Genomic DNA, 67,130 nt, shown 5'->3' with positions numbered 1-67,130 from the left:
AGCTCACAGCAGGAGTTTGCTGGGACTAGTAAGTGTCCGAGTCTGTGTTTGTTTGCTTGCTGAGGAAGAATCTGAGCGTGTGTTTGCTGGGGGGGCAGTGTGAGAGCCTGAGTGAGTGTCTGATTGGCTGCTAGCCTGCAGGGGGCGGGCAGTAGCGTGTCTGTTGGTTTGCGACAGGGAAGCCTGGCTGTTTAAAAATAGCCAGAGCTTTGCGAACAAGCTGAGCGGCGGAGAACCAGCTGAGCAGCGGGGACAGCAGAGCAGCACACAGCAGGAGTTTGCCTGGGACTGGTAAGTATCCGAGTCTGTGTTTGTTTGCTTGCTGAGGAAGTATCCGAGCGTGTGTTTGCTGGGGGGGGCAGTGTGAGAGCCTGAGTGAGTGTCTGATTGGCTGCTAGCCTGCAGGGGGCGGGCAGTAGGCTGTCTATTTGTTTGCGACAGGGAAGCCTGGCTGTTTAAAAATAGCCAGAGCTTCGCGTACCAGCTGAGCGGCGGAGAACCAGCTGAGCAGCGGGGACAGCAGAGCAGCACACAGCAGGAGTTTGCCTGGGACTGGTAAGTATCCGAGTCTGTGTTTGTTTGCTTGCTGAGGTAGTATCCGAGCGTGTGTTTGCTGGGGGGGCAGTGTGAGAGCCTGAGTGAGTGTCTGATTGGCTGCTAGCCTGCAGGGGGCGGGCAGTAGGGTGTCTTTTGGTTTGCGACAGGGAAGCCTGGCTGTTTAAAAATAGCCAGAGCTTCATGAACCAGCTGAGCGGCAGAGAACCAGCTGAGCGGTGGGGACAGCAGAGCAGCTCACAGCAGGAGTTTGCAAAGGACTGGTAAGTATCGGAGTCTGTGTTTGTTTGCTTGCTGAGGAAGAATCCGAGCGTGTGTTTGCTGGGCGGCAGTGTGAGAGCCTGAGTGAGTGTCTGATTGGCTGCTAGCCTGCAGGGGGCGGGCAGTAGGGTTTCTGTTGGTTTGCGACAGGGAAGCCTGGCTGTTTAAAAATAGCCAGAGCTTCGCGAACCAGCTGAGGGGCGGAGAACCAGCTGAGTAGCGGGGACAGCAGAGCAGCACACAGCAGGAGTTTGCCTGGGACTGGTAATTATCCGAGTCTGTGTTTGTTTGCTTGCTGAGGAAGTATCCGAGCGTGTGTTTGCTGGGGGGGCAGTGTGAGAGCCTGAGTGACTGTCTGATTGGCTGCTAGCCGCAGGGAGCGGGCAGTAGGGTGTCTGTTGGTTTGCGACAGGGAAGCCTGGCTGTTTAAAAATAGCCAGAGCTTCGCGTACCAGCTGAGCGGCGGAGAACCAGCTGAGCAGCGGGGACAGCAGAGCAGCACACAGCAGGAGTTTGCCTGGGACTGGTAAGTATCCGAGTCTGTGTTTGTTGGCTTGCTGAGGTAGTATCCGAGCGTGTGTTTGCTGGGGGGGCAGTGTGAGAGCCTGAGTGAGTGTCTGATTGGCTGCTAGCCTGCAGGGGGCGGGCAGTAGGGTGTCTGTTGGTTTGCGACAGGGAAGCCTGGCTGTTCAAAAATAGCCAGAGCTTCGCGTACCAGCTGAGCGGCGGAGAACCAGCTGAGCAGCGGGGACAGCAGAGCAGCACACAGCAGGAGTTTGCCTGGCACTGGTAAGTATCCGAGTCTGTGTTTGTTTGCTTGCTGAGGAAGAATCCGAGCGTGTGTTTGCTGGGGGGGCAGTGTGAGAGCCTGAGTGAGTGTCTGATTGGCTGCTAGCCTGCAGGGGGCGGGCAGTAGGGTGTCTGTTGGTTTGCGACAGGGAAGCCTGGCTGTTTAAAAATAGCCAGAACTTCGCGAACCAGCTGAGCGGCGGAGAACCAGCTGAGCAGAGGGGACAGCAGAGCAGCTCACAGCAGGAGTTTGCTGGGACTAGTAAGTGTCCGAGTCTGGGTTTGTTTGCTTGCTGAGGAAGAATCTGAGCGTGTGTTTGCTGGGGGGGCAGTGTGAGAGCCTGAGTGAGTGTCTGATTGGCTGCTAGCCTGCAGGGGGCGGGCAGTAGGCTGTCTATTTGTTTGCGACAGGGAAGCCTGGCTGTTTAAAAATAGCCAGAGCTTCGCGTACCAGCTGAGCGGCGGAGAACCAGCTGAGCAGCGGGGACAGCAGAGCAGCACACAGCAGGAGTTTGCCTGGCACTGGTAAGTATCCGAGTCTGTGTTTGTTTGCTTGCTGAGGAAGTATCCGAGCGTGTGTTTGCTGGGGGGGCAGTGTGAGAGCCTGAGTGAGTGTCTGATTGGCTGCTAGCCTGCAGGGGGCGGGCAGTAGGGTGTCTGTTGGTTTGCGACAGGGAAGCCTGGCTGTTTAAAAATAGCCAGAACTTCGCGAACCAGCTGAGCGGCGGAGAACCAGCTGAGCAGAGGGGACAGCAGAGCAGCTCACAGCAGGAGTTTGCTGGGACTAGTAAGTGTCCGAGTCTGGGTTTGTTTGCTTGCTGAGGAAGAATCTGAGCGTGTGTTTGCTGGGGGGGCAGTGTGAGAGCCTGAGTGAGTGTCTGATTGGCTGCTAGCCTGCAGGGGGCGGGCAGTAGGCTGTCTATTTGTTTGCGACAGGGAAGCCTGGCTGTTTAAAAATAGCCAGAGCTTCGCGTACCAGCTGAGCGGCGGAGAACCAGCTGAGCAGCGGGGACAGCAGAGCAGCACACAGCAGGAGTTTCCCTGGGACTGGTAAGTATCCGAGTCTGTGTTTGTTTGCTTGCTGAGGAAGAATCCGAGCGTGTGTTTGCTGGGGGGGCAGTGTGAGAGCCTGAGTGAGTGTCTGATTGGCTGCTAGCCTGCAGCGGGCGGGCAGTAGGGTGTCTGTTGGTTTGCGACAGGGAAGCCTGGCTGTTTAAAAATAGCCAGAGCTTCGCGAACCAGCTGAGCGGCGGAGAACCAGCTGAGCAGCGGGGACAGCAGAGCAGCTCACAGCGGGAGTTTGCTTGGGACTGGTAAGTATCCGAGTCTGTGTTTGTTTGCTTGCTGAGGAAGTATCCGAGCGTGTGTTTGCTGGGGGGGCAGTGTGAGAGCCTGAGTGAGTGTCTGATTGGCTGCTAGCCTGCAGGGGGCGGGCAGTAGGCTGTCTGTTGGTTTGCGACAGGGAAGCCTGGCTGTTTAAAAATAGCCAGAGCTTCACGTACCAGCTGAGCGGCGGAGAACCAGCTGAGCAGCGGGGACAGCAGAGCAGCACACAGCAGGAGTTTGCCTGGGACTGGTAAGTATCCGAGTCTGGGTTTGTTTGCTTGCTGAGGAAGTATCCGAGCGTGTGTTTGCTGGGGGGGCAGTGTGAGAGAGTGAGTGAGTGTCTGATTGGCTGCTAGCCTGCAGGGGGCGGGCAGTAGGGTGTCTGTTGGTTTGCGACAGGGAAGCCTGGCTGTTTAAAAATAGCCAGAGCTTCGCGAACCAGCTGAGCGGCGGAGACCCAGCTGAGCAGCGGGGACAGCAGAGCAGCTCACAGCAGGAGTTTGCCTGGGTCTGGTAAGTATCCGAGTCTGGGTATGTTTGCTTGCTGAGGAAGTATCCGAGCGTGTGTTTGCTGGGGGGGCAGTGTGAGAGCCTGAGTGAGTGTCTGATTGGCTGCTAGCCTGCAGGGGGCGGGCAGTAGGGTGTTTGTTGGTTTGGGACAGGGAAGCCTGGCTGTTTAAAAATAGCCAGAGCTTCGCGAACCAGCTGAGCGGCGGAGACAGCTGAGCAGCTCACAGCAGGAGTTTGCCTGGGACTGGTAAGTATCCGAGTCTGTGTTTGTTTGCTTGCTGAAGAAGAATCCGAGCGTGTGTTTGCTGGGCGGCAGTGTGACAGCCTGAGTGAGTGTCTGATTGGCTGCTAGCCTGCAGGGGGCGGGCAGTAGCGTGTCTGTTGGTTTGTGACAGGGAAGCCTGGCTGTTTAAAAATAGCCAGAGCTTCGCGAACCAGCTGAGCGGCGGAGAACCAGCTGAGTAGCGGGGACAGCAGAGCAGCACACAGCAGGAGTTTGCCTGGGACTGGTAATTATCCGAGTCTGTGTTTGTTTGCTTGCTGAGGAAGTATCCGAGCGTGTGTTTGCTGGGGGGGCAGTGTGAGAGCCTGAGTGACTGTCTGATTGGCTGCTAGCCGCAGGGAGCGGGCAGTAGGGTGTCTGTTGGTTTGCGACAGGGAAGCCTGGCTGTTTAAAAATAGCCAGAGCTTCGCGAACCAGCTGAGCGGCGGAGAACCAGCTGAGCAGCGGGGACAGCAGAGCAGCACACAGCAGGAGTTTGCCTGGGACTGGTAAGTATCCGAGTCTGTGTTTGTTTGCTTGCTGAGGAAGTATCCGAGCGTGTGTTTGCTGGGGGGGCAGTGTGAGAGCCTGAGTGAGTGTCTGATTGGCTGCTAGCCTGCAGGGGGCGGGCAGTAGGCTGTCTATTTGTTTGCGACAGGGAAGCCTGGCTGTTTAAAAATAGCCAGAGCTTCGTGTACCAGCTGAGCGGCGGAGAACCAGCTGAGCAGCGGGGACAGCAGAGCAGCACACAGCAGGAGTTTGCCTGGGACTGGTAAGTATCCGAGTCTGTGTTTGTTGGCTTGCTGAGGTAGTATGCGAGCGTGTGTTTGCTGGGGGGGCAGTGTGAGAGCCTGAGTGAGTGTCTGATTGGCTGCTAGCCTGCAGGGGGCGGGCAGTAGCGTGTCTGTTGGTTTGCGACAGGGAAGCCTGGCTGTTTAAAAATAGCCAGAGCTTCGCGAACCAGCTGAGCGGCGGAGAACCAGCTGAGCAGCGGGGACAGCAGAGCAGCACACAGCAGGAGTTTGCCTGGCACTGGTAAGTATCCGAGTCTGTGTTTGTTTGCTTGCTGAGGAAGAATCCGAGCGTGTGTTTGCTGGGGGGGCAGTGTGAGAGCCTGAGTGAGTGTCTGATTGGCTGCTAGCCTGCAGGGGGCGGGCAGTAGGGTGTCTGTTGGTTTGCGACAGGGAAGCCTGGCTGTTTAAAAATAGCCAGAGCTTCGCGTACCAGCTGAGCGGCGGAGAACCAGCTGAGCAGCGGGGACAGCAGAGCAGCACACAGCAGGAGTTTGCCTGGGACTGGTAAGTATCCGAGTCTGGGTTTGTTTGCTTGCTGAGGAAGTATCCGAGCGTGTGTTTGCTGGGGGGGCAGTGTGAGAGCCTGAGTGAGTGTCTGATTGGCTGCTAGCCTGCAGGGGGCGGGCAGTAGGGTGTCTGTTGGTTTGCGACAGGGAAGCCTGGCTGTTTAAAAATAGCCAGAACTTCGCGAACCAGCTGAGCGGCGGAGAACCAGCTGAGCAGAGGGGACAGCAGAGCAGCTCACAGCAGGAGTTTGCTGGGACTAGTAAGTGTCCGAGTCTGGGTTTGTTTGCTTGCTGAGGAAGAATCTGAGCGTGTGTTTGCTGGGGGGGCAGTGTGAGAGCCTGAGTGAGTGTCTGATTGGCTGCTAGCCTGCAGGGGGCGGGCAGTAGCGTGTCTGTTGGTTTGCGACAGGGAAGCCTGGCTGTTTAAAAATAGCCAGAGCTTCGCGAACAAGCTGAGCGGCGGAGAACCAGCTGAGCAGCGGGGACAGCAGAGCAGCACACAGCAGGAGTTTGCCTGGGACTGGTAAGTATCCGAGTCTGTGTTTGTTTGCTTGCTGAGGAAGTATCCGAGCGTGTGTTTGCTGGGGGGGCAGTGTGAGAGCCTGAGTGAGTGTCTGATTGGCTGCTAGCCTGCAGGGGGCGGGCAGTAGGGTGTCTGTTGGTTTGCGACAGGGAAGCCTGGCTGTTTAAAAATAGCCAGAGCTTCGCGTACCAGCTGAGCGGCGGAGAACCAGCTGAGCAGCGGGGACAGCAGAGCAGCACACAGCAGGAGTTTGCCTGGGACTGGTAAGTATCCGAGTCTGGGTTTGTTTGCTTGCTGAGGAAGTATCCGAGCGTGTGTTTGCTGGGGGGGCAGTGTGAGAGCCTGAGTGAGTGTCTGATTGGCTGCTAGGCTGCAGGGGGCGGGCAGTAGGGTGTCTGTTGGTTTGCGACAGGGAAGCCTGGCTGTTTAAAAATAGCCAGAACTTCGCGAACCAGCTGAGCGGCGGAGAACCAGCTGAGCAGAGGGGACAGCAGAGCAGCACACAGCAGGAGTTTGCTGGGACTAGTAAGTGTCCGAGTCTGGGTTTGTTTGCTTGCTGAGGAAGAATCTGAGCGTGTGTTTGCTGGGGGGGCAGTGTGAGAGCCTGAGTGAGTGTCTGATTGGCTGCTAGCCTGCAGGGGGCGGGCAGTAGCGTGTCTGTTGGTTTGCGACAGGGAAGCCTGGCTGTTTAAAAATAGCCAGAGCTTCGCGAACAAGCTGAGCGGCGGAGAACCAGCTGAGCAGCGGGGACAGCAGAGCAGCACACAGCAGGAGTTTGCCTGGGACTGGTAAGTATCCGAGTCTGTGTTTGTTTGCTTGCTGAGGAAGTATCCGAGCGTGTGTTTGCTGGGGGGGCAGTGTGAGAGCCTGAGTGAGTGTCTGATTGGCTGCTAGCCTGCAGGGGGCGGGCAGTAGGGTGTCTGTTGGTTTGCGACAGGGAAGCCTGGCTGTTTAAAAATAGCCAGAGCTTCGCGTACCAGCTGAGCGGCGGAGAACCAGCTGAGCAGCGGGGACAGCAGAGCAGCACACAGCAGGAGTTTGCCTGGGACTGGTAAGTATCCGAGTCTGGGTTTGTTTGCTTGCTGAGGAAGTATCCGAGCGTGTGTTTGCTGGGGGGGCAGTGTGAGAGCCTGAGTGAGTGTCTGATTGGCTGCTAGGCTGCAGGGGGCGGGCAGTAGGGTGTCTGTTGGTTTGCGACAGGGAAGCCTGGCTGTTTAAAAATAGCCAGAACTTCGCGAACCAGCTGAGCGGCGGAGAACCAGCTGAGCAGAGGGGACAGCAGAGCAGCACACAGCAGGAGTTTGCTGGGACTAGTAAGTGTCCGAGTCTGGGTTTGTTTGCTTGCTGAGGAAGAATCTGAGCGTGTGTTTGCTGGGGGGGCAGTGTGAGAGCCTGAGTGAGTGTCTGATTGGCTGCTAGCCTGCAGGGGGCGGGCAGTAGCGTGTCTGTTGGTTTGCGACAGGGAAGCCTGGCTGTTTAAAAATAGCCAGAGCTTCGCGAACAAGCTGAGCGGCGGAGAACCAGCTGAGCAGCGGGGACAGCAGAGCAGCACACAGCAGGAGTTTGCCTGGGACTGGTAAGTATCCGAGTCTGTGTTTGTTTGCTTGCTGAGGAAGTATCCGAGCGTGTGTTTGCTGGGGGGGCAGTGTGAGAGCCTGAGTGAGTGTCTGATTGGCTGCTAGCCTGCAGGGGGCGGGCAGTAGGCTGTCTATTTGTTTGCGACAGGGAAGCCTGGCTGTTTAAAAATAGCCAGAGCTTCGCGTACCAGCTGAGCGGCGGAGAACCAGCTGAGCAGCGGGGACAGCAGAGCAGCACACAGCAGGAGTTTGCCTGGGACTGGTAAGTATCCGAGTCTGGGTTTGTTTGCTTGCTGAGGAAGTATCCGAGCGTGTGTTTGCTGGGGGGGCAGTGAGAGAGCCTGAGTGAGTGTCTGATTGGCTGCTAGCCTGCAGGGGGCGGGCAGTAGCGTGTCTGTTGGTTTGCGACAGGGAAGCCTGGCTGTTTAAAAATAGCCAGAGCTTCGCGAACCAGCTGAGCGGCGGAGAACCAGCTGAGCAGCGGGGACAGCAGAGCAGCTCACAGCAGGAGTTTGCCTGGTTCTGGTAAGTATCCGAGTCTGGGTTTGTTTGCTTGCTGAGGAAGTATCCGAGCGTGTGTTTGCTGGGGGGGCAGTGTGAGAGCCTGAGTGAGTGTCTGATTGGCTGCTAGCCTGCAGGGGGCGGGCAGTAGGGTGTCTGTTGGTTTGCGACAGGGAAGCCTGGCTGTTTAAAAATAGCCAGAACTTCGCGAACCAGCTGAGCGGCGGAGAACCAGCTGAGCAGAGGGGACAGCAGAGCAGCTCACAGCAGGAGTTTGCTGGGACTAGTAAGTGTCCGAGTCTGTGTTTGTTTGCTTGCTGAGGAAGAATCTGAGCGTGTGTTTGCTGGGGGGGCAGTGTGAGAGCCTGAGTGAGTGTCTGATTGGCTGCTAGCCTGCAGGGGGCGGGCAGTAGCGTGTCTGTTGGTTTGCGACAGGGAAGCCTGGCTGTTTAAAAATAGCCAGAGCTTTGCGAACAAGCTGAGCGGCGGAGAACCAGCTGAGCAGCGGGGACAGCAGAGCAGCACACAGCAGGAGTTTGCCTGGGACTGGTAAGTATCCGAGTCTGTGTTTGTTTGCTTGCTGAGGAAGTATCCGAGCGTGTGTTTGCTGGGGGGGGCAGTGTGAGAGCCTGAGTGAGTGTCTGATTGGCTGCTAGCCTGCAGGGGGCGGGCAGTAGGCTGTCTATTTGTTTGCGACAGGGAAGCCTGGCTGTTTAAAAATAGCCAGAGCTTCGCGTACCAGCTGAGCGGCGGAGAACCAGCTGAGCAGCGGGGACAGCAGAGCAGCACACAGCAGGAGTTTGCCTGGGACTGGTAAGTATCCGAGTCTGTGTTTGTTTGCTTGCTGAGGTAGTATCCGAGCGTGTGTTTGCTGGGGGGGCAGTGTGAGAGCCTGAGTGAGTGTCTGATTGGCTGCTAGCCTGCAGGGGGCGGGCAGTAGGGTGTCTTTTGGTTTGCGACAGGGAAGCCTGGCTGTTTAAAAATAGCCAGAGCTTCATGAACCAGCTGAGCGGCAGAGAACCAGCTGAGCGGTGGGGACAGCAGAGCAGCTCACAGCAGGAGTTTGCAAAGGACTGGTAAGTATCGGAGTCTGTGTTTGTTTGCTTGCTGAGGAAGAATCCGAGCGTGTGTTTGCTGGGCGGCAGTGTGAGAGCCTGAGTGAGTGTCTGATTGGCTGCTAGCCTGCAGGGGGCGGGCAGTAGGGTTTCTGTTGGTTTGCGACAGGGAAGCCTGGCTGTTTAAAAATAGCCAGAGCTTCGCGAACCAGCTGAGGGGCGGAGAACCAGCTGAGTAGCGGGGACAGCAGAGCAGCACACAGCAGGAGTTTGCCTGGGACTGGTAATTATCCGAGTCTGTGTTTGTTTGCTTGCTGAGGAAGTATCCGAGCGTGTGTTTGCTGGGGGGGCAGTGTGAGAGCCTGAGTGACTGTCTGATTGGCTGCTAGCCGCAGGGAGCGGGCAGTAGGGTGTCTGTTGGTTTGCGACAGGGAAGCCTGGCTGTTTAAAAATAGCCAGAGCTTCGCGTACCAGCTGAGCGGCGGAGAACCAGCTGAGCAGCGGGGACAGCAGAGCAGCACACAGCAGGAGTTTGCCTGGGACTGGTAAGTATCCGAGTCTGTGTTTGTTGGCTTGCTGAGGTAGTATCCGAGCGTGTGTTTGCTGGGGGGGCAGTGTGAGAGCCTGAGTGAGTGTCTGATTGGCTGCTAGCCTGCAGGGGGCGGGCAGTAGGGTGTCTGTTGGTTTGCGACAGGGAAGCCTGGCTGTTCAAAAATAGCCAGAGCTTCGCGTACCAGCTGAGCGGCGGAGAACCAGCTGAGCAGCGGGGACAGCAGAGCAGCACACAGCAGGAGTTTGCCTGGCACTGGTAAGTATCCGAGTCTGTGTTTGTTTGCTTGCTGAGGAAGAATCCGAGCGTGTGTTTGCTGGGGGGGCAGTGTGAGAGCCTGAGTGAGTGTCTGATTGGCTGCTAGCCTGCAGGGGGCGGGCAGTAGGGTGTCTGTTGGTTTGCGACAGGGAAGCCTGGCTGTTTAAAAATAGCCAGAGCTTCACGTACCAGCTGAGCGGCGGAGAACCAGCTGAGCAGCGGGGACAGCAGAGCAGCACACAGCAGGAGTTTGCCTGGGACTGGTAAGTATCCGAGTCTGGGTTTGTTTGCTTGCTGAGGAAGTATCCGAGCGTGTGTTTGCTGGGGGGGCAGTGTGAGAGAGTGAGTGAGTGTCTGATTGGCTGCTAGCCTGCAGGGGGCGGGCAGTAGGGTGTCTGTTGGTTTGCGACAGGGAAGCCTGGCTGTTTAAAAATAGCCAGAGCTTCGCGAACCAGCTGAGCGGCGGAGACCCAGCTGAGCAGCGGGGACAGCAGAGCAGCTCACAGCAGGAGTTTGCCTGGGTCTGGTAAGTATCCGAGTCTGGGTATGTTTGCTTGCTGAGGAAGTATCCGAGCGTGTGTTTGCTGGGGGGGCAGTGTGAGAGCCTGAGTGAGTGTCTGATTGGCTGCTAGCCTGCAGGGGGCGGGCAGTAGGGTGTTTGTTGGTTTGGGACAGGGAAGCCTGGCTGTTTAAAAATAGCCAGAGCTTCGCGAACCAGCTGAGCGGCGGAGAACCAGCTGAGCAGCGGGGACAGCAGAGCAGCTCACAGCAGGAGTTTGCCTGGGACTGGTAAGTATCCGAGTCTGTGTTTGTTTGCTTGCTGCGGAAGAATCCGAGCGTGTGTTTGCTGGGCGGCAGTGTGACAGCCTGAGTGAGTGTCTGATTGGCTGCTAGCCTGCAGGGGGCGGGCAGTAGGCTGTCTATTTGTTTGCGACAGGGAAGCCTGGCTGTTTAAAAATAGCCAGAGCTTCGTGTACCAGCTGAGCGGCGGAGAACCAGCTGAGCAGCGGGGACAGCAGAGCAGCACACAGCAGGAGTTAGCCTGGGACTGGTAAGTATCCGAGTCTGTGTTTGTTTGCTTGCTGAGGTAGTATCCGAGCGTGTGTTTGCTGGGGGGGCAGTGTGAGAGCCTGAGTGAGTGTCTGATTGGCTGCTAGCCTGCAGGGGGCGGGCAGTAGGGTGTCTGTTGGTTTGCGACAGGGAAGCCTGGCTGTTTAAAAATAGCCAGAACTTCGCGAACCAGCTGAGCGGCGGAGAACCAGCTGAGCAGAGGGGACAGCAGAGCAGCTCACAGCAGGAGTTTGCTGGGACTAGTAAGTGTCCGAGTCTGGGTTTGTTTGCTTGCTGAGGAAGAATCCGAGCGTGTGTTTGCTGGGAGGGCAGTGTGAGAGCCTGAGTGAGTGTCTGATTGGCTGCTAGCCTGCAGGGGGCGGGCAGTAGGCTGTCTGTTGGTTTGCGACAGGAAAGCCTGGCTGTTTAAAAATAGCCAGAGCTTCGCGAACCAGCTGAGCGGCGGAGAACCAGCTGAGCAGCGGGGACAGCAGAGCAGCTCACAGCAGGACTTTGCCTGGGACTGGTAAGTATCCGAGTCTGTGTTTGTTTGCTTGCTGAGGAAGAATCCGAGTGTGTGTTTGCTGGGCGGCAGTGTGAGAGCCTGAGTGAGTGTCTGATTGGCTGCTAGCCTGCAGGGGGCGGGCTGTAGGGTTTCTGTTGGTTTGCGACAGGGAAGCCTGGCTGTTTAAAAATAGCCAGAGCTTCGCGTACCAGCTGAGCGGCGGAGAACCAGCTGAGCAGCGGGGACAGCAGAGCAGCACACAGCAGGAGTTTGCCTGGGACTGGTAAGTATCCGAGTCTGTGTTTGTTGGCTTGCTGAGGTAGTATCCGAGCGTGTGTTTGCTGGGGGGGTAGTGTGAGAGCCTGAGTGAGTGTCTGATTGGCTGCTAGCCTGCAGGGGGCGGGCAGTAGGGTGTCTGTTGGTTTGCGACAGGGAAGCCTGGCTGTTTAAAAATAGCCAGAGCTTCGCGTACCAGCTGAGCGGCGGAGAACCAGCTGAGCAGCGGGGACAGCAGAGCAGCACACAGCAGGAGTTTGCCTGGCACTGGTAAGTATCCGAGTCTGTGTTTGTTTGCTTGCTGAGGAAGTATCCGAGCGTGTGTTTGCTGGGGGGGCAGTGTGAGAGACTGAGTGAGTTTCTGATTGGCTGCTAGCCTGCAGGGGGCGGGCAGTAGAGTGTCTGTTGGTTTGCGACAGGGAAGCCTGGCTGTTTAAAAATAGCCAGAGCTTCATGAACCAGCTGAGCGGCGGAGAACCAGCTGAGCGGTGGGGACAGCAGAGCAGCTCACAGCAGGAGTTTCCCTGGGACTGGTAAGTATCCGAGTCTGTGTTTGTTTGCTTGCTGAGGAAGAATCCGAGCGTGTGTTTGCTGGGGGGCAGTGTGAGAGCCTGAGTGAGTGTCTGATTGGCTGCTAGCCTGCAGGGGGCGGGCAGTAGCATGTCTGTTGGTTTGCGACAGGGAAGCCTGGCTGCTTAAAAATAGCCAGAGCTTCGCGAACCAGCTGAGCGGCGGAGAACCAGCTGAGCAGCGGGGACAGCAGAGCAGCTCACAGCAGGAGTTTGCCTGGGTCTGGTAAGTATCCGAGTCTGGGTTTGTTTGCTTGCTGAGGAAGTATCCGAGCGTGTGTTTGCTGGGGGGGCAGTGTGAGAGCCTGAGTGAGTGTCTGATTGGCTGCTAGCCTGCAGGGGGCCGGCAGTAGGGTGTCTGTTGGTTTGCGACAGGGAAGCCTGGCTGTTTAAAAATAGCCAGAACTTCGCGAGCCAGCTGAGCGGCGGAGAACCAGCTGAGCAGAGGGGACAGCAGAGCAGCTCACAGCAGGAGTTTGCTGGGACTAGTAAGTGTCCGAGTCTGGGTTTGTTTGCTTGCTGAGGAAGAATCTGAGCGTGTGTTTGCTGGGGGGGCAGTGTGAGAGCCTGAGTGAGTGTCTGATTGGCTGCTAGCCTGCAGGGGGCGGGCAGTAGAGTGTCTGTTGGTTTGCGACAGGGAAGCCTGGCTGTTTAAAAATAGCCAGAGCTTCGCGAACAAGCTGAGCGGCGGAGAACCAGCTGAGCAGCGGGGACAGCAGAGCAGCACACAGCAGGAGTTTGCCTGGGACTGGTAAGTATCCGAGTCTGTGTTTGTTTGCTTGCTGAGGAAGTATCCGAGCGTGTGTTTGCTGGGGGGGCAGTGTGAGAGCCTGAGTGAGTGTCTGATTGGCTGCTAGCCTGCAGGGGGCGGGCAGTAGGCTGTCTATTTGTTTGCGACAGGGAAGCCTGGCTGTTTAAAAATAGCCAGAGCTTCGCGTACCAGCTGAGCGGCGGAGAACCAGCTGAGCAGCGGGGACAGCAGAGCAGCACACAGCAGGAGTTTGCCTGGGACTGGTAAGTATCCGAGTCTGTGTTTGTTTGCTTGCTGAGGTAGTATCCGAGCGTGTGTTTGCTGGGGGGGCAGTGTGAGAGCCTGAGTGAGTGTCTGATTGGCTGCTAGCCTGCAGGGGGCGGGCAGTAGGGTGTCTTTTGGTTTGCGACAGGGAAGCCTGGCTGTTTAAAAATAGCCAGAGCTTCGTGAACCAGCTGAGCGGCGGAGAACCAGCTGAGCGGTGGGGACAGCAGAGCAGCTCACAGCAGGAGTTTGCAAAGGACTGGTAAGTATCCGAGTCTGTGTTTGTTTGCTTGCTGAGGAAGAATCCGAGCGTGTGTTTGCTGGGGGGGCAGTGTGAGAGCCTGAGTGAGTGTCTGATTGGCTGCTAGCCTGCAGGGGGCGGGCAGTAGGCTGTCTGTTGGTTTGCGACAGGAAAGCCTGGCTGTTTAAAAATAGCCAGAGCTTCGCGAACCAGCTGAGCGGCGGAGAACCAGCTGAGCAGCGGGGACAGCAGAGCAGCTCACAGCAGGACTTTGCCTGGGACTGGTAAGTATCCGAGTCTGTGTTTGTTTGCTTGCTGAGGAAGAATCCGAGTGTGTGTTTGCTGGGGGGGTAGTGTGAGAGCCTGAGTGAGTGTCTGATTGGCTGCTAGCCTGCAGGGGGCGGGCAGTAGGGTGTCTGTTGGTTTGCGACAGGGAAGCCTGGCTGTTTAAAAATAGCCAGAGCTTCGCGTACCAGCTGAGCGGCGGAGAACCAGCTGAGCAGCGGGGACAGCAGAGCAGCACACAGCAGGAGTTTGCCTGGCACTGGTAAGTATCCGAGTCTGTGTTTGTTTGCTTGCTGAGGAAGTATCCGAGCGTGTGTTTGCTGGGGGGGCAGTGTGAGAGACTGAGTGAGTTTCTGATTGGCTGCTAGCCTGCAGGGGGCGGGCAGTAGAGTGTCTGTTGGTTTGCGACAGGGAAGCCTGGCTGTTTAAAAATAGCCAGAGCTTCGCGTACCAGCTGAGCGGCGGAGAACCAGCTGAGCAGCGTGGACAGCAGAGCAGCTCACAGCGGGAGTTTGCCTGGGACTGGTAAGTATCCGAGTCTGTGTTTGTTTGCTTGCTGAGGAAGTATCCGAGCGTGTGTTTGCTGGGGGGGCAGTGTGAGAGCCTGAGTGAGTGTCTGATTGGCTGCTAGCCTGCAGGGGGCGGGCAGTAGGCTGTCTATTTGTTTGCGACAGGGAAGCCTGGCTGTTTAAAAATAGCCAGAGCTTCGCGTACCAGCTGAGCGGCGGAGAACCAGCTGAGCAGCGGGGACAGCAGAGCAGCACACAGCAGGAGTTTTCCTGGGACTGGTAAGTATCCGAGTCTGTGTTTGTTTGCTTGCTGAGGAAGAATCCGAGCGTGTGTTTGCTGGGGGGGCAGTGTGAGAGCCTGAGTGAGTGTCTGATTGGCTGCTAGCCTGCAGGGGGCGGGCAGTAGGCTGTCTATTTGTTTGCGACAGGGAAGCCTGGCTGTTTAAAAATAGCCAGAGCTTCGCGTACCAGCTGAGCGGCGGAGAACCAGCTGAGCAGCGGGGACAGCAGAGCAGCACACAGCAGGAGTTTGCCTGGGACTGGTAAGTATCCGAGTCTGTGTTTGTTTGCTTGCTGAGGTAGTATCCGAGCGTGTGTTTGCTGGGGGGGCAGTGTGAGAGCCTGAGTGAGTGTCTGATTGGCTGCTAGCCTGCAGGGGGCGGGCAGTAGGGTGTCTTTTGGTTTGCGACAGGGAAGCCTGGCTGTTTAAAAATAGCCAGAGCTTCTTGAACCAGCTGAGCGGCGGAGAACCAGCTGAGCGGTGGGGACAGCAGAGCAGCTCACAGCAGGAGTTTCCCTGGGACTGGTAAGTATCCGAGTCTGTGTTTGTTTGCTTGCTGAGGAAGAATCCGAGCGTGTGTTTGCTGGGAGGGCAGTGTGAGAGCCTGAGTGAGTGTCTGATTGGCTGCTAGCCTGCAGGGGGCGGGCAGTAGGCTGTCTGTTGGTTTGCGACAGGAAAGCCTGGCTGTTTAAAAATAGCCAGAGCTTCGCGAACCAGCTGAGCGACGGAGAACCAGCTGAGCAGCGGGGACAGCAGAGCAGCACACAGCAGGAGTTTGCCTGGGACTGGTAAGTATCCGAGTCTGTGTTTGTTGGCTTGCTGAGGTAGTATCCGAGCGTGTGTTTGCTGGGGGGGTAGTGTGAGAGCCTGAGTGAGTGTCTGATTGGCTGCTAGCCTGCAGGGGGCGGGCAGTAGGGTGTCTGTTGGTTTGCGACAGGGAAGCCTGGCTGTTTAAAAATAGCCAGAGCTTCGCGTACCAGCTGAGCGGCGGAGAACCAGCTGAGCAGAGGGGACAGCAGAGCAGCTCACAGCAGGAGTTTGCTGGGACTAGTAAGTGTCCGAGTCTGGGTTTGTTTGCTTGCTGAGGAAGAATCCGAGCGTGTGTTTGCTGGGAGGGCAGTGTGAGAGCCTGAGTGAGTGTCTGATTGGCTGCTAGCCTGCAGTGGGCGGGCAGTAGGCTGTCTGTTGGTTTGCGACAGGAAAGCCTGGCTGTTTAAAAATAGCCAGAGCTTCGCGAACCAGCTGAGCGGCGGAGAACCAGCTGAGCAGCGGGGACAGCAGAGCAGCTCACAGCAGGACTTTGCCTGGGACTGGTAAGTATCCGAGTCTGTGTTTGTTTGCTTGCTGAGGAAGAATCCGAGTGTGTGTTTGCTGGGCGGCAGTGTGAGAGCCTGAGTGAGTGTCTGATTGGCTGCTAGCCTGCAGGGGGCGGGCTGTAGGGTTTCTGTTGGTTTGCGACAGGGAAGCCTGGCTGTTTAAAAATAGCCAGAGCTTCGCGTACCAGCTGAGCGGCGGAGAACCAGCTGAGCAGCGGGGACAGCAGAGCAGCACACAGCAGGAGTTTGCCTGGGACTGGTAAGTATCCGAGTCTGTGTTTGTTGGCTTGCTGAGGTAGTATCCGAGCGTGTGTTTGCTGGGGGGGTAGTGTGAGAGCCTGAGTGAGTGTCTGATTGGCTGCTAGCCTGCAGGGGGCGGGCAGTAGGGTGTCTGTTGGTTTGCGACAGGGAAGCCTGGCTGTTTAAAAATAGCCAGAGCTTCGCGTACCAGCTGAGCGGCGGAGAACCAGCTGAGCAGCGGGGACAGCAGAGCAGCACACAGCAGGAGTTTGCCTGGCACTGGTAAGTATCCGAGTCTGTGTTTGTTTGCTTGCTCAGGAAGTATCCGAGCGTTTGTTTGCTGGGGGGGCAGTGTGAGAGACTGAGTGAGTTTCTGATTGGCTGCTAGCCTGCAGGGGGCGGGCAGTAGAGTGTCTGTTGGTTTGCGACAGGGAAGCCTGGCTGTTTAAAAATAGCCAGAGCTTCATGAACCAGCTGAGCGGCGGAGAACCAGCTGAGCGGTGGGGACAGCAGAGCAGCTCACAGCAGGAGTTTCCCTGGGACTGGTAAGTATCCGAGTCTGTGTTTGTTTGCTTGCTGAGGAAGAATCCGAGCGTGTGTTTGCTGGGGGGCAGTGTGAGAGCCTGAGTGAGTGTCTGATTGGCTGCTAGCCTGCAGGGGGCGGGCAGTAGCATGTCTGTTGGTTTGCGACAGGGAAGCCTGGCTGCTTAAAAATAGCCAGAGCTTCGCGAACCAGCTGAGCGGCGGAGAACCAGCTGAGCAGCGGGGACAGCAGAGCAGCTCACAGCAGGAGTTTGCCTGGGTCTGGTAAGTATCCGAGTCTGGGTTTGTTTGCTTGCTGAGGAAGTATCCGAGCGTGTGTTTGCTGGGGGGGCAGTGTGAGAGCCTGAGTGAGTGTCTGATTGGCTGCTAGCCTGCAGGGGGCGGGCAGTAGGGTGTCTGTTGGTTTGCGACAGGGAAGCCTGGCTGTTTAAAAATAGCCAGAACTTCGCGAACCAGCTGAGCGGCGGAGAACCAGCTGAGCAGAGGGGACAGCAGAGCAGCTCACAGCAGGAGTTTGCCTGGGACTGGTAAGTATCCGAGTCTGTGTTTGTTTGCTTGCTGAGGAAGAATCCGAGTGTGTGTTTGCTGGGCGGCAGTGTGAGAGCCTGAGTGAGTGTCTGATTGGCTGCTAGCCTGCAGGGGGCGGGCTGTAGGGTTTCTGTTGGTTTGCGACAGGGAAGCCTGGCTGTTTAAAAATAGCCAGAGCTTCGCGTACCAGCTGAGCGGCGGAGAACCAGCTGAGCAGCGGGGACAGCAGAGCAGCACACAGCAGGAGTTTGCCTGGGACTGGTAAGTATCCGAGTCTGTGTTTGTTGGCTTGCTGAGGTAGTATCCGAGCGTGTGTTTGCTGGGGGGGTAGTGTGAGAGCCTGAGTGAGTGTCTGATTGGCTGCTAGCCTGCAGGGGGCGGGCAGTAGGGTGTCTGTTGGTTTGCGACAGGGAAGCCTGGCTGTTTAAAAATAGCCAGAGCTTCGCGTACCAGCTGAGCGGCGGAGAACCAGCTGAGCAGCGGGGACAGCAGAGCAGCACACAGCAGGAGTTTGCCTGGCACTGGTAAGTATCCGAGTCTGTGTTTGTTTGCTTGCTCAGGAAGTATCCGAGCGTTTGTTTGCTGGGGGGGCAGTGTGAGAGACTGAGTGAGTTTCTGATTGGCTGCTAGCCTGCAGGGGGCGGGCAGTAGAGTGTCTGTTGGTTTGCGACAGGGAAGCCTGGCTGTTTAAAAATAGCCAGAGCTTCATGAACCAGCTGAGCGGCGGAGAACCAGCTGAGCGGTGGGGACAGCAGAGCAGCTCACAGCAGGAGTTTCCCTGGGACTGGTAAGTATCCGAGTCTGTGTTTGTTTGCTTGCTGAGGAAGAATCCGAGCGTGTGTTTGCTGGGGGGCAGTGTGAGAGCCTGAGTGAGTGTCTGATTGGCTGCTAGCCTGCAGGGGGCGGGCAGTAGCATGTCTGTTGGTTTGCGACAGGGAAGCCTGGCTGCTTAAAAATAGCCAGAGCTTCGCGAACCAGCTGAGCGGCGGAGAACCAGCTGAGCAGCGGGGACAGCAGAGCAGCTCACAGCAGGAGTTTGCCTGGGTCTGGTAAGTATCCGAGTCTGGGTTTGTTTGCTTGCTGAGGAAGTATCCGAGCGTGTGTTTGCTGGGGGGGCAGTGTGAGAGCCTGAGTGAGTGTCTGATTGGCTGCTAGCCTGCAGGGGGCGGGCAGTAGGGTGTCTGTTGGTTTGCGACAGGGAAGCCTGGCTGTTTAAAAATAGCCAGAACTTCGCGAACCAGCTGAGCGGCGGAGAACCAGCTGAGCAGAGGGGACAGCAGAGCAGCTCACAGCAGGAGTTTGCTGGGACTAGTAAGTGTCCGAGTCTGGGTTTGTTTGCTTGCTGAGGAAGAATCTGAGCATGTGTTTGCTGGGGGGGCAGTGTGAGAGCCTGAGTGAGTGTCTGATTGGCTGCTAGCCTGCAGGGGGCGGGCAGTAGAGTGTCTGTTGGTTTGCGACAGGGAAGCCTGGCTGTTTAAAAATAGCCAGAGCTTCGCGAACAAGCTGAGCGGCGGAGAACCAGCTGAGCAGCGGGGACAGCAGAGCAGCACACAGCAGGAGTTTGCCTGGGACTGGTAAGTATCCGAGTCTGTGTTTGTTTGCTTGCTGAGGAAGTATCCGAGCGTGTGTTTGCTGGGGGGGCAGTGTGAGAGCCTGAGTGAGTGTCTGATTGGCTGCTAGCCTGCAGGGGGCGGGCAGTAGGCTGTCTATTTGTTTGCGACAGGGAAGCCTGGCTGTTTAAAAATAGCCAGAGCTTCGCGTACCAGCTGAGCGGCGGAGAACCAGCTGAGCAGCGGGGACAGCAGAGCAGCACACAGCAGGAGTTTGCCTGGGACTGGTAAGTATCCGAGTCTGTGTTTGTTTGCTTGCTGAGGTAGTATCCGAGCGTGTGTTTGCTGGGGGGGCAGTGTGAGAGCCTGAGTGAGTGTCTGATTGGCTGCTAGCCTGCAGGGGGCGGGCAGTAGGGTGTCTTTTGGTTTGCGACAGGGAAGCCTGGCTGTTTAAAAATAGCCAGAGCTTCATGAACCAGCTGAGCGGCGGAGAACCAGCTGAGCGGTGGGGACAGCAGAGCAGCTCACAGCAGGAGTTTGCAAAGGACTGGTAAGTATCCGAGTCTGTGTGTGTTTGCTTGCTGAGGAAGAATCCGAGCGTGTGTTTGCTGGGGGGGCAGTGTGAGAGCCTGAGTGAGTGTCTGATTGGCTGCTAGCCTGCAGGGGGCGGGCAGTAGGCTGTCTGTTGGTTTGCGACAGGAAAGCCTGGCTGTTTAAAAATAGCCAGAGCTTCGCGAACCAGCTGAGCGGCGGAGAACCAGCTGAGCAGCGGGGACAGCAGAGCAGCTCACAGCAGGACTTTGCCTGGGACTGGTAAGTATCCGAGTCTGTGTTTGTTTGCTTGCTGAGGAAGAATCCGAGTGTGTGTTTGCTGGGGGGGTAGTGTGAGAGCCTGAGTGAGTGTCTGATTGGCTGCTAGCCTGCAGGGGGCGGGCAGTAGGGTGTCTGTTGGTTTGCGACAGGGAAGCCTGGCTGTTTAAAAATAGCCAGAGCTTCGCGTACCAGCTGAGCGGCGGAGAACCAGCTGAGCAGCGGGGACAGCAGAGCAGCACACAGCAGGAGTTTGCCTGGCACTGGTAAGTATCCGAGTCTGTGTTTGTTTGCTTGCTGAGGAAGTATCCGAGCGTGTGTTTGCTGGGGGGGCAGTGTGAGAGACTGAGTGAGTTTCTGATTGGCTGCTAGCCTGCAGGGGGCGGGCAGTAGAGTGTCTGTTGGTTTGCGACAGGGAAGCCTGGCTGTTTAAAAATAGCCAGAGCTTCGCGTACCAGCTGAGCGGCGGAGAACCAGCTGAGCAGCGTGGACAGCAGAGCAGCTCACAGCGGGAGTTTGCCTGGGACTGGTAAGTATCCGAGTCTGTGTTTGTTTGCTTGCTGAGGAAGTATCCGAGCGTGTGTTTGCTGGGGGGGCAGTGTGAGAGCCTGAGTGAGTGTCTGATTGGCTGCTAGCCTGCAGGGGGCGGGCAGTAGGCTGTCTATTTGTTTGCGACAGGGAAGCCTGGCTGTTTAAAAATAGCCAGAGCTTCGCGTACCAGCTGAGCGGCGGAGAACCAGCTGAGCAGCGGGGACAGCAGAGCAGCACACAGCAGGAGTTTTCCTGGGACTGGTAAGTATCCGAGTCTGTGTTTGTTTGCTTGCTGAGGAAGAATCCGAGCGTGTGTTTGCTGGGGGGGCAGTGTGAGAGCCTGAGTGAGTGTCTGATTGGCTGCTAGCCTGCAGGGGGCGGGCAGTAGGCTGTCTATTTGTTTGCGACAGGGAAGCCTGGCTGTTTAAAAATAGCCAGAGCTTCGCGTACCAGCTGAGCGGCGGAGAACCAGCTGAGCAGCGGGGACAGCAGAGCAGCACACAGCAGGAGTTTGCCTGGGACTGGTAAGTATCCGAGTCTGTGTTTGTTTGCTTGCTGAGGTAGTATCCGAGCGTGTGTTTGCTGGGGGGGCAGTGTGAGAGCCTGAGTGAGTGTCTGATTGGCTGCTAGCCTGCAGGGGGCGGGCAGTAGGGTGTCTTTTGGTTTGCGACAGGGAAGCCTGGCTGTTTAAAAATAGCCAGAGCTTCTTGAACCAGCTGAGCGGCGGAGAACCAGCTGAGCGGTGGGGACAGCAGAGCAGCTCACAGCAGGAGTTTCCCTGGGACTGGTAAGTATCCGAGTCTGTGTTTGTTTGCTTGCTGAGGAAGAATCCGAGCGTGTGTTTGCTGGGAGGGCAGTGTGAGAGCCTGAGTGAGTGTCTGATTGGCTGCTAGCCTGCAGGGGGCGGGCAGTAGGCTGTCTGTTGGTTTGCGACAGGAAAGCCTGGCTGTTTAAAAATAGCCAGAGCTTCGCGAACCAGCTGAGCGACGGAGAACCAGCTGAGCAGCGGGGACAGCAGAGCAGCACACAGCAGGAGTTTGCCTGGGACTGGTAAGTATCCGAGTCTGTGTTTGTTGGCTTGCTGAGGTAGTATCCGAGCGTGTGTTTGCTGGGGGGGGTAGTGTGAGAGCCTGAGTGAGTGTCTGATTGGCTGCTAGCCTGCAGGGGGCGGGCAGTAGGGTGTCTGTTGGTTTGCGACAGGGAAGCCTGGCTGTTTAAAAATAGCCAGAGCTTCGCGTACCAGCTGAGCGGCGGAGAACCAGCTGAGCAGCGGGGACAGCAGAGCAGCACACAGCAGGAGTTTGCCTGGCACTGGTAAGTATCCGAGTCTGTGTTTGTTTGCTTGCTGAGGAAGTATCCGAGCGTGTGTTTGCTGGGGGGGCAGTGTGAGAGACTGAGTGAGTTTCTGATTGGCTGCTAGCCTGCAGGGGGCGGGCAGTAGAGTGTCTGTTGGTTTGCGACAGGGAAGCCTGGCTGTTTAAAAATAGCCAGAGCTTCATGAACCAGCTGAGCGGCGGAGAACCAGCTGAGCGGTGGGGACAGCAGAGCAGCTCACAGCAGGAGTTTCCCTGGGACTGGTAAGTATCCGAGTCTGTGTTTGTTTGCTTGCTGAGGAAGAATCCGAGCGTGTGTTTGCTGGGGGGGCAGTGTGAGAGCCTGAGTGAGTGTCTGATTGGCTGCTAGCCTGCAGGGGGCGGGCAGTAGGGTGTCTGTTGGTTTGCGACAGGGAAGCCTGGCTGTTTAAAAATAGCCAGAGCTTCGCGAACCAGCTGAGCGGCGGAGAACCAGCTGAGCAGCGTGGACAGCAGAGCAGCTCACAGCGGGAGTTTTCCTGGGACTGGTAAGTATCCGAGTCCGTGTTTGTTTGCTTGCTGAGGAAGTATCCGAGCGTGTGTTTGCTGGGGGGGCAGTGTGAGAGCCTGAGTGAGTGTCTGATTGGCTGCTAGCCTGCAGGGGGCGGGCAGTAGGCTGTCTGTTGGTTTGCGACAGGGAAGCCTGGCTGTTTAAAAATAGCCAGAGCTTCACATACCAGCTGAGCGGCGGAGAACCAGCTGAGCAGCGGGGACAGCAGAGCAGCACACAGCAGGAGTTTGCCTGGGACTGGTAAGTATCCGAGTCTGGGTTTGTTTGCTTGCTGAGGAAGTATCCGAGCGTGTGTTTGCTGGGGGGGCAGTGTGAGAGAGTGAGTGAGTGTCTGATTGGCTGCTAGCCTGCAGGGGGCGGGCAGTAGGGTGTCTGTTGGTTTGCGACAGGGAAGCCTGGCTGTTTAAAAATAGCCAGAGCTTCGCGAACCAGCTGAGCGGCGGAGACCCAGCTGAGCAGCGGGGACAGCAGAGCAGCTCACAGCAGGAGTTTGCCTGGGTCTGGTAAGTATCCGAGTCTGGGTATGTTTGCTTGCTGAGGAAGTATCCGAGCGTGTGTTTGCTGGGGGGGGCAGTGTGAGAGCCTGAGTGAGTGTCTGATTGGCTGCTAGCCTGCAGGGGGCGGGCAGTAGGGTGTTTGTTGGTTTGGGACAGGGAAGCCTGGCTGTTTAAAAATAGCCAGAGCTTCGCGAACCAGCTGAGCGGCGGAGAACCAGCTGAGCAGCGGGGACAGCAGAGCAGCTCACAGCAGGAGTTTGCCTGGGACTGGTAAGTATCCGAGTCTGTGTTTGTTTGCTTGCTGAAGAAGAATCCGAGCGTGTGTTTGCTGGGCGGCAGTGTGACAGCCTGAGTGAGTGTCTGATTGGCTGCTAGCCTGCAGGGGGCGGGCAGTAGGCTGTCTATTTGTTTGCGACAGGGAAGCCTGGCTGTTTAAAAATAGCCAGAGCTTCGTGTACCAGCTGAGCGGCGGAGAACCAGCTGAGCAGCGGGGACAGCAGAGCAGCACACAGCAGGAGTTTGCCTGGGACTGGTAAGTATCTGAGTCTGTGTTTGTTGGCTTGCTGAGGTAGTATGCGAGCGTGTGTTTGCTGGGGGGGCAGTGTGAGAGCCTGAGTGAGTGTCTGATTGGCTGCTAGCCTGCAGGGGGCGGGCAGTAGCGTGTCTGTTGGTTTGCGACAGGGAAGCCTGGCTGTTTAAAAATAGCCAGAGCTTCGCGAACCAGCTGAGCGGCGGAGAACCAGCTGAGCAGCGGGGACAGCAGAGCAGCACACAGCAGGAGTTTGCCTGGCACTGGTAAGTATCCGAGTCTGTGTTTGTTTGCTTGCTGAGGAAGAATCCGAGCGTGTGTTTGCTGGGGGGGCAGTGTGAGAGCCTGAGTGAGTGTCTGATTGGCTGCTAGCCTGCAGGGGGCGGGCAGTAGGGTGTCTGTTGGTTTGCGACAGGGAAGCCTGGCTGTTTAAAAATAGCCAGAGCTTCGCGTACCAGCTGAGCGGCGGAGAACCAGCTGAGCAGCGGGGACAGCAGAGCAGCACACAGCAGGAGTTTGCCTGGGACTGGTAAGTATCCGAGTCTGGGTTTGTTTGCTTGCTGAGGAAGTATCCGAGCGTGTGTTTGCTGGGGGGGCAGTGTGAGAGCCTGAGTGAGTGTCTGATTGGCTGCAAGCCTGCAGGGGGCCGGCAGTAGGGTGTCTGTTGGTTTGCGACAGGGAAGCCTGGCTGTTTAAAAATAGCCAGAACTTCGCGAACCAGCTGAGCGGCGGAGAACCAGCTGAGCAGAGGGGACAGCAGAGCAGCTCACAGCAGGAGTTTGCTGGGACTAGTAAGTGTCCGAGTCTGGGTTTGTTTGCTTGCTGAGGAAGAATCTGAGCGTGTGTTTGCTGGGGGGGCAGTGTGAGAGCCTGAGTGAGTGTCTGATTGGCTGCTAGCCTGCAGGGGGCGGGCAGTAGCGTGTCTGTTGGTTTGCGACAGGGAAGCCTGGCTGTTTAAAAATAGCCAGAGCTTCGCGAACAAGCTGAGCGGCGGAGAACCAGCTGAGCAGCGGGGACAGCAGAGCAGCACACAGCAGGAGTTTGCCTGGGACTGGTAAGTATCCGAGTCTGTGTTTGTTTGCTTGCTGAGGAAGTATCCGAGCGTGTGTTTGCTGGGGGGGCAGTGTGAGAGCCTGAGTGAGTGTCTGATTGGCTGCTAGCCTGCAGGGGGCGGGCAGTAGGCTGTCTATTTGTTTGCGACAGGGAAGCCTGGCTGTTTAAAAATAGCCAGAGCTTCGCGTACCAGCTGAGCGGCGGAGAACCAGCTGAGCAGCGGGGACAGCAGAGCAGCACACAGCAGGAGTTTGCCTGGGACTGGTAAGTATCCGAGTCTGGGTTTGTTTGCTTGCTGAGGAAGTATCCGAGCGTGTGTTTGCTGGGGGGGCAGTGAGAGAGCCTGAGTGAGTGTCTGATTGGCTGCTAGCCTGCAGGGGGCGGGCAGTAGCGTGTCTGTTGGTTTGCGACAGGGAAGCCTGGCTGTTTAAAAATAGCCAGAGCTTCGCGAACCAGCTGAGCGGCGGAGAACCAGCTGAGCAGCGGGGACAGCAGAGCAGCACACAGCAGGAGTTTGCCTGGCACTGGTAAGTATCCGAGTCTGTGTTTGTTTGCTTGCTGAGGAAGAATCCGAGCGTGTGTTTGCTGGGCGGCAGTGTGAGAGCCTGAGTGAGTGTCTGATTGGCTGCTAGCCTGCAGGGGGCGGGCAGTAGGCTGTCTGTTGGTTTGCGACAGGAAAGCCTGGCTGTTTAAAAATAGCCAGAGCTTCGCGAACCAGCTGAGCGGCGGAGAACCAGCTGAGCAGCGGGGACAGCAGAGCAGCTCACAGCAGGACTTTGCCTGGGACTGGTAAGTATCCGAGTCTGTGTTTGTTTGCTTGCTGAGGAAGAATCCGAGTGTGTGTTTGCTGGGCGGCAGTGTGAGAGCCTGAGTGAGTGTCTGATTGGCTGCTAGCCTGCAGGGGGCGGGCTGTAGGGTTTCTGTTGGTTTGCGACAGGGAAGCCTGGCTGTTTAAAAATAGCCAGAGCTTCGCGTACCAGCTGAGCGGCGGAGAACCAGCTGAGCAGCGGGGACAGCAGAGCAGCACACAGCAGGAGTTTGCCTGGGACTGGTAAGTATCCGAGTCTGTGTTTGTTGGCTTGCTGAGGTAGTATCCGAGCGTGTGTTTGCTGGGGGGGTAGTGTGAGAGCCTGAGTGAGTGTCTGATTGGCTGCTAGCCTGCAGGGGGCGGGCAGTAGGGTGTCTGTTGGTTTGCGACAGGGAAGCCTGGCTGTTTAAAAATAGCCAGAGCTTCGCGTACCAGCTGAGCGGCGGAGAACCAGCTGAGCAGCGGGGACAGCAGAGCAGCACACAGCAGGAGTTTGCCTGGCACTGGTAAGTATCCGAGTCTGTGTTTGTTTGCTTGCTGAGGAAGAATCCGAGCGTGTGTTTGCTGGGGGGCAGTGTGAGAGCCTGAGTGAGTGTCTGATTGGCTGCTAGCCTGCAGGGGGCGGGCAGTAGCATGTCTGTTGGTTTGCGACAGGGAAGCCTGGCTGCTTAAAAATAGCCAGAGCTTCGCGAACCAGCTGAGCGGCGGAGAACCAGCTGAGCAGCGGGGACAGCAGAGCAGCTCACAGCAGGAGTTTGCCTGGGTCTGGTAAGTATCCGAGTCTGGGTTTGTTTGCTTGCTGAGGAAGTATCCGAGCGTGTGTTTGCTGGGGGGGCAGTGTGAGAGCCTGAGTGAGTGTCTGATTGGCTGCTAGCCTGCAGGGGGCGGGCAGTAGGGTGTCTGTTGGTTTGCGACAGGGAAGCCTGGCTGTTTAAAAATAGCCAGAACTTCGCGAACCAGCTGAGCGGCGGAGAACCAGCTGAGCAGAGGGGACAGCAGAGCAGCTCACAGCAGGAGTTTGCTGGGACTAGTAAGTGTCCGAGTCTGGGTTTGTTTGCTTGCTGAGGAAGAATCTGAGCGTGTGTTTGCTGGGGGGGCAGTGTGAGAGCCTGAGTGAGTGTCTGATTGGCTGCTAGCCTGCAGGGGGCGGGCAGTAGAGTGTCTGTTGGTTTGCGACAGGGAAGCCTGGCTGTTTAAAAATAGCCAGAGCTTCGCGAACAAGCTGAGCGGCGGAGAACCAGCTGAGCAGCGGGGACAGCAGAGCAGCACACAGCAGGAATTTGCCTGGGACTGGTAAGTATCCGAGTCTGTGTTTGTTTGCTTGCTGAGGAAGTATCCGAGCGTGTGTTTGCTGGGGGGGCAGTGTGAGAGCCTGAGTGAGTGTCTGATTGGCTGCTAGCCTGCAGGGGGCGGGCAGTAGGCTGTCTATTTGTTTGCGACAGGGAAGCCTGGCTGTTTAAAAATAGCCAGAGCTTCGCGTACCAGCTGAGCGGCGGAGAACCAGCTGAGCAGCGGGGACAGCAGAGCAGCACACAGCAGGAGTTTGCCTGGGACTGGTAAGTATCCGAGTCTGTGTTTGTTTGCTTGCTGAGGTAGTATCCGAGCGTGTGTTTGCTGGGGGGGCAGTGTGAGAGCCTGAGTGAGTGTCTGATTGGCTGCTAGCCTGCAGGGGGCGGGCAGTAGGGTGTCTTTTGGTTTGCGACAGGGAAGCCTGGCTGTTTAAAAATAGCCAGAGCTTCATGAACCAGCTGAGCGGCGGAGAACCAGCTGAGCGGTGGGGACAGCAGAGCAGCTCACAGCAGGAGTTTCCCTGGGACTGGTAAGTATCCGAGACTGTGTTTGTTTGCTTGCTGAGGAAGAATCCGAGCGTGTGTTTGCTGGGGGGGCAGTGTGAGAGCCTGAGTGAGTGTCTGATTGGCTGCTAGCCTGCAGGGGGCGGGCAGTAGGCTGTCTGTTGGTTTGCGACAGGAAAGCCTGGCTGTTTAAAAATAGCCAGAGCTTCGCGAACCAGCTGAGCGGCGGAGAACCAGCTGAGCAGCGGGGACAGCAGAGCAGCTCACAGCAGGACTTTGCCTGGGACTGGTAAGTATCCGAGTCTGTGTTTGTTTGCTTGCTGAGGAAGAATCCGAGTGTGTGTTTGCTGGGGGGGTAGTGTGAGAGCCTGAGTGAGTGTCTGATTGGCTGCTAGCCTGCAGGGGGCGGGCAGTAGGGTGTCTGTTGGTTTGCGACAGGGAAGCCTGGCTGTTTAAAAATAGCCAGAGCTTCGCGTACCAGCTGAGCGGCGGAGAACCAGCTGAGCAGCGGGGACAGCAGAGCAGCACACAGCAGGAGTTTGCCTGGCACTGGTAAGTATCCGAGTCTGTGTTTGTTTGCTTGCTGAGGAAGTATCCGAGCGTGTGTTTGCTGGGGGGGCAGTGTGAGAGACTGAGTGAGTTTCTGATTGGCTGCTAGCCTGCAGGGGGCGGGCAGTAGAGTGTCTGTTGGTTTGCGACAGGGAAGCCTGGCTGTTTAAAAATAGCCAGAGCTTCGCGTACCAGCTGAGCGGCGGAGAACCAGCTGAGCAGCGTGGACAGCAGAGCAGCACACAGCAGGAGTTTTCCTGGCACTGGTAAGTATCCGAGTCTGTGTTTGTTTGCTTGCTGAGGAAGAATCCGAGCGTGTGTTTGCTGGGGGGGCAGTGTGAGAGCCTGAGTGAGTGTCTGATTGGCTGCTAGCCTGCAGGGGGCGGGCAGTAGGGTGTCTGTTGGTTTGCGACAGGGAAGCCTGGCTGTTTAAAAATAGCCAGAGCTTCGCGTACCAGCTGAGCGGCGGAGAACCAGCTGAGCAGCGGGGACAGCAGAGCAGCACACAGCAGGAGTTTGCCTGGGACTGGTAAGTATCCGAGTCTGGGTTTGTTTGCTTGCTGAGGAAGTATCCGAGCGTGTGTTTGCTGGGGGGGCAGTGTGAGAGCCTGAGTGAGTGTCTGATTGGCTGCTAGCCTGCAGGGGGCGGGCAGTAGGGTGTCTGTTGGTTTGCGACAGGGAAGCCTGGCTGTTTAAAAATAGCCAGAACTTCGCGAACCAGCTGAGCGGCGGAGAACCAGCTGAGCAGAGGGGACAGCAGAGCAGCTCACAGCAGGAGTTTGCTGGGACTAGTAAGTGTCCGAGTCTGGGTTTGTTTGCTTGCTGAGGAAGAATCTGAGCGTGTGTTTGCTGGGGGGGCAGTGTGAGAGCCTGAGTGAGTGTCTGATTGGCTGCTAGCCTGCAGGGGGCGGGCAGTAGCGTGTCTGTTGGTTTGCGACAGGGAAGCCTGGCTGTTTAAAAATAGCCAGAGCTTCGCGAACAAGCTGAGCGGCGGAGAACCAGCTGAGCAGCGGGGACAGCAGAGCAGCACACAGCAGGAGTTTGCCTGGGACTGGTAAGTATCCGAGTCTGTGTTTGTTTGCTTGCTGAGGAAGTATCCGAGCGTGTGTTTGCTGGGGGGGCAGTGTGAGAGCCTGAGTGAGTGTCTGATTGGCTGCTAGCCTGCAGGGGGCGGGCAGTAGGCTGTCTATTTGTTTGCGACAGGGAAGCCTGGCTGTTTAAAAATAGCCAGAGCTTCGCGTACCAGCTGAGCGGCGGAGAACCAGCTGAGCAGCGGGGACAGCAGAGCAGCACACAGCAGGAGTTTGCCTGGGACTGGTAAGTATCCGAGTCTGGGTTTGTTTGCTTGCTGAGGAAGTATCCGAGCGTGTGTTTGCTGGGGGGGCAGTGAGAGAGCCTGAGTGAGTGTCTGATTGGCTGCTAGCCTGCAGGGGGCGGGCAGTAGGGTGTCTGTTGGTTTGCGACAGGGAAGCCTGGCTGTTTAAAAATAGCCAGAGCTTCGCGAACCAGCTGAGCGGCGGAGACCCAGCTGAGCAGCGGGGACAGCAGAGCAGCTCACAGCAGGAGTTTGCCTGGGTCTGGTAAGTATCCGAGTCTGGGTATGTTTGCTTGCTGAGGAAGTATCCGAGCGTGTGTTTGCTGGGGGGGCAGTGTGAGAGCCTGAGTGAGTGTCTGATTGGCTGCTAGCCTGCAGGGGGCGGGCAGTAGGGTGTTTGTTGGTTTGGGACAGGGAAGCCTGGCTGTTTAAAAATAGCCAGAGCTTCGCGAACCAGCTGAGCGGCGGAGAACCAGCTGAGCAGCAGGGACAGCAGAGCAGCTCACAGCAGGAGTTTGCCTGGGACTGGTAAGTATCCGAGTCTGTGTTTGTTTGCTTGCTGAAGAAGAATCCGAGCGTGTGTTTGCTGGGCGGCAGTGTGACAGCCTGAGTGAGTGTCTGATTGGCTGCTAGCCTGCAGGGGGCGGGCAGTAGCGTGTCTGTTGGTTTGTGACAGGGAAGCCTGGCTGTTTAAAAATAGCCAGAGCTTCGCGAACCAGCTGAGCGGCGGAGAACCAGCTGAGTAGCGGGGACAGCAGAGCAGCACACAGCAGGAGTTTGCCTGGGACTGGTAATTATCCGAGTCTGTGTTTGTTTGCTTGCTGAGGAAGTATCCGAGCGTGTGTTTGCTGGGGGGGCAGTGTGAGAGCCTGAGTGACTGTCTGATTGGCTGCTAGCCGCAGGGAGCGGGCAGGGTGTCTGTTGGTTTGCGACAGGGAAGCCTGGCTGTTTAAAAATAGCCAGAGCTTCGCGAACCAGCTGAGCGGCGGAGAACCAGCTGAGCAGCGGGGACAGCAGAGCAGCACAGAGCAGGAGTTTGCCTGGGACTGGTAAGTATCCGAGTCTGTGTTTGTTTGCTTGCTGAGGAAGTATCCGAGCGTGTGTTTGCTGGGGGGGCAGTGTGAGAGCCTGCGTGAGTGTCTGATTGGCTGCTAGCCTGCAGGGGGCGGGCAGTAGGCTGTCTATTTGTTTGCGACAGGGAAGCCTGGCTGTTTAAAAATAGCCAGAGCTTCGTGTACCAGCTGAGCGGCGGAGAACCAGCTGAGCAGCGGGGACAGCAGAGCAGCACACAGCAGGAGTTTGCCTGGGACTGGTAAGTATCTGAGTCTGTGTTTGTTGGCTTGCTGAGGTAGTATGCGAGCGTGTGTTTGCTGGGGGGGCAGTGTGAGAGCCTGAGTGAGTGTCTGATTGGCTGCTAGCCTGCAGGGGGCGGGCAGTAGCGTGTCTGTTGGTTTGCGACAGGGAAGCCTGGCTGTTTAAAAATAGCCAGAGCTTCGCGAACCAGCTGAGCGGCGGAGAACCAGCTGAGCAGCGGGGACAGCAGAGCAGCACACAGCAGGAGTTTGCCTGGCACTGGTAAGTATCCGAGTCTGTGTTTGTTTGCTTGCTGAGGAAGAATCCGAGCGTGTGTTTGCTGGGGGGGCAGTGTGAGAGCCTGAGTGAGTGTCTGATTGGCTGCTAGCCTGCAGGGGGCGGGCAGTAGGGTGTCTGTTGGTTTGCGACAGGGAAGCCTGGCTGTTTAAAAATAGCCAGAGCTTCGCGTACCAGCTGAGCGGCGGAGAACCAGCTGAGCAGCGGGGACAGCAGAGCAGCACACAGCAGGAGTTTGCCTGGGACTGGTAAGTATCCGAGTCTGGGTTTGTTTGCTTGCTGAGGAAGTATCCGAGCGTGTGTTTGCTGGGGGGGCAGTGTGAGAGCCTGAGTGAGTGTCTGATTGGCTGCTAGCCTGCAGGGGGCGGGCAGTAGGGTGTCTGTTGGTTTGCGACAGGGAAGCCTGGCTGTTTAAAAATAGCCAGAACTTCGCGAACCAGCTGAGCGGCGGAGAACCAGCTGAGCAGAGGGGACAGCAGAGCAGCTCACAGCAGGAGTTTGCTGGGACTAGTAAGTGTCCGAGTCTGTGTTTGTTTGCTTGCTGAGGAAGAATCTGAGCGTGTGTTTGCTGGGGGGGCAGTGTGAGAGCCTGAGTGAGTGTCTGATTGGCTGCTAGCCTGCAGGGGGCGGGCAGTAGCGTGTCTGTTGGTTTGCGACAGGGAAGCCTGGCTGTTTAAAAATAGCCAGAGCTTCGCGAACAAGCTGAGCGGCGGAGAACCAGCTGAGCAGCGGGGACAGCAGAGCAGCACACAGCAGGAGTTTGCCTGGGACTGGTAAGTATCCGAGTCTGTGTTTGTTTGCTTGCTGAGGAAGTATCCGAGCGTGTGTTTGCTGGGGGGGCAGTGTGAGAGCCTGAGTGAGTGTCTGATTGGCTGCTAGCCTGCAGGGGGCGGGCAGTAGGCTGTCTATTTGTTTGCGACAGGGAAGCCTGGCTGTTTAAAAATAGCCAGAGCTTCGCGTACCAGCTGAGCGGCGGAGAACCAGCTGAGCAGCGGGGACAGCAGAGCAGCACACAGCAGGAGTTTGCCTGGGACTGGTAAGTATCCGAGTCTGGGTTTGTTTGCTTGCTGAGGAAGTATCCGAGCGTGTGTTTGCTGGGGGGGCAGTGAGAGAGCCTGAGTGAGTGTCTGATTGGCTGCTAGCCTGCAGGGGGCGGGCAGTAGCGTGTCTGTTGGTTTGCGACAGGGAAGCCTGGCTGTTTAAAAATAGCCAGAGCTTCGCGAACCAGCTGAGCGGCGGAGAACCAGCTGAGCAGCGGGGACAGCAGAGCAGCACACAGCAGGAGTTTGCCTGGCACTGGTAAGTATCCGAGTCTGTGTTTGTTTGCTTGCTGAGGAAGAATCCGAGCGTGTGTTTGCTGGGCGGCAGTGTGAGAGCCTGAGTGAGTGTCTGATTGGCTGCTAGCCTGCAGGGGGCGGGCAGTAGGCTGTCTGTTGGTTTGCGACAGGAAAGCCTGGCTGTTTAAAAATAGCCAGAGCTTCGCGAACCAGCTGAGCGGCGGAGAACCAGCTGAGCAGCGGGGACAGCAGAGCAGCTCACAGCAGGACTTTGCCTGGGACTGGTAAGTATCCGAGTCTGTGTTTGTTTGCTTGCTGAGGAAGAATCCGAGTGTGTGTTTGCTGGGCGGCAGTGTGAGAGCCTGAGTGAGTGTCTGATTGGCTGCTAGCCTGCAGGGGGCGGGCTGTAGGGTTTCTGTTGGTTTGCGACAGGGAAGCCTGGCTGTTTAAAAATAGCCAGAGCTTCGCGTACCAGCTGAGCGGCGGAGAACCAGCTGAGCAGCGGGGACAGCAGAGCAGCACACAGCAGGAGTTAGCCTGGGACTGGTAAGTATCCGAGTCTGTGTTTGTTGGCTTGCTGAGGTAGTATCCGAGCGTGTGTTTGCTGGGGGGGTAGTGTGAGAGCCTGAGTGAGTGTCTGATTGGCTGCTAGCCTGCAGGGGGCGGGCAGTAGGGTGTCTGTTGGTTTGCGACAGGGAAGCCTGGCTGTTTAAAAATAGCCAGAGCTTCGCGTACCAGCTGAGCGGCGGAGAACCAGCTGAGCAGCGGGGACAGCAGAGCAGCACACAGCAGGAGTTTGCCTGGCACTGGTAAGTATCCGAGTCTGTGTTTGTTTGCTTGCTGAGGTAGTATCCGAGCGTGTGTTTGCTGGGGGGGCAGTGTGAGAGCCTGAGTGAGTGTCTGATTGGCTGCTAGCCTGCAGGGGGCGGGCAGTAGGGTGTCTTTTGGTTTGCGACAGGGAAGCCTGGCTGTTTAAAAATAGCCAGAGCTTCATGAACCAGCTGAGCGGCGGAGAACCAGCTGAGCGGTGGGGACAGCAGAGCAGCTCACAGCAGGAGTTTGCAAAGGACTGGTAAGTATCCGAGTCTGTGTGTGTTTGCTTGCTGAGGAAGAATCCGAGCGTGTGTTTGCTGGGGGGGCAGTGTGAGAGCCTGAGTGAGTGTCTGATTGGCTGCTAGCCTGCAGGGGGCGGGCAGTAGGCTGTCTGTTGGTTTGCGACAGGAAAGCCTGGCTGTTTAAAAATAGCCAGAGCTTCGCGAACCAGCTGAGCGGCGGAGAACCAGCTGAGCAGCGGGGACAGCAGAGCAGCTCACAGCAGGACTTTGCCTGGGACTGGTAAGTATCCGAGTCTGTGTTTGTTTGCTTGCTGAGGAAGAATCCGAGTGTGTGTTTGCTGGGGGGGTAGTGTGAGAGCCTGAGTGAGTGTCTGATTGGCTGCTAGCCTGCAGGGGGCGGGCAGTAGGGTGTCTGTTGGTTTGCGACAGGGAAGCCTGGCTGTTTAAAAATAGCCAGAGCTTCGCGTACCAGCTGAGCGGCGGAGAACCAGCTGAGCAGCGGGGACAGCAGAGCAGCACACAGCAGGAGTTTGCCTGGCACTGGTAAGTATCCGAGTCTGTGTTTGTTTGCTTGCTGAGGAAGTATCCGAGCGTGTGTTTGCTGGGGGGGCAGTGTGAGAGACTGAGTGAGTTTCTGATTGGCTGCTAGCCTGCAGGGGGCGGGCAGTAGAGTGTCTGTTGGTTTGCGACAGGGAAGCCTGGCTGTTTAAAAATAGCCAGAGCTTCGCGTACCAGCTGAGCGGCGGAGAACCAGCTGAGCAGCGTGGACAGCAGAGCAGCTCACAGCGGGAGTTTGCCTGGGACTGGTAAGTATCCGAGTCTGTGTTTGTTTGCTTGCTGAGGAAGTATCCGAGCGTGTGTTTGCTGGGGGGGCAGTGTGAGAGCCTGAGTGAGTGTCTGATTGGCTGCTAGCCTGCAGGGGGCGGGCAGTAGGCTGTCTATTTGTTTGCGACAGGGAAGCCTGGCTGTTTAAAAATAGCCAGAGCTTCGCGTACCAGCTGAGCGGCGGAGAACCAGCTGAGCAGCGGGGACAGCAGAGCAGCACACAGCAGGAGTTTTCCTGGGACTGGTAAGTATCCGAGTCTGTGTTTGTTTGCTTGCTGAGGAAGAATCCGAGCGTGTGTTTGCTGGGGGGGCAGTGTGAGAGCCTGAGTGAGTGTCTGATTGGCTGCTAGCCTGCAGGGGGCGGGCAGTAGGCTGTCTATTTGTTTGCGACAGGGAAGCCTGGCTGTTTAAAAATAGCCAGAGCTTCGCGTACCAGCTGAGCGGCGGAGAACCAGCTGAGCAGCGGGGACAGCAGAGCAGCACACAGCAGGAGTTTGCCTGGGACTGGTAAGTATCCGAGTCTGTGTTTGTTTGCTTGCTGAGGTAGTATCCGAGCGTGTGTTTGCTGGGGGGGCAGTGTGAGAGCCTGAGTGAGTGTCTGATTGGCTGCTAGCCTGCAGGGGGCGGGCAGTAGGGTGTCTTTTGGTTTGCGACAGGGAAGCCTGGCTGTTTAAAAATAGCCAGAGCTTCTTGAACCAGCTGAGCGGCGGAGAACCAGCTGAGCGGTGGGGACAGCAGAGCAGCTCACAGCAGGAGTTTCCCTGGGACTGGTAAGTATCCGAGTCTGTGTTTGTTTGCTTGCTGAGGAAGAATCCGAGCGTGTGTTTGCTGGGAGGGCAGTGTGAGAGCCTGAGTGAGTGTCTGATTGGCTGCTAGCCTGCAGGGGGCGGGCAGTAGGCTGTCTGTTGGTTTGCGACAGGAAAGCCTGGCTGTTTAAAAATAGCCAGAGCTTCGCGAACCAGCTGAGCGACGGAGAACCAGCTGAGCAGCGGGGACAGCAGAGCAGCACACAGCAGGAGTTTGCCTGGGACTGGTAAGTATCCGAGTCTGTGTTTGTTGGCTTGCTGAGGTAGTATCCGAGCGTGTGTTTGCTGGGGGGGGTAGTGTGAGAGCCTGAGTGAGTGTCTGATTGGCTGCTAGCCTGCAGGGGGCGGGCAGTAGGGTGTCTGTTGGTTTGCGACAGGGAAGCCTGGCTGTTTAAAAATAGCCAGAGCTTCGCGTACCAGCTGAGCGGCGGAGAACCAGCTGAGCAGCGGGGACAGCAGAGCAGCACACAGCAGGAGTTTGCCTGGCACTGGTAAGTATCCGAGTCTGTGTTTGTTTGCTTGCTGAGGAAGTATCCGAGCGTGTGTTTGCTGGGGGGGCAGTGTGAGAGACTGAGTGAGTTTCTGATTGGCTGCTAGCCTGCAGGGGGCGGGCAGTAGAGTGTCTGTTGGTTTGCGACAGGGAAGCCTGGCTGTTTAAAAATAGCCAGAGCTTCATGAACCAGCTGAGCGGCGGAGAACCAGCTGAGCGGTGGGGACAGCAGAGCAGCTCACAGCAGGAGTTTCCCTGGGACTGGTAAGTATCCGAGTCTGTGTTTGTTTGCTTGCTGAGGAAGAATCCGAGCGTGTGTTTGCTGGGGGGGCAGTGTGAGAGCCTGAGTGAGTGTCTGATTGGCTGCTAGCCTGCAGGGGGCGGGCAGTAGGGTGTCTGTTGGTTTGCGACAGGGAAGCCTGGCTGTTTAAAAATAGCCAGAGCTTCGCGAACCAGCTGAGCGGCGGAGAACCAGCTGAGCAGCGTGGACAGCAGAGCAGCTCACAGCGGGAGTTTTCCTGGGACTGGTAAGTATCCGAGTCTGTGTTTGTTTGCTTGCTGAGGAAGTATCCGAGCGTGTGTTTGCTGGGGGGGCAGTGTGAGAGCCTGAGTGAGTGTCTGATTGGCTGCTAGCCTGCAGGGGGCGGGCAGTAGGCTGTCTGTTGGTTTGCGACAGGGAAGCCTGGCTGTTTAAAAATAGCCAGAGCTTCACATACCAGCTGAGCGGCGGAGAACCAGCTGAGCAGCGGGGACAGCAGAGCAGCACACAGCAGGAGTTTGCCTGGGACTGGTAAGTATCCGAGTCTGGGTTTGTTTGCTTGCTGAGGAAGTATCCGAGCGTGTGTTTGCTGGGGGGGCAGTGTGAGAGAGTGAGTGAGTGTCTGATTGGCTGCTAGCCTGCAGGGGGCGGGCAGTAGGGTGTCTGTTGGTTTGCGACAGGGAAGCCTGGCTGTTTAAAAATAGCCAGAGCTTCGCGAACCAGCTGAGCGGCGGAGACCCAGCTGAGCAGCGGGGACAGCAGAGCAGCTCACAGCAGGAGTTTGCCTGGGTCTGGTAAGTATCCGAGTCTGGGTATGTTTGCTTGCTGAGGAAGTATCCGAGCGTGTGTTTGCTGGGGGGGGCAGTGTGAGAGCCTGAGTGAGTGTCTGATTGGCTGCTAGCCTGCAGGGGGCGGGCAGTAGGGTGTTTGTTGGTTTGGGACAGGGAAGCCTGGCTGTTTAAAAATAGCCAGAGCTTCGCGAACCAGCTGAGCGGCGGAGAACCAGCTGAGCAGCGGGGACAGCAGAGCAGCTCACAGCAGGAGTTTGCCTGGGACTGGTAAGTATCCGAGTCTGTGTTTGTTTGCTTGCTGAAGAAGAATCCGAGCGTGTGTTTGCTGGGCGGCAGTGTGACAGCCTGAGTGAGTGTCTGATTGGCTGCTAGCCTGCAGGGGGCGGGCAGTAGGCTGTCTATTTGTTTGCGACAGGGAAGCCTGGCTGTTTAAAAATAGCCAGAGCTTCGTGTACCAGCTGAGCGGCGGAGAACCAGCTGAGCAGCGGGGACAGCAGAGCAGCACACAGCAGGAGTTTGCCTGGGACTGGTAAGTATCTGAGTCTGTGTTTGTTGGCTTGCTGAGGTAGTATGCGAGCGTGTGTTTGCTGGGGGGGCAGTGTGAGAGCCTGAGTGAGTGTCTGATTGGCTGCTAGCCTGCAGGGGGCGGGCAGTAGCGTGTCTGTTGGTTTGCGACAGGGAAGCCTGGCTGTTTAAAAATAGCCAGAGCTTCGCGAACCAGCTGAGCGGCGGAGAACCAGCTGAGCAGCGGGGACAGCAGAGCAGCACACAGCAGGAGTTTGCCTGGCACTGGTAAGTATCCGAGTCTGTGTTTGTTTGCTTGCTGAGGAAGAATCCGAGCGTGTGTTTGCTGGGGGGGCAGTGTGAGAGCCTGAGTGAGTGTCTGATTGGCTGCTAGCCTGCAGGGGGCGGGCAGTAGGGTGTCTGTTGGTTTGCGACAGGGAAGCCTGGCTGTTTAAAAATAGCCAGAGCTTCGCGTACCAGCTGAGCGGCGGAGAACCAGCTGAGCAGCGGGGACAGCAGAGCAGCACACAGCAGGAGTTTGCCTGGGACTGGTAAGTATCCGAGTCTGGGTTTGTTTGCTTGCTGAGGAAGTATCCGAGCGTGTGTTTGCTGGGGGGGCAGTGTGAGAGCCTGAGTGAGTGTCTGATTGGCTGCAAGCCTGCAGGGGGCCGGCAGTAGGGTGTCTGTTGGTTTGCGACAGGGAAGCCTGGCTGTTTAAAAATAGCCAGAACTTCGCGAACCAGCTGAGCGGCGGAGAACCAGCTGAGCAGAGGGGACAGCAGAGCAGCTCACAGCAGGAGTTTGCTGGGACTAGTAAGTGTCCGAGTCTGGGTTTGTTTGCTTGCTGAGGAAGAATCTGAGCGTGTGTTTGCTGGGGGGGCAGTGTGAGAGCCTGAGTGAGTGTCTGATTGGCTGCTAGCCTGCAGGGGGCGGGCAGTAGCGTGTCTGTTGGTTTGCGACAGGGAAGCCTGGCTGTTTAAAAATAGCCAGAGCTTCGCGAACAAGCTGAGCGGCGGAGAACCAGCTGAGCAGCGGGGACAGCAGAGCAGCACACAGCAGGAGTTTGCCTGGGACTGGTAAGTATCCGAGTCTGTGTTTGTTTGCTTGCTGAGGAAGTATCCGAGCGTGTGTTTGCTGGGGGGGCAGTGTGAGAGCCTGAGTGAGTGTCTGATTGGCTGCTAGCCTGCAGGGGGCGGGCAGTAGGCTGTCTATTTGTTTGCGACAGGGAAGCCTGGCTGTTTAAAAATAGCCAGAGCTTCGCGTACCAGCTGAGCGGCGGAGAACCAGCTGAGCAGCGGGGACAGCAGAGCAGCACACAGCAGGAGTTTGCCTGGGACTGGTAAGTATCCGAGTCTGGGTTTGTTTGCTTGCTGAGGAAGTATCCGAGCGTGTGTTTGCTGGGGGGGCAGTGAGAGAGCCTGAGTGAGTGTCTGATTGGCTGCTAGCCTGCAGGGGGCGGGCAGTAGCGTGTCTGTTGGTTTGCGACAGGGAAGCCTGGCTGTTTAAAAATAGCCAGAGCTTCATGAACCAGCTGAGCGGCGGAGAACCAGCTGAGCGGTGGGGACAGCAGAGCAGCTCACAGCAGGAGTTTCCCTGGGACTGGTAAGTATCCGAGACTGTGTTTGTTTGCTTGCTGAGGAAGAATCCGAGCGTGTGTTTGCTGGGGGGGCAGTGTGAGAGCCTGAGTGAGTGTCTGATTGGCTGCTAGCCTGCAGGGGGCGGGCAGTAGGCTGTCTGTTGGTTTGCGACAGGAAAGCCTGGCTGTTTAAAAATAGCCAGAGCTTCGCGAACCAGCTGAGCGGCGGAGAACCAGCTGAGCAGCGGGGACAGCAGAGCAGCTCACAGCAGGACTTTGCCTGGGACTGGTAAGTATCCGAGTCTGTGTTTGTTTGCTTGCTGAGGAAGAATCCGAGTGTGTGTTTGCTGGGGGGGTAGTGTGAGAGCCTGAGTGAGTGTCTGATTGGCTGCTAGCCTGCAGGGGGCGGGCAGTAGGGTGTCTGTTGGTTTGCGACAGGGAAGCCTGGCTGTTTAAAAATAGCCAGAGCTTCGCGTACCAGCTGAGCGGCGGAGAACCAGCTGAGCAGCGGGGACAGCAGAGCAGCACACAGCAGGAGTTTGCCTGGCACTGGTAAGTATCCGAGTCTGTGTTTGTTTGCTTGCTGAGGAAGTATCCGAGCGTGTGTTTGCTGGGGGGGCAGTGTGAGAGACTGAGTGAGTTTCTGATTGGCTGCTAGCCTGCAGGGGGCGGGCAGTAGAGTGTCTGTTGGTTTGCGACAGGGAAGCCTGGCTGTTTAAAAATAGCCAGAGCTTCGCGTACCAGCTGAGCGGCGGAGAACCAGCTGAGCAGCGTGGACAGCAGAGCAGCACACAGCAGGAGTTTTCCTGGCACTGGTAAGTATCCGAGTCTGTGTTTGTTTGCTTGCTGAGGAAGAATCCGAGCGTGTGTTTGCTGGGGGGGCAGTGTGAGAGCCTGAGTGAGTGTCTGATTGGCTGCTAGCCTGCAGGGGGCGGGCAGTAGGGTGTCTGTTGGTTTGCGACAGGGAAGCCTGGCTGTTTAAAAATAGCCAGAGCTTCGCGTACCAGCTGAGCGGCGGAGAACCAGCTGAGCAGCGGGGACAGCAGAGCAGCACACAGCAGGAGTTTGCCTGGGACTGGTAAGTATCCGAGTCTGGGTTTGTTTGCTTGCTGAGGAAGTATCCGAGCGTGTGTTTGCTGGGGGGGCAGTGTGAGAGCCTGAGTGAGTGTCTGATTGGCTGCTAGCCTGCAGGGGGCGGGCAGTAGGGTGTCTGTTGGTTTGCGACAGGGAAGCCTGGCTGTTTAAAAATAGCCAGAACTTCGCGAACCAGCTGAGCGGCGGAGAACCAGCTGAGCAGAGGGGACAGCAGAGCAGCTCACAGCAGGAGTTTGCTGGGACTAGTAAGTGTCCGAGTCTGGGTTTGTTTGCTTGCTGAGGAAGAATCTGAGCGTGTGTTTGCTGGGGGGGCAGTGTGAGAGCCTGAGTGAGTGTCTGATTGGCTGCTAGCCTGCAGGGGGCGGGCAGTAGCGTGTCTGTTGGTTTGCGACAGGGAAGCCTGGCTGTTTAAAAATAGCCAGAGCTTCGCGAACAAGCTGAGCGGCGGAGAACCAGCTGAGCAGCGGGGACAGCAGAGCAGCACACAGCAGGAGTTTGCCTGGGACTGGTAAGTATCCGAGTCTGTGTTTGTTTGCTTGCTGAGGAAGTATCCGAGCGTGTGTTTGCTGGGGGGGCAGTGTGAGAGCCTGAGTGAGTGTCTGATTGGCTGCTAGCCTGCAGGGGGCGGGCAGTAGGCTGTCTATTTGTTTGCGACAGGGAAGCCTGGCTGTTTAAAAATAGCCAGAGCTTCGCGTACCAGCTGAGCGGCGGAGAACCAGCTGAGCAGCGGGGACAGCAGAGCAGCACACAGCAGGAGTTTGCCTGGGACTGGTAAGTATCCGAGTCTGGGTTTGTTTGCTTGCTGAGGAAGTATCCGAGCGTGTGTTTGCTGGGGGGGCAGTGAGAGAGCCTGAGTGAGTGTCTGATTGGCTGCTAGCCTGCAGGGGGCGGGCAGTAGGGTGTCTGTTGGTTTGCGACAGGGAAGCCTGGCTGTTTAAAAATAGCCAGAGCTTCGCGAACCAGCTGAGCGGCGGAGACCCAGCTGAGCAGCGGGGACAGCAGAGCAGCTCACAGCAGGAGTTTGCCTGGGTCTGGTAAGTATCCGAGTCTGGGTATGTTTGCTTGCTGAGGAAGTATCCGAGCGTGTGTTTGCTGGGGGGGCAGTGTGAGAGCCTGAGTGAGTGTCTGATTGGCTGCTAGCCTGCAGGGGGCGGGCAGTAGGGTGTTTGTTGGTTTGGGACAGGGAAGCCTGGCTGTTTAAAAATAGCCAGAGCTTCGCGAACCAGCTGAGCGGCGGAGAACCAGCTGAGCAGCAGGGACAGCAGAGCAGCTCACAGCAGGAGTTTGCCTGGGACTGGTAAGTATCCGAGTCTGTGTTTGTTTGCTTGCTGAAGAAGAATCCGAGCGTGTGTTTGCTGGGCGGCAGTGTGACAGCCTGAGTGAGTGTCTGATTGGCTGCTAGCCTGCAGGGGGCGGGCAGTAGCGTGTCTGTTGGTTTGTGACAGGGAAGCCTGGCTGTTTAAAAATAGCCAGAGCTTCGCGAACCAGCTGAGCGGCGGAGAACCAGCTGAGTAGCGGGGACAGCAGAGCAGCACACAGCAGGAGTTTGCCTGGGACTGGTAATTATCCGAGTCTGTGTTTGTTTGCTTGCTGAGGAAGTATCCGAGCGTGTGTTTGCTGGGGGGGCAGTGTGAGAGCCTGAGTGACTGTCTGATTGGCTGCTAGCCGCAGGGAGCGGGCAGGGTGTCTGTTGGTTTGCGACAGGGAAGCCTGGCTGTTTAAAAATAGCCAGAGCTTCGCGAACCAGCTGAGCGGCGGAGAACCAGCTGAGCAGCGGGGACAGCAGAGCAGCACAGAGCAGGAGTTTGCCTGGGACTGGTAAGTATCCGAGTCTGTGTTTGTTTGCTTGCTGAGGAAGTATCCGAGCGTGTGTTTGCTGGGGGGGCAGTGTGAGAGCCTGCGTGAGTGTCTGATTGGCTGCTAGCCTGCAGGGGGCGGGCAGTAGGCTGTCTATTTGTTTGCGACAGGGAAGCCTGGCTGTTTAAAAATAGCCAGAGCTTCGTGTACCAGCTGAGCGGCGGAGAACCAGCTGAGCAGCGGGGACAGCAGAGCAGCACACAGCAGGAGTTTGCCTGGGACTGGTAAGTATCTGAGTCTGTGTTTGTTGGCTTGCTGAGGTAGTATGCGAGCGTGTGTTTGCTGGGGGGGCAGTGTGAGAGCCTGAGTGAGTGTCTGATTGGCTGCTAGCCTGCAGGGGGCGGGCAGTAGCGTGTCTGTTGGTTTGCGACAGGGAAGCCTGGCTGTTTAAAAATAGCCAGAGCTTCGCGAACCAGCTGAGCGGCGGAGAACCAGCTGAGCAGCGGGGACAGCAGAGCAGCACACAGCAGGAGTTTGCCTGGCACTGGTAAGTATCCGAGTCTGTGTTTGTTTGCTTGCTGAGGAAGAATCCGAGCGTGTGTTTGCTGGGGGGGCAGTGTGAGAGCCTGAGTGAGTGTCTGATTGGCTGCTAGCCTGCAGGGGGCGGGCAGTAGGGTGTCTGTTGGTTTGCGACAGGGAAGCCTGGCTGTTTAAAAATAGCCAGAGCTTCGCGTACCAGCTGAGCGGCGGAGAACCAGCTGAGCAGCGGGGACAGCAGAGCAGCACACAGCAGGAGTTTGCCTGGGACTGGTAAGTATCCGAGTCTGGGTTTGTTTGCTTGCTGAGGAAGTATCCGAGCGTGTGTTTGCTGGGGGGGCAGTGTGAGAGCCTGAGTGAGTGTCTGATTGGCTGCTAGCCTGCAGGGGGCGGGCAGTAGGGTGTCTGTTGGTTTGCGACAGGGAAGCCTGGCTGTTTAAAAATAGCCAGAACTTCGCGAACCAGCTGAGCGGCGGAGAACCAGCTGAGCAGAGGGGACAGCAGAGCAGCTCACAGCAGGAGTTTGCTGGGACTAGTAAGTGTCCGAGTCTGGGTTTGTTTGCTTGCTGAGGAAGAATCTGAGCGTGTGTTTGCTGGGGGGGCAGTGTGAGAGCCTGAGTGAGTGTCTGATTGGCTGCTAGCCTGCAGGGGGCGGGCAGTAGCGTGTCTGTTGGTTTGCGACAGGGAAGCCTGGCTGTTTAAAAATAGCCAGAGCTTCGCGAACAAGCTGAGCGGCGGAGAACCAGCTGAGCAGCGGGGACAGCAGAGCAGCACACAGCAGGAGTTTGCCTGGGACTGGTAAGTATCCGAGTCTGTGTTTGTTTGCTTGCTGAGGAAGTATCCGAGCGTGTGTTTGCTGGGGGGGCAGTGTGAGAGCCTGAGTGAGTGTCTGATTGGCTGCTAGCCTGCAGGGGGCGGGCAGTAGGCTGTCTATTTGTTTGCGACAGGGAAGCCTGGCTGTTTAAAAATAGCCAGAGCTTCGCGTACCAGCTGAGCGGCGGAGAACCAGCTGAGCAGCGGGGACAGCAGAGCAGCACACAGCAGGAGTTTGCCTGGGACTGGTAAGTATCCGAGTCTGGGTTTGTTTGCTTGCTGAGGAAGTATCCGAGCGTGTGTTTGCTGGGGGGGCAGTGAGAGAGCCTGAGTGAGTGTCTGATTGGCTGCTAGCCTGCAGGGGGCGGGCAGTAGCGTGTCTGTTGGTTTGCGACAGGGAAGCCTGGCTGTTTAAAAATAGCCAGAGCTTCGCGAACCAGCTGAGCGGCGGAGAACCAGCTGAGCAGCGGGGACAGCAGAGCAGCACACAGCAGGAGTTTGCCTGGCACTGGTAAGTATCCGAGTCTGTGTTTGTTTGCTTGCTGAGGAAGAATCCGAGCGTGTGTTTGCTGGGCGGCAGTGTGAGAGCCTGAGTGAGTGTCTGATTGGCTGCTAGCCTGCAGGGGGCGGGCAGTAGGCTGTCTGTTGGTTTGCGACAGGAAAGCCTGGCTGTTTAAAAATAGCCAGAGCTTCGCGAACCAGCTGAGCGGCGGAGAACCAGCTGAGCAGCGGGGACAGCAGAGCAGCTCACAGCAGGACTTTGCCTGGGACTGGTAAGTATCCGAGTCTGTGTTTGTTTGCTTGCTGAGGAAGAATCCGAGTGTGTGTTTGCTGGGCGGCAGTGTGAGAGCCTGAGTGAGTGTCTGATTGGCTGCTAGCCTGCAGGGGGCGGGCTGTAGGGTTTCTGTTGGTTTGCGACAGGGAAGCCTGGCTGTTTAAAAATAGCCAGAGCTTCGCGTACCAGCTGAGCGGCGGAGAACCAGCTGAGCAGCGGGGACAGCAGAGCAGCACACAGCAGGAGTTAGCCTGGGACTGGTAAGTATCCGAGTCTGTGTTTGTTGGCTTGCTGAGGTAGTATCCGAGCGTGTGTTTGCTGGGGGGGTAGTGTGAGAGCCTGAGTGAGTGTCTGATTGGCTGCTAGCCTGCAGGGGGCGGGCAGTAGGGTGTCTGTTGGTTTGCGACAGGGAAGCCTGGCTGTTTAAAAATAGCCAGAGCTTCGCGTACCAGCTGAGCGGCGGAGAACCAGCTGAGCAGCGGGGACAGCAGAGCAGCACACAGCAGGAGTTTGCCTGGCACTGGTAAGTATCCGAGTCTGTGTTTGTTTGCTTGCTGAGGAAGAATCCGAGCGTGTGTTTGCTGGGGGGCAGTGTGAGAGCCTGAGTGAGTGTCTGATTGGCTGCTAGCCTGCAGGGGGCGGGCAGTAGCATGTCTGGTTTGCGACAGGGAAGCCTGGCTGCTTAAAAATAGCCAGAGCTTCGCGAACCAGCTGAGCGGCGGAGAACCAGCTGAGCAGCGGGGACAGCAGAGCAGCTCACAGCAGGAGTTTGCCTGGGTCTGGTAAGTATCCGAGTCTGGGTTTGTTTGCTTGCTGAGGAAGTATCCGAGCGTGTGTTTGCTGGGGGGGCAGTGTGAGAGCCTGAGTGAGTGTCTGATTGGCTGCTAGCCTGCAGGGGGCGGGCAGTAGGGTGTCTGTTGGTTTGCGACAGGGAAGCCTGGCTGTTTAAAAATAGCCAGAACTTCGCGAACCAGCTGAGCGGCGGAGAACCAGCTGAGCAGAGGGGACAGCAGAGCAGCTCACAGCAGGAGTTTGCTGGGACTAGTAAGTGTCCGAGTCTGGGTTTGTTTGCTTGCTGAGGAAGAATCTGAGCGTGTGTTTGCTGGGGGGGCAGTGTGAGAGCCTGAGTGAGTGTCTGATTGGCTGCTAGCCTGCAGGGGGCGGGCAGTAGAGTGTCTGTTGGTTTGCGACAGGGAAGCCTGGCTGTTTAAAAATAGCCAGAGCTTCGCGAACAAGCTGAGCGGCGGAGAACCAGCTGAGCAGCGGGGACAGCAGAGCAGCACACAGCAGGAATTTGCCTGGGACTGGTAAGTATCCGAGTCTGTGTTTGTTTGCTTGCTGAGGAAGTATCCGAGCGTGTGTTTGCTGGGGGGGCAGTGTGAGAGCCTGAGTGAGTGTCTGATTGGCTGCTAGCCTGCAGGGGGCGGGCAGTAGGCTGTCTATTTGTTTGCGACAGGGAAGCCTGGCTGTTTAAAAATAGCCAGAGCTTCGCGTACCAGCTGAGCGGCGGAGAACCAGCTGAGCAGCGGGGACAGCAGAGCAGCACACAGCAGGAGTTTGCCTGGGACTGGTAAGTATCCGAGTCTGTGTTTGTTTGCTTGCTGAGGTAGTATCCGAGCGTGTGTTTGCTGGGGGGGCAGTGTGAGAGCCTGAGTGAGTGTCTGATTGGCTGCTAGCCTGCAGGGGGCGGGCAGTAGGGTGTCTTTTGGTTTGCGACAGGGAAGCCTGGCTGTTTAAAAATAGCCAGAGCTTCATGAACCAGCTGAGCGGCGGAGAACCAGCTGAGCGGTGGGGACAGCAGAGCAGCTCACAGCAGGAGTTTCCCTGGGACTGGTAAGTATCCGAGACTGTGTTTGTTTGCTTGCTGAGGAAGAATCCGAGCGTGTGTTTGCTGGGGGGGCAGTGTGAGAGCCTGAGTGAGTGTCTGATTGGCTGCTAGCCTGCAGGGGGCGGGCAGTAGGGTGTCTGTTGGTTTGCGACAGGGAAGCCTGGCTGTTTAAAAATAGCCAGAGCTTCGCGTACCAGCTGAGCGGCGGAGAACCAGCTGAGCAGCGGGGACAGCAGAGCAGCACACAGCAGGAGTTTGCCTGGCACTGGTAAGTATCCGAGTCTGTGTTTGTTTGCTTGCTGAGGAAGTATCCGAGCGTGTGTTTGCTGGGGGGGCAGTGTGAGAGACTGAGTGAGTTTCTGATTGGCTGCTAGCCTGCAGGGGGCGGGCAGTAGAGTGTCTGTTGGTTTGCGACAGGGAAGCCTGGCTGTTTAAAAATAGCCAGAGCTTCGCGTACCAGCTGAGCGGCGGAGAACCAGCTGAGCAGCGTGGACAGCAGAGCAGCACACAGCAGGAGTTTTCCTGGCACTGGTAAGTATCCGAGTCTGTGTTTGTTTGCTTGCTGAGGAAGAATCCGAGCGTGTGTTTGCTGGGGGGGCAGTGTGAGAGCCTGAGTGAGTGTCTGATTGGCTGCTAGCCTGCAGGGGGCGGGCAGTAGGGTGTCTGTTGGTTTGCGACAGGGAAGCCTGGCTGTTTAAAAATAGCCAGAGCTTCGCGTACCAGCTGAGCGGCGGAGAACCAGCTGAGCAGCGGGGACAGCAGAGCAGCACACAGCAGGAGTTTGCCTGGGACTGGTAAGTATCCGAGTCTGGGTTTGTTTGCTTGCTGAGGAAGTATCCGAGCGTGTGTTTGCTGGGGGGGCAGTGTGAGAGCCTGAGTGAGTGTCTGATTGGCTGCTAGCCTGCAGGGGGCGGGCAGTAGGGTGTCTGTTGGTTTGCGACAGGGAAGCCTGGCTGTTTAAAAATAGCCAGAACTTCGCGAACCAGCTGAGCGGCGGAGAACCAGCTGAGCAGAGGGGACAGCAGAGCAGCTCACAGCAGGAGTTTGCTGGGACTAGTAAGTGTCCGAGTCTGGGTTTGTTTGCTTGCTGAGGAAGAATCTGAGCGTGTGTTTGCTGGGGGGGCAGTGTGAGAGCCTGAGTGAGTGTCTGATTGGCTGCTAGCCTGCAGGGGGCGGGCAGTAGCGTGTCTGTTGGTTTGCGACAGGGAAGCCTGGCTGTTTAAAAATAGCCAGAGCTTCGCGAACAAGCTGAGCGGCGGAGAACCAGCTGAGCAGCGGGGACAGCAGAGCAGCACACAGCAGGAGTTTGCCTGGGACTGGTAAGTATCCGAGTCTGTGTTTGTTTGCTTGCTGAGGAAGTATCCGAGCGTGTGTTTGCTGGGGGGGCAGTGTGAGAGCCTGAGTGAGTGTCTGATTGGCTGCTAGCCTGCAGGGGGCGGGCAGTAGGCTGTCTATTTGTTTGCGACAGGGAAGCCTGGCTGTTTAAAAATAGCCAGAGCTTCGCGTACCAGCTGAGCGGCGGAGAACCAGCTGAGCAGCGGGGACAGCAGAGCAGCACACAGCAGGAGTTTGCCTGGGACTGGTAAGTATCCGAGTCTGGGTTTGTTTGCTTGCTGAGGAAGTATCCGAGCGTGTGTTTGCTGGGGGGGCAGTGAGAGAGCCTGAGTGAGTGTCTGATTGGCTGCTAGCCTGCAGGGGGCGGGCAGTAGCGTGTCTGTTGGTTTGTGACAGGGAAGCCTGGCTGTTTAAAAATAGCCAGAGCTTCGCGAACCAGCTGAGCGGCGGAGAACCAGCTGAGCAGCGGGGACAGCAGAGCAGCACACAGCAGGAGTTTGCCTGGCACTGGTAAGTATCCGAGTCTGTGTTTGTTTGCTTGCTGAGGAAGAATCCGAGCGTGTGTTTGCTGGGCGGCAGTGTGAGAGCCTGAGTGAGTGTCTGATTGGCTGCTAGCCTGCAGGGGGCGGGCAGTAGGCTGTCTGTTGGTTTGCGACAGGAAAGCCTGGCTGTTTAAAAATAGCCAGAGCTTCGCGAACAAGCTGAGCGGCGGAGAACCAGCTGAGCAGCGGGGACAGCAGAGCAGCTCACAGCAGGACTTTGCCTGGGACTGGTAAGTATCCGAGTCTGTGTTTGTTTGCTTGCTGAGGAAGAATCCGAGTGTGTGTTTGCTGGGCGGCAGTGTGAGAGCCTGAGTGAGTGTCTGATTGGCTGCTAGCCTGCAGGGGGCGGGCTGTAGGGTTTCTGTTGGTTTGCGACAGGGAAGCCTGGCTGTTTAAAAATAGCCAGAGCTTCGCGTACCAGCTGAGCGGCGGAGAACCAGCTGAGCAGCGGGGACAGCAGAGCAGCACACAGCAGGAGTTTGCCTGGGACTGGTAAGTATCCGAGTCTGTGTTTGTTGGCTTGCTGAGGTAGTATCCGAGCGTGTGTTTGCTGGGGGGGTAGTGTGAGAGCCTGAGTGAGTGTCTGATTGGCTGCTAGCCTGCAGGGGGCGGGCAGTAGGGTGTCTGTTGGTTTGCGACAGGGAAGCCTGGCTGTTTAAAAATAGCCAGAGCTTCGCGTACCAGCTGAGCGGCGGAGAACCAGCTGAGCAGCGGGGACAGCAGAGCAGCACACAGCAGGAGTTTGCCTGGCACTGGTAAGTATCCGAGTCTGTGTTTGTTTGCTTGCTGAGGAAGTATCCGAGCGTGTGTTTGCTGGGGGGGCAGTGTGAGAGACTGAGTGAGTTTCTGATTGGCTGCTAGCCTGCAGGGGGCGGGCAGTAGAGTGTCTGTTGGTTTGCGACAGGGAAGCCTGGCTGTTTAAAAATAGCCAGAGCTTCATGAACCAGCTGAGCGGCGGAGAACCAGCTGAGCGGTGGGGACAGCAGAGCAGCTCACAGCAGGAGTTTCCCTGGGACTGGTAAGTATCCGAGTCTGTGTTTGTTTGCTTGCTGAGGAAGAATCCGAGCGTGTGTTTGCTGGGGGGCAGTGTGAGAGCCTGAGTGAGTGTCTGATTGGCTGCTAGCCTGCAGGGGGCGGGCAGTAGCATGTCTGTTGGTTTGCGACAGGGAAGCCTGGCTGCTTAAAAATAGCCAGAGCTTCGCGAACCAGCTGAGCGGCGGAGAACCAGCTGAGCAGAGGGGACAGCAGAGCAGCTCACAGCAGGAGTTTGCTGGGACTAGTAAGTGTCCGAGTCTGGGTTTGTTTGCTTGCTGAGGAAGAATCTGAGCGTGTGTTTGCTGGGGGGGCAGTGTGAGAGCCTGAGTGAGTGTCTGATTGGCTGCTAGCCTGCAGGGGGCGGGCAGTAGAGTGTCTGTTGGTTTGCGACAGGGAAGCCTGGCTGTTTAAAAATAGCCAGAGCTTCGCGAACAAGCTGAGCGGCGGAGAACCAGCTGAGCAGCGGGGACAGCAGAGCAGCACACAGCAGGAATTTGCCTGGGACTGGTAAGTATCCGAGTCTGTGTTTGTTTGCTTGCTGAGGAAGTATCCGAGCGTGTGTTTGCTGGGGGGGCAGTGTGAGAGCCTGAGTGAGTGTCTGATTGGCTGCTAGCCTGCAGGGGGCGGGCAGTAGGCTGTCTATTTGTTTGCGACAGGGAAGCCTGGCTGTTTAAAAATAGCCAGAGCTTCGCGTACCAGCTGAGCGGCGGAGAACCAGCTGAGCAGCGGGGACAGCAGAGCAGCACACAGCAGGAGTTTGCCTGGGACTGGTAAGTATCCGAGTCTGTGTTTGTTTGCTTGCTGAGGTAGTATCCGAGCGTGTGTTTGCTGGGGGGGCAGTGTGAGAGCCTGAGTGAGTGTCTGATTGGCTGCTAGCCTGCAGGGGGCGGGCAGTAGGGTGTCTTTTGGTTTGCGACAGGGAAGCCTGGCTGTTTAAAAATAGCCAGAGCTTCATGAACCAGCTGAGCGGCGGAGAACCAGCTGAGCGGTGGGGACAGCAGAGCAGCTCACAGCAGGAGTTTCCCTGGGACTGGTAAGTATCCGAGACTGTGTTTGTTTGCTTGCTGAGGAAGAATCCGAGCGTGTGTTTGCTGGGGGGGCAGTGTGAGAGCCTGAGTGAGTGTCTGATTGGCTGCTAGCCTGCAGGGGGCGGGCAGTAGGCTGTCTGTTGGTTTGCGACAGGAAAGCCTGGCTGTTTAAAAATAGCCAGAGCTTCGCGAACCAGCTGAGCGGCGGAGAACCAGCTGAGCAGCGGGGACAGCAGAGCAGCTCACAGCAGGACTTTGCCTGGGACTGGTAAGTATCCGAGTCTGTGTTTGTTTGCTTGCTGAGGAAGAATCCGAGTGTGTGTTTGCTGGGGGGGTAGTGTGAGAGCCTGAGTGAGTGTCTGATTGGCTGCTAGCCTGCAGGGGGCGGGCAGTAGGGTGTCAGTTGGTTTGCGACAGGGAAGCCTGGCTGTTTAAAAATAGCCAGAGCTTCGCGTACCAGCTGAGCGGCGGAGAACCAGCTGAGCAGCGGGGACAGCAGAGCAGCACACAGCAGGAGTTTGCCTGGCACTGGTAAGTATCCGAGTCTGTGTTTGTTTGCTTGCTGAGGAAGTATCCGAGCGTGTGTTTGCTGGGGGGGCAGTGTGAGAGACTGAGTGAGTTTCTGATTGGCTGCTAGCCTGCAGGGGGCGGGCAGTAGAGTGTCTGTTGGTTTGCGACAGGGAAGCCTGGCTGTTTAAAAATAGCCAGAGCTTCGCGTACCAGCTGAGCGGCGGAGAACCAGCTGAGCAGCGTGGACAGCAGAGCAGCTCACAGCGGGAGTTTGCCTGGGACTGGTAAGTATCCGAGTCTGTGTTTGTTTGCTTGCTGAGGAAGTATCCGAGCGTGTGTTTGCTGGGGGGGCAGTGTGAGAGCCTGAGTGAGTGTCTGATTGGCTGCTAGCCTGCAGGGGGCGGGCAGTAGGCTGTCTATTTGTTTGCGACAGGGAAGCCTGGCTGTTTAAAAATAGCCAGAGCTTCGCGTACCAGCTGAGCGGCGGAGAACCAGCTGAGCAGCGGGGACAGCAGAGCAGCACACAGCAGGAGTTTTCCTGGGACTGGTAAGTATCCGAGTCTGTGTTTGTTTGCTTGCTGAGGAAGAATCCGAGCGTGTGTTTGCTGGGGGGGCAGTGTGAGAGCCTGAGTGAGTGTCTGATTGGCTGCTAGCCTGCAGGGGGCGGGCAGTAGGCTGTCTATTTGTTTGCGACAGGGAAGCCTGGCTGTTTAAAAATAGCCAGAGCTTCGCGTACCAGCTGAGCGGCGGAGAACCAGCTGAGCAGCGGGGACAGCAGAGCAGCACACAGCAGGAGTTTGCCTGGGACTGGTAAGTATCCGAGTCTGTGTTTGTTTGCTTGCTGAGGTAGTATCCGAGCGTGTGTTTGCTGGGGGGGCAGTGTGAGAGCCTGAGTGAGTGTCTGATTGGCTGCTAGCCTGCAGGGGGCGGGCAGTAGGGTGTCTTTTGGTTTGCGACAGGGAAGCCTGGCTGTTTAAAAATAGCCAGAGCTTCTTGAACCAGCTGAGCGGCGGAGAACCAGCTGAGCGGTGGGGACAGCAGAGCAGCTCACAGCAGGAGTTTCCCTGGGACTGGTAAGTATCCGAGTCTGTGTTTGTTTGCTTGCTGAGGAAGAATCCGAGCGTGTGTTTGCTGGGAGGGCAGTGTGAGAGCCTGAGTGAGTGTCTGATTGGCTGCTAGCCTGCAGGGGGCGGGCAGTAGGCTGTCTGTTGGTTTGCGACAGGAAAGCCTGGCTGTTTAAAAATAGCCAGAGCTTCGCGAACCAGCTGAGCGACGGAGAACCAGCTGAGCAGCGGGGACAGCAGAGCAGCACACAGCAGGAGTTTGCCTGGGACTGGTAAGTATCCGAGTCTGTGTTTGTTGGCTTGCTGAGGTAGTATCCGAGCGTGTGTTTGCTGGGGGGGTAGTGTGAGAGCCTGAGTGAGTGTCTGATTGGCTGCTAGCCTGCAGGGGGCGGGCAGTAGGCTGTCTGTTGGTTTGCGACAGGGAAGCCTGGCTGTTTAAAAATAGCCAGAGCTTCACGTACCAGCTGAGCGGCGGAGAACCAGCTGAGCAGCGGGGACAGCAGAGCAGCACACAGCAGGAGTTTTCCTGGGACTGGTAAGTATCCGAGTCTGGGTTTGTTTGCTTGCTGAGGAAGTATCCGAGCGTGTGTTTGCTGGGGGGGCAGTGTGAGAGAGTGAGTGAGTGTCTGATTGGCTGCTAGCCTGCAGGGGGCGGGCAGTAGGGTGTCTGTTGGTTTGCGACAGGGAAGCCTGGCTGTTTAAAAATAGCCAGAGCTTCGCGAACCAGCTGAGCGGCGGAGACCCAGCTGAGCAGCGGGGACAGCAGAGCAGCTCACAGCAGGAGTTTGCCTGGGTCTGGTAAGTATCCGAGTCTGGGTATGTTTGCTTGCTGAGGAAGTATCCGAGCGTGTGTTTGCTGGGGGGGCAGTGTGAGAGCCTGAGTGAGTGTCTGATTGGCTGCTAGCCTGCAGGGGGCGGGCAGTAGGGTGTTTGTTGGTTTGGGACAGGGAAGCCTGGCTGTTTAAAAATAGCCAGAGCTTCGCGAACCAGCTGAGCGGCGGAGAACCAGCTGAGCAGCGGGGACAGCAGAGCAGCTCACAGCAGGAGTTTGCCTGGGACTGGTAAGTATCCGAGTCTGTGTTTGTTTGCTTGCTGAAGAAGAATCCGAGCGTGTGTTTGCTGGGCGGCAGTGTGACAGCCTGAGTGAGTGTCTGATTGGCTGCTAGCCTGCAGGGGGCGGGCAGTAGCGTGTCTGTTGGTTTGTGACAGGGAAGCCTGGCTGTTTAAAAATAGCCAGAGCTTCGCGAACCAGCTGAGCGGCGGAGAACCAGCTGAGTAGCGGGGACAGCAGAGCAGCACACAGCAGGAGTTTGCCTGGGACTGGTAATTATCCGAGTCTGTGTTTGTTTGCTTGCTGAGGAAGTATCCGAGCGTGTGTTTGCTGGGGGGGCAGTGTGAGAGCCTGAGTGACTGTCTGATTGGCTGCTAGCCGCAGGGAGCGGGCAGGGTGTCTGTTGGTTTGCGACAGGGAAGCCTGGCTGTTTAAAAATAGCCAGAGCTTCGCGAACCAGCTGAGCGGCGGAGAACCAGCTGAGCAGCGGGGACAGCAGAGCAGCACAGAGCAGCAGTTTGCCTGGGACTGGTAAGTATCCGAGTCTGTGTTTGTTTGCTTGCTGAGGAAGTATCCGAGCGTGTGTTTGCTGGGGGGGCAGTGTGAGAGCCTGAGTGAATGTCTGATTGGCTGCTAGCCTGCAGGGGGCGGGCAGTAGGCTGTCTATTTGTTTGCGACAGGGAAGCCTGGCTGTTTAAAAATAGCCAGAGCTTCGTGTACCAGCTGAGCGGCGGAGAACCAGCTGAGCAGCGGGGACAGCAGAGCAGCACACAGCAGGAGTTTGCCTGGGACTGGTAAGTATCTGAGTCTGTGTTTGTTTGCTTGCTGAGGAAGAATCCGAGCGTGTGTTTGCTGGGGGGGCAGTGTGAGAGCCTGAGTGAGTGTCTGATTGGCTGCTAGCCTGCAGGGGGCGGGCAGTAGCGTGTCTGTTGGTTTGCGACAGGTAAGCCTGGCTGTTTAAAAATAGCCAGAGCTTCGCGAACCAGCTGAGCGGCGGAGAACCAGCTGAGCAGCGGGGACAGCAGAGCAGCACACAGCAGGAGTTTGCCTGGCACTGGTAAGTATCCGAGTCTGTGTTTGTTTGCTTGCTGAGGAAGAATCCGAGCGTGTGTTTGCTGGGGGGGCAGTGTGAGAGCCTGAGTGAGTGTCTGATTGGCTGCTAGCCTGCAGGGGGCGGGCAGTAGGGTGTCTGTTGGTTTGCGACAGGGAAGCCTGGCTGTTTAAAAATAGCCAGAGCTTCGCGTACCAGCTGAGCGGCGGAGAACCAGCTGAGCAGCGGGGACAGCAGAGCAGCACACAGCAGGAGTTTGCCTGGGACTGGTAAGTATCCGAGTCTGGGTTTGTTTGCTTGCTGAGGAAGTATCCGAGCGTGTGTTTGCTGGGGGGGCAGTGTGAGAGCCTGAGTGAGTGTCTGATTGGCTGCTAGCCTGCAGGGGGCGGGCAGTAGGGTGTCTGTTGGTTTGCGACAGGGAAGCCTGGCTGTTTAAAAATAGCCAGAACTTCGCGAACCAGCTGAGCGGCGGAGAACCAGCTGAGCAGAGGGGACAGCAGAGCAGCTCACAGCAGGAGTTTGCTGGGACTAGTAAGTGTCCGAGTCTGGGTTTGTTTGCTTGCTGAGGAAGAATCTGAGCGTGTGTTTGCTGGGGGGGCAGTGTGAGAGCCTGAGTGAGTGTCTGATTGGCTGCTAGCCTGCAGGGGGCGGGCAGTAGCGTGTCTGTTGGTTTGCGACAGGGAAGCCTGGCTGTTTAAAAATAGCCAGAGCTTCGCGAACAAGCTGAGCGGCGGAGAACCAGCTGAGCAGCGGGGACAGCAGAGCAGCACACAGCAGGAGTTTGCCTGGGACTGGTAAGTATCCGAGTCTGTGTTTGTTTGCTTGCTGAGGAAGTATCCGAGCGTGTGTTTGCTGGGGGGGCAGTGTGAGAGCCTGAGTGAGTGTCTGATTGGCTGCTAGCCTGCAGGGGGCGGGCAGTAGGCTGTCTATTTGTTTGCGACAGGGAAGCCTGGCTGTTTAAAAATAGCCAGAGCTTCGCGTACCAGCTGAGCGGCGGAGAACCAGCTGAGCAGCGGGGACAGCAGAGCAGCACACAGCAGGAGTTTGCCTGGGACTGGTAAGTATCCGAGTCTGGGTTTGTTTGCTTGCTGAGGAAGTATCCGAGCGTGTGTTTGCTGGGGGGGCAGTGAGAGAGCCTGAGTGAGTGTCTGATTGGCTGCTAGCCTGCAGGGGGCGGGCAGTAGCGTGTCTGTTGGTTTGCGACAGGGAAGCCTGGCTGTTTAAAAATAGCCAGAGCTTCGCGAACCAGCTGAGCGGCGGAGAACCAGCTGAGCAGCGGGGACAGCAGAGCAGCACACAGCAGGAGTTTGCCTGGCACTGGTAAGTATCCGAGTCTGTGTTTGTTTGCTTGCTGAGGAAGAATCCGAGCGTGTGTTTGCTGGGCGGCAGTGTGAGAGCCTGAGTGAGTGTCTGATTGGCTGCTAGCCTGCAGGGGGCGGGCAGTAGGCTGTCTGTTGGTTTGCGACAGGAAAGCCTGGCTGTTTAAAAATAGCCAGAGCTTCGCGAACCAGCTGAGCGGCGGAGAACCAGCTGAGCAGCGGGGACAGCAGAGCAGCTCACAGCAGGACTTTGCCTGGGACTGGTAAGTATCCGAGTCTGTGTTTGTTTGCTTGCTGAGGAAGAATCCGAGTGTGTGTTTGCTGGGCGGCAGTGTGAGAGCCTGAGTGAGTGTCTGATTGGCTGCTAGCCTGCAGGGGGCGGGCTGTAGGGTTTCTGTTGGTTTGCGACAGGGAAGCCTGGCTGTTTAAAAATAGCCAGAGCTTCGCGTACCAGCTGAGCGGCGGAGAACCAGCTGAGCAGCGGGGACAGCAGAGCAGCACACAGCAGGAGTTTGCCTGGGACTGGTAAGTATCCGAGTCTGTGTTTGTTGGCTTGCTGAGGTAGTATCCGAGCGTGTGTTTGCTGGGGGGGTAGTGTGAGAGCCTGAGTGAGTGTCTGATTGGCTGCTAGCCTGCAGGGGGCGGGCAGTAGGGTGTCTGTTGGTTTGCGACAGGGAAGCCTGGCTGTTTAAAAATAGCCAGAGCTTCGCGTACCAGCTGAGCGGCGGAGAACCAGCTGAGCAGCGGGGACAGCAGAGCAGCACACAGCAGGAGTTTGCCTGGCACTGGTAAGTATCCGAGTCTGTGTTTGTTTGCTTGCTGAGGAAGAATCCGAGCGTGTGTTTGCTGGGGGGCAGTGTGAGAGCCTGAGTGAGTGTCTGATTGGCTGCTAGCCTGCAGGGGGCGGGCAGTAGCATGTCTGTTGGTTTGCGACAGGGAAGCCTGGCTGCTTAAAAATAGCCAGAGCTTCGCGAACCAGCTGAGCGGCGGAGAACCAGCTGAGCAGCGGGGACAGCAGAGCAGCTCACAGCAGGAGTTTGCCTGGGTCTGGTAAGTATCCGAGTCTGGGTTTGTTTGCTTGCTGAGGAAGTATCCGAGCGTGTGTTTGCTGGGGGGGCAGTGTGAGAGCCTGAGTGAGTGTCTGATTGGCTGCTAGCCTGCAGGGGGCGGGCAGTAGGGTGTCTGTTGGTTTGCGACAGGGAAGCCTGGCTGTTTAAAAATAGCCAGAACTTCGCGAACCAGCTGAGCGGCGGAGAACCAGCTGAGCAGAGGGGACAGCAGAGCAGCTCACAGCAGGAGTTTGCTGGGACTAGTAAGTGTCCGAGTCTGGGTTTGTTTGCTTGCTGAGGAAGAATCTGAGCGTGTGTTTGCTGGGGGGGCAGTGTGAGAGCCTGAGTGAGTGTCTGATTGGCTGCTAGCCTGCAGGGGGCGGGCAGTAGAGTGTCTGTTGGTTTGCGACAGGGAAGCCTGGCTGTTTAAAAATAGCCAGAGCTTCGCGAACAAGCTGAGCGGCGGAGAACCAGCTGAGCAGCGGGGACAGCAGAGCAGCACACAGCAGGAATTTGCCTGGGACTGGTAAGTATCCGAGTCTGTGTTTGTTTGCTTGCTGAGGAAGTATCCGAGCGTGTGTTTGCTGGGGGGGCAGTGTGAGAGCCTGAGTGAGTGTCTGATTGGCTGCTAGCCTGCAGGGGGCGGGCAGTAGGCTGTCTATTTGTTTGCGACAGGGAAGCCTGGCTGTTTAAAAATAGCCAGAGATTCGCGTACCAGCTGAGCGGCGGAGAACCAGCTGAGCAGCGGGGACAGCAGAGCAGCACACAGCAGGAGTTTGCCTGGGACTGGTAAGTATCCGAGTCTGTGTTTGTTTGCTTGCTGACGTAGTATCCGAGCGTGTGTTTGCTGGGGGGGCAGTGTGAGAGCCTGAGTGAGTGTCTGATTGGCTGCTAGCCTGCAGGGGGCGGGCAGTAGGGTGTCTTTTGGTTTGCGACAGGGAAGCCTGGCTGTTTAAAAATAGCCAGAGCTTCATGAACCAGCTGAGCGGCGGAGAACCAGCTGAGCGGTGGGGACAGCAGAGCAGCTCACAGCAGGAGTTTCCCTGGGACTGGTAAGTATCCGAGACTGTGTTTGTTTGCTTGCTGAGGAAGAATCCGAGCGTGTGTTTGCTGGGGGGGCAGTGTGAGAGCCTGAGTGAGTGTCTGATTGGCTGCTAGCCTGCAGGGGGCGGGCAGTAGGCTGTCTGTTGGTTTGCGACAGGAAAGCCTGGCTGTTTAAAAATAGCCAGAGCTTCGCGAACCAGCTGAGCGGCGGAGAACCAGCTGAGCAGCGGGGACAGCAGAGCAGCTCACAGCAGGACTTTGCCTGGGACTGGTAAGTATCCGAGTCTGTGTTTGTTTGCTTGCTGAGGAAGAATCCGAGTGTGTGTTTGCTGGGGGGGTAGTGTGAGAGCCTGAGTGAGTGTCTGATTGGCTGCTAGCCTGCAGGGGGCGGGCAGTAGGGTGTCTGTTGGTTTGCGACAGGGAAGCCTGGCTGTTTAAAAATAGCCAGAGCTTCGCGTACCAGCTGAGCGGCGGAGAACCAGCTGAGCAGCGGGGACAGCAGAGCAGCACACAGCAGGAGTTTGCCTGGCACTGGTAAGTATCCGAGTCTGTGTTTGTTTGCTTGCTGAGGAAGTATCCGAGCGTGTGTTTGCTGGGGGGGCAGTGTGAGAGACTGAGTGAGTTTCTGATTGGCTGCTAGCCTGCAGGGGGCGGGCAGTAGAGTGTCTGTTGGTTTGCGACAGGGAAGCCTGGCTGTTTAAAAATAGCCAGAGCTTCGCGTACCAGCTGAGCGGCGGAGAACCAGCTGAGCAGCGTGGACAGCAGAGCAGCACACAGCAGGAGTTTTCCTGGCACTGGTAAGTATCCGAGTCTGTGTTTGTTTGCTTGCTGAGGAAGAATCCGAGCGTGTGTTTGCTGGGGGGGCAGTGTGAGAGCCTGAGTGAGTGTCTGATTGGCTGCTAGCCTGCAGGGGGCGGGCAGTAGGGTGTCTGTTGGTTTGCGACAGGGAAGCCTGGCTGTTTAAAAATAGCCAGAGCTTCGCGTACCAGCTGAGCGGCGGAGAACCAGCTGAGCAGCGGGGACAGCAGAGCAGCACACAGCAGGAGTTTGCCTGGGACTGGTAAGTATCCGAGTCTGGGTTTGTTTGCTTGCTGAGGAAGTATCCGAGCTTGTGTTTGCTGGGGGGGCAGTGTGAGAGCCTGAGTGAGTGTCTGATTGGCTGCTAGCCTGCAGGGGGCGGGCAGTAGGGTGTCTGTTGGTTTGCGACAGGGAAGCCTGGCTGTTTAAAAATAGCCAGAACTTCGCGAACCAGCTGAGCGGCGGAGAACCAGCTGAGCAGAGGGGACAGCAGAGCAGCTCACAGCAGGAGTTTGCTGGGACTAGTAAGTGTCCGAGTCTGGGTTTGTTTGCTTGCTGAGGAAGAATCTGAGCGTGTGTTTGCTGGGGGGGGCAGTGTGAGAGCCTGAGTGAGTGTCTGATTGGCTGCTAGCCTGCAGGGGGCGGGCAGTAGCGTGTCTGTTGGTTTGCGACAGGGAAGCCTGGCTGTTTAAAAATAGCCAGAGCTTCGCGAACAAGCTGAGCGGCGGAGAACCAGCTGAGCAGCGGGGACAGCAGAGCAGCACACAGCAGGAGTTTGCCTGGGACTGGTAAGTATCCGAGTCTGTGTTTGTTTGCTTGCTGAGGAAGTATCCGAGCGTGTGTTTGCTGGGGGGGCAGTGTGAGAGCCTGAGTGAGTGTCTGATTGGCTGCTAGCCTGCAGGGGGCGGGCAGTAGGCTGTCTATTTGTTTGCGACAGGGAAGCCTGGCTGTTTAAAAATAGCCAGAGCTTCGCGTACCAGCTGAGCGGCGGAGAACCAGCTGAGCAGCGGGGACAGCAGAGCAGCACACAGCAGGAGTTTGCCTGGGACTGGTAAGTATCCGAGTCTGGGTTTGTTTGCTTGCTGAGGAAGTATCCGAGCGTGTGTTTGCTGGGGGGGCAGTGAGAGAGCCTGAGTGAGTGTCTGATTGGCTGCTAGCCTGCAGGGGGCGGGCAGTAGCGTGTCTGTTGGTTTGTGACAGGGAAGCCTGGCTGTTTAAAAATAGCCAGAGCTTCGCGAACCAGCTGAGCGGCGGAGAACCAGCTGAGCAGCGGGGACAGCAGAGCAGCACACAGCAGGAGTTTGCCTGGCACTGGTAAGTATCCGAGTCTGTGTTGGTTTGCTTGCTGAGGAAGAATCCGAGCGTGTGTTTGCTGGGCGGCAGTGTGAGAGCCTGAGTGAGTGTCTGATTGGCTGCTAGCCTGCAGGGGGCGGGCAGTAGGCTGTCTGTTGGTTTGCGACAGGGAAGCCTGGCTGTTTAAAAATAGCCAGAGCTTCGCGAACCAGCTGAGCGGCGGAGAACCAGCTGAGCAGCGGGGACAGCAGAGCAGCACACAGCAGGAGTTTGCCTGGCACTGGTAAGTATCCGAGTCTGTGTTTGTTTGCTTGCTGAGGAAGTATCCGAGCGTGTGTTTGCTGGGGGGGCAGTGTGAGAGACTGAGTGAGTTTCTGATTGGCTGCTAGCCTGCAGGGGGCGGGCAGTAGAGTGTCTGTTGGTTTGCGACAGGGAAGCCTGGCTGTTTAAAAATAGCCAGAGCTTCATGAACCAGCTGAGCGGCGGAGAACCAGCTGAGCGGTGGGGACAGCGGAGCAGCTCACAGCAGGAGTTTCCCTGGGACTGGTAAGTATCCGAGTCTGTGTTTGTTTGCTTGCTGAGGAAGAATCCGAGCGTGTGTTTGCTGGGGGGCAGTGTGAGAGCCTGAGTGAGTGTCTGATTGGCTGCTAGCCTGCAGGGGGCGGGCAGTAGCATGTCTGTTGGTTTGCGACAGGGAAGCCTGGCTGCTTAAAAATAGCCAGAGCTTCGCGAACCAGCTGAGCGGCGGAGAACCAGCTGAGCAGCGGGGACAGCAGAGCAGCTCACAGCAGGAGTTTGCCTGGGTCTGGTAAGTATCCGAGTCTGGGTTTGTTTGCTTGCTGAGGAAGTATCCGAGCGTGTGTTTGCTGGGGGGGCAGTGTGAGAGCCTGAGTGAGTGTCTGATTGGCTGCTAGCCTGCAGGGGGCGGGCAGTAGGGTGTCTGTTGGTTTGCGACAGGGAAGCCTGGCTGTTTAAAAATAGCCAGAACTTCGCGAACCAGCTGAGCGGCGGAGAACCAGCTGAGCAGAGGGGACAGCAGAGCAGCTCACAGCAGGAGTTTGCTGGGACTAGTAAGTGTCCGAGTCTGGGTTTGTTTGCTTGCTGAGGAAGAATCTGAGCGTGTGTTTGCTGGGGGGGCAGTGTGAGAGCCTGAGTGAGTGTCTGATTGGCTGCTAGCCTGCAGGGGGCGGGCAGTAGAGTGTCTGTTGGTTTGCGACAGGGAAGCCTGGCTGTTTAAAAATAGCCAGAGCTTCGCGAACAAGCTGAGCGGCGGAGAACCAGCTGAGCAGCGGGGACAGCAGAGCAGCACACAGCAGGAATTTGCCTGGGACTGGTAAGTATCCGAGTCTGTGTTTGTTTGCTTGCTGAGGAAGTATCCGAGCGTGTGTTTGCTGGGGGGGCAGTGTGAGAGCCTGAGTGAGTGTCTGATTGGCTGCTAGCCTGCAGGGGGCGGGCAGTAGGCTGTCTATTTGTTTGCGACAGGGAAGCCTGGCTGTTTAAAAATAGCCAGAGCTTCGCGTACCAGCTGAGCGGCGGAGAACCAGCTGAGCAGCGGGGACAGCAGAGCAGCACACAGCAGGAGTTTGCCTGGGACTGGTAAGTATCCGAGTCTGTGTTTGTTTGCTTGCTGAGGTAGTATCCGAGCGTGTGTTTGCTGGGGGGGCAGTGTGAGAGCCTGAGTGAGTGTCTGATTGGCTGCTAGCCTGCAGGGGGCGGGCAGTAGGGTGTCTTTTGGTTTGCGACAGGGAAGCCTGGCTGTTTAAAAATAGCCAGAGCTTCATGAACCAGCTGAGCGGCGGAGAACCAGCTGAGCGGTGGGGACAGCAGAGCAGCTCACAGCAGGAGTTTCCCTGGGACTGGTAAGTATCCGAGACTGTGTTTGTTTGCTTGCTGAGGAAGAATCCGAGCGTGTGTTTGCTGGGGGGGCAGTGTGAGAGCCTGAGTGAGTGTCTGATTGGCTGCTAGCCTGCAGGGGGCGGGCAGTAGGCTGTCTGTTGGTTTGCGACAGGAAAGCCTGGCTGTTTAAAAATAGCCAGAGCTTCGCGAACCAGCTGAGCGGCGGAGAACCAGCTGAGCAGCGGGGACAGCAGAGCAGCTCACAGCAGGACTTTGCCTGGGACTGGTAAGTATCCGAGTCTGTGTTTGTTTGCTTGCTGAGGAAGAATCCGAGTGTGTGTTTGCTGGGGGGGTAGTGTGAGAGCCTGAGTGAGTGTCTGATTGGCTGCTAGCCTGCAGGGGGCGGGCAGTAGTGTGTCTGTTGGTTTGCGACAGGGAAGCCTGGCTGTTTAAAAATAGCCAGAGCTTCGCGTACCAGCTGAGCGGCGGAGAACCAGCTGAGCAGCGGGGACAGCAGAGCAGCACACAGCAGGAGTTTGCCTGGCACTGGTAAGTATCCGAGTCTGTGTTTGTTTGCTTGCTGAGGAAGTATCCGAGCGTGTGTTTGCTGGGGGGGCAGTGTGAGAGACTGAGTGAGTTTCTGATTGGCTGCTAGCCTGCAGGGGGCGGGCAGTAGAGTGTCTGTTGGTTTGCGACAGGGAAGCCTGGCTGTTTAAAAATAGCCAGAGCTTCGCGTACCAGCTGAGCGGCGGAGAACCAGCTGAGCAGCGTGGACAGCAGAGCAGCTCACAGCGGGAGTTTGCCTGGGACTGGTAAGTATCCGAGTCTGTGTTTGTTTGCTTGCTGAGGAAGTATCCGAGCGTGTGTTTGCTGGGGGGGCAGTGTGAGAGCCTGAGTGAGTGTCTGATTGGCTGCTAGCCTGCAGGGGGCGGGCAGTAGGCTGTCTATTTGTTTGCGACAGGGAAGCCTGGCTGTTTAAAAATAGCCAGAGCTTCGCGTACCAGCTGAGCGGCGGAGAACCAGCTGAGCAGCGGGGACAGCAGAGCAGCACACAGCAGGAGTTTTCCTGGGACTGGTAAGTATCCGAGTCTGTGTTTGTTTGCTTGCTGAGGAAGAATCCGAGCGTGTGTTTGCTGGGGGGGCAGTGTGAGAGCCTGAGTGAGTGTCTGATTGGCTGCTAGCCTGCAGGGGGCGGGCAGTAGGCTGTCTATTTGTTTGCGACAGGGAAGCCTGGCTGTTTAAAAATAGCCAGAGCTTCGCGTACCAGCTGAGCGGCGGAGAACCAGCTGAGCAGCGGGGACAGCAGAGCAGCACACAGCAGGAGTTTGCCTGGGACTGGTAAGTATCCGAGTCTGTGTTTGTTTGCTTGCTGAGGTAGTATCCGAGCGTGTGTTTGCTGGGGGGGCAGTGTGAGAGCCTGAGTGAGTGTCTGATTGGCTGCTAGCCTGCAGGGGGCGGGCAGTAGGGTGTCTTTTGGTTTGCGACAGGGAAGCCTGGCTGTTTAAAAATAGCCAGAGCTTCTTGAACCAGCTGAGCGGCGGAGAACCAGCTGAGCGGTGGGGACAGCAGAGCAGCTCACAGCAGGAGTTTCCCTGGGACTGGTAAGTATCCGAGTCTGTGTTTGTTTGCTTGCTGAGGAAGAATCCGAGCGTGTGTTTGCTGGGAGGGCAGTGTGAGAGCCTGAGTGAGTGTCTGATTGGCTGCTAGCCTGCAGGGGGCGGGCAGTAGGCTGTCTGTTGGTTTGCGACAGGAAAGCCTGGCTGTTTAAAAATAGCCAGAGCTTCGCGAACCAGCTGAGCGACGGAGAACCAGCTGAGCAGCGGGGACAGCAGAGCAGCACACAGCAGGAGTTTGCCTGGGACTGGTAAGTATCCGAGTCTGTGTTTGTTGGCTTGCTGAGGTAGTATCCGAGCGTGTGTTTGCTGGGGGGGTAGTGTGAGAGCCTGAGTGAGTGTCTGATTGGCTGCTAGCCTGCAGGGGGCGGGCAGTAGGCTGTCTGTTGGTTTGCGACAGGGAAGCCTGGCTGTTTAAAAATAGCCAGAGCTTCACGTACCAGCTGAGCGGCGGAGAACCAGCTGAGCAGCGGGGACAGCAGAGCAGCACACAGCAGGAGTTTGCCTGGGACTGGTAAGTATCCGAGTCTGGGTTTGTTTGCTTGCTGAGGAAGTATCCGAGCGTGTGTTTGCTGGGGGGGCAGTGTGAGAGAGTGAGTGAGTGTCTGATTGGCTGCTAGCCTGCAGGGGGCGGGCAGTAGGGTGTCTGTTGGTTTGCGACAGGGAAGCCTGGCTGTTTAAAAATAGCCAGAGCTTCGCGAACCAGCTGAGCGGCGGAGACCCAGCTGAGCAGCGGGGACAGCAGAGCAGCTCACAGCAGGAGTTTGCCTGGGTCTGGTAAGTATCCGAGTCTGGGTATGTTTGCTTGCTGAGGAAGTATCCGAGCGTGTGTTTGCTGGGGGGGCAGTGTGAGAGCCTGAGTGAGTGTCTGATTGGCTGCTAGCCTGCAGGGGGCGGGCAGTAGGGTGTTTGTTGGTTTGGGACAGGGAAGCCTGGCTGTTTAAAAATAGCCAGAGCTTCGCGAACCAGCTGAGCGGCGGAGAACCAGCTGAGCAGCGGGGACAGCAGAGCAGCTCACAGCAGGAGTTTGCCTGGGACTGGTAAGTATCCGAGTCTGTGTTTGTTTGCTTGCTGAAGAAGAATCCGAGCGTGTGTTTGCTGGGCGGCAGTGTGACAGCCTGAGTGAGTGTCTGATTGGCTGCTAGCCTGCAGGGGGCGGGCAGTAGCGTGTCTGTTGGTTTGTGACAGGGAAGCCTGGCTGTTTAAAAATAGCCAGAGCTTCGCGAACCAGCTGAGCGGCGGAGAACCAGCTGAGTAGCGGGGACAGCAGAGCAGCACACAGCAGGAGTTTGCCTGGGACTGGTAATTATCCGAGTCTGTGTTTGTTTGCTTGCTGAGGAAGTATCCGAGCGTGTGTTTGCTGGGGGGGCAGTGTGAGAGCCTGAGTGACTGTCTGATTGGCTGCTAGCCGCAGGGAGCGGGCAGGGTGTCTGTTGGTTTGCGACAGGGAAGCCTGGCTGTTTAAAAATAGCCAGAGCTTCGCGAACCAGCTGAGCGGCGGAGAACCAGCTGAGCAGCGGGGACAGCAGAGCAGCACAGAGCAGGAGTTTGCCTGGGACTGGTAAGTATCCGAGTCTGTGTTTGTTTGCTTGCTGAGGAAGTATCCGAGCGTGTGTTTGCTGGGGGGGCAGTGTGAGAGCCTGAGTGAATGTCTGATTGGCTGCTAGCCTGCAGGGGGCGGGCAGTAGGCTGTCTATTTGTTTGCGACAGGGAAGCCTGGCTGTTTAAAAATAGCCAGAGCTTCGTGTACCAGCTGAGCGGCGGAGAACCAGCTGAGCAGCGGGGACAGCAGAGCAGCACACAGCAGGAGTTTGCCTGGGACTGGTAAGTATCCGAGTCTGTGTTTGTTGGCTTGCTGAGGTAGTATGCGAGCGTGTGTTTGCTGGGGGGGCAGTGTGAGAGCCTGAGTGAGTGTCTGATTGGCTGCTAGCCTGCAGGGGGCGGGCAGTAGCGTGTCTGTTGGTTTGCGACAGGGAAGCCTGGCTGTTTAAAAATAGCCAGAGCTTCGCGAACCAGCTGAGCGGCGGAGAACCAGCTGAGCAGCGGGGACAGCAGAGCAGCACACAGCAGGAGTTTGCCTGGCACTGGTAAGTATCCGAGTCTGTGTTTGTTTGCTTGCTGAGGAAGAATCCGAGCGTGTGTTTGCTGGGGGGGCAGTGTGAGAGCCTGAGTGAGTGTCTGATTGGCTGCTAGCCTGCAGGGGGCGGGCAGTAGGGTGTCTGTTGGTTTGCGACAGGGAAGCCTGGCTGTTTAAAAATAGCCAGAGCTTCGCGTACCAGCTGAGCGGCGGAGAACCAGCTGAGCAGCGGGGACAGCAGAGCAGCACACAGCAGGAGTTTGCCTGGGACTGGTAAGTATCCGAGTCTGGGTTTGTTTGCTTGCTGAGGAAGTATCCGAGCGTGTGTTTGCTGGGGGGGCAGTGTGAGAGCCTGAGTGAGTGTCTGATTGGCTGCTAGCCTGCAGGGGGCGGGCAGTAGGGTGTCTGTTGGTTTGCGACAGGGAAGCCTGGCTGTTTAAAAATAGCCAGAACTTCGCGAACCAGCTGAGCGGCGGAGAACCAGCTGAGCAGAGGGGACAGCAGAGCAGCTCACAGCAGGAGTTTGCTGGGACTAGTAAATGTCCGAGTCTGGGTTTGTTTGCTTGCTGAGGAAGAATCTGAGCGTGTGTTTGCTGGGGGGGCAGTGTGAGAGCCTGAGTGAGTGTCTGATTGGCTGCTAGCCTGCAGGGGGCGGGCAGTAGCGTGTCTGTTGGTTTGCGACAGGGAAGCCTGGCTGTTTAAAAATAGCCAGAGCTTCGCGAACAAGCTGAGCGGCGGAGAACCAGCTGAGCAGCGGGGACAGCAGAGCAGCACACAGCAGGAGTTTGCCTGGGACTGGTAAGTATCCGAGTCTGTGTTTGTTTGCTTGCTGAGGAAGTATCCGAGCGTGTGTTTGCTGGGGGGGCAGTGTGAGAGCCTGAGTGAGTGTCTGATTGGCTGCTAGCCTGCAGGGGGCGGGCAGTAGGCTGTCTATTTGTTTGCGACAGGGAAGCCTGGCTGTTTAAAAATAGCCAGAGCTTCGCGTACCAGCTGAGCGGCGGAGAACCAGCTGAGCAGCGGGGACAGCAGAGCAGCACACAGCAGGAGTTTGCCTGGGACTGGTAAGTATCCGAGTCTGGGTTTGTTTGCTTGCTGAGGAAGTATCCGAGCGTGTGTTTGCTGGGGGGGCAGTGAGAGAGCCTGAGTGAGTGTCTGATTGGCTGCTAGCCTGCAGGGGGCGGGCAGTAGCGTGTCTGTTGGTTTGCGACAGGGAAGCCTGGCTGTTTAAAAATAGCCAGAGCTTCGCGAACCAGCTGAGCGGCGGAGAACCAGCTGAGCAGCGGGGACAGCAGAGAAGCACACAGCAGGAGTTTGCCTGGCACTGGTAAGTATCCGAGTCTGTGTTTGTTTGCTTGCTGAGGAAGAATCCGAGCGTGTGTTTGCTGGGCGGCAGTGTGAGAGCCTGAGTGAGTGTCTGATTGGCTGCTAGCCTGCAGGGGGCGGGCAGTAGGGTGTCTGTTGGTTTGCGACAGGGAAGCCTGGCTGTTTAAAAATAGCCAGAGCTTCGCGAACCAGCTGAGCGGCGGAGAACCAGCTGAGCAGCGGGGACAGCAGAGCAGCTCACAGCAGGAGTTTGCCTGGTTCTGGTAAGTATCCGAGTCTGGGTTTGTTTGCTTGCTGAGGAAGTATCCGAGCGTGTGTTTGCTGGGGGGGCAGTGTGAGAGCCTGAGTGAGTGTCTGATTGGCTGCTAGCCTGCAGGGGGCGGGCACTAGGGTGTCTGTTGGTTTGCGACAGGGAAGCCTGGCTGTTTAAAAATAGCCAGAACTTCGCGAACCAGCTGAGCGGCGGAGAACCAGCTGAGCAGAGGGGACAGCAGAGCAGCTCACAGCAGGAGTTTGCTGGGACTAGTAAGTGTCCGAGTCTGTGTTTGTTTGCTTGCTGAGGAAGAATCTGAGCGTGTGTTTGCTGGGGGGGCAGTGTGAGAGCCTGAGTGAGTGTCTGATTGGCTGCTAGCCTGCAGGGGGCGGGCAGTAGCGTGTCTGTTGGTTTGCGACAGGGAAGCCTGGCTGTTTAAAAATAGCCAGAGCTTTGCGAACAAGCTGAGCGGCGGAGAACCAGCTGAGCAGCGGGGACAGCAGAGCAGCACACAGCAGGAGTTTGCCTGGGACTGGTAAGTATCCGAGTCTGTGTTTGTTTGCTTGCTGAGGAAGTATCCGAGCGTGTGTTTGCTGGGGGGGCAGTGTGAGAGCCTGAGTGAGTGTCTGATTGGCTGCTAGCCTGCAGGGGGCGGGCAGTAGGCTCTCTATTTGTTTGCGACAGGGAAGCCTGGCTGTTTAAAAATAGCCAGAGCTTCGCGTACCAGCTGAGCGGCGGAGAACCAGCTGAGCAGCGGGGACAGCAGAGCAGCACACAGCAGGAGTTTGCCTGGGACTGGTAAGTATCCGAGTCTGTGTTTGTTTGCTTGCTGAGGTAGTATCCGAGCGTGTGTTTGCTGGGGGGGCAGTGTGAGAGCCTGAGTGAGTGTCTGATTGGCTGCTAGCCTGCAGGGGGCGGGCAGTAGGGTGTCTTTTGGTTTGCGACAGGGAAGCCTGGCTGTTTAAAAATAGCCAGAGCTTCATGAACCAGCTGAGCGGCAGAGAACCAGCTGAGCGGTGGGGACAGCAGAGCAGCTCACAGCAGGAGTTTGCAAAGGACTGGTAAGTATCGGAGTCTGTGTTTGTTTGCTTGCTGAGGAAGTATCCGAGCGTGTGTTTGCTGGGGGGGCAGTGTGAGAGCCTGAGTGAGTGTCTGATTGGCTGCTAGCCTGCAGGGGGCGGGCAGTAGGGTGTCTGTTGGTTTGCGACAGGGAAGCCTGGCTGTTTAAAAATAGCCAGAACTTCGCGAACCAGCTGAGCGGCGGAGAACCAGCTGAGCAGAGGGGACAGCAGAGCAGCTCACAGCAGGAGTTTGCTGGGACTAGTAAGTGTCCGAGTCTGGGTTTGTTTGCTTGCTGAGGAAGAATCTGAGCGTGTGTTTGCTGGGGGGGCAGTGTGAGAGCCTGAGTGAGTGTCTGATTGGCTGCTAGCCTGCAGGGGGCGGGCAGTAGAGTGTCTGTTGGTTTGCGACAGGGAAGCCTGGCTGTTTAAAAATAGCCAGAGCTTCGCGAACAAGCTGAGCGGCGGAGAACCAGCTGAGCAGCGGGGACAGCAGAGCAGCACACAGCAGGAATTTGCCTGGGACTGGTAAGTATCCGAGTCTGTGTTTGTTTGCTTGCTGAGGAAGTATCCGAGCGTGTGTTTGCTGGGGGGGCAGTGTGAGAGCCTGAGTGAGTGTCTGATTGGCTGCTAGCCTGCAGGGGGCGGGCAGTAGGCTGTCTATTTGTTTGCGACAGGGAAGCCTGGCTGTTTAAAAATAGCCAGAGCTTCGCGTACCAGCTGAGCGGCGGAGAACCAGCTGAGCAGCGGGGACAGCAGAGCAGCACACAGCAGGAGTTTGCCTGGGACTGGTAAGTATCCGAGTCTGTGTTTGTTTGCTTGCTGAGGTAGTATCCGAGCGTGTGTTTGCTGGGGGGGCAGTGTGAGAGCCTGAGTGAGTGTCTGATTGGCTGCTAGCCTGCAGGGGGCGGGCAGTAGGGTGTCTTTTGGTTTGCGACAGGGAAGCCTGGCTGTTTAAAAATAGCCAGAGCTTCATGAACCAGCTGAGCGGCGGAGAACCAGCTGAGCGGTGGGGACAGCAGAGCAGCTCACAGCAGGAGTTTCCCTGGGACTGGTAAGTATCCGAGACTGTGTTTGTTTGCTTGCTGAGGAAGAATCCGAGCGTGTGTTTGCTGGGGGGGCAGTGTGAGAGCCTGAGTGAGTGTCTGATTGGCTGCTAGCCTGCAGGGGGCGGGCAGTAGGCTGTCTGTTGGTTTGCGACAGGAAAGCCTGGCTGTTTAAAAATAGCCAGAGCTTCGCGAACCAGCTGAGCGGCGGAGAACCAGCTGAGCAGCGGGGACAGCAGAGCAGCTCACAGCAGGACTTTGCCTGGGACTGGTAAGTATCCGAGTCTGTGTTTGTTTGCTTGCTGAGGAAGAATCCGAGTGTGTGTTTGCTGGGGGGGTAGTGTGAGAGCCTGAGTGAGTGTCTGATTGGCTGCTAGCCTGCAGGGGGCGGGCAGTAGGGTGTCTGTTGGTTTGCGACAGGGAAGCCTGGCTGTTTAAAAATAGCCAGAGCTTTGCGTACCAGCTGAGCGGCGGAGAACCAGCTGAGCAGCGGGGACAGCAGAGCAGCACACAGCAGGAGTTTGCCTGGCACTGGTAAGTATCCGAGTCTGTGTTTGTTTGCTTGCTGAGGAAGTATCCGAGCGTGTGTTTGCTGGGGGGGCAGTGTGAGAGACTGAGTGAGTTTCTGATTGGCTGCTAGCCTGCAGGGGGCGGGCAGTAGAGTG

The sequence above is a fragment of the Lepidochelys kempii genome, chromosome 12, assembly GCF_965140265.1.
Source record: "Lepidochelys kempii isolate rLepKem1 chromosome 12, rLepKem1.hap2, whole genome shotgun sequence".
Classification (NCBI taxonomy): domain Eukaryota; kingdom Metazoa; phylum Chordata; order Testudines; family Cheloniidae; genus Lepidochelys; species Lepidochelys kempii.
This window is presented reverse-complemented; position numbering follows the sequence as displayed.